Below are 60,948 nucleotides of genomic sequence, written 5' to 3'. Positions count from 1 at the left end.
GGAGAGAGGAGGGCTCCAGCACCCTCAGGAGCTCAGGCACAGGTCTAAGAGTTTTAGTTACACAACTGCTTTCCACCCTCTTGGCAACTCTGAAGCTGACATTCCCACTTTGCTAAGAAAGCTGAGGCCCAGAGAGGAGACGTGACATGCCCAAGGTCACACAGCTCTGGAGCCGGCCGGGAAGTCCGGGTCTAACCCAGGGCCCTCAGCCCCCAAGCCTGCGCTCTTCCCAGTCACTCCCTGCCTTTCCCTCCCTCCTCCACTGCCCTACCCCTTCTCCCCTCCTCTCTGCTCCCGCGGCCGCCCCGCCCCTCCCCCCCCCCCCCCCCGCTGGTGGCGGCGGCGGCGGCGGCAGCGAAGCCACGTGGTGGGGCCGGAAAGCCGCGGCCGCGGAGCGCCCGGGCGGCTGCCCCAGCTGGGCAGTGCTGCTCTGCGCCGCGCGGCGCTCGGTGCCCGCGTCCCCCGCTCCGCGCTCCCCGCCAGCCGCCCCGGGGCAGGAGGCGCGTCTGGCAGCCGGCCGGCCAGACAAAGGAGGCGCGGCGCGGCAGAGCCAGCGCGGGCCGACGGACCATGGACTCGGAGCGCGAGCGGCCGGCCCCCGCCCTGAGGACCCGGCGTCCCCGGGCCCGGCCCTAGGCGCCCGGCCCCGCCGCCCGGGGCGCGCAGCCGGGAGGACGTGGAGCCCGCGCGGCGCGGAGGAGGCGGCGGCCGCCGAACTAGAGGGGCGCCGCGGCGGACGGCCCGCGCGGCCCCCGGAGCCATGGGCAAGTGCAGCGGGCGCTGCACGCTCGTCGCCTTCTGCTGCCTGCAGCTGGTGAGCGCCGGGCGGCCGGGGCCGGGTGGGGCTTGGCGAGGCGGGGTCCCGGGCGTGCGGGTGGGCCGTGGGTCTCCGTGCGTGTCTGCCGCCAGTCCCAGCTTGGGGTGTGGGGGGTGGGGGTGAGCTGGAGTCACAGAGCGGACGGGCGGAGCCTGCTCCTGCTGGCCGGGCTGGCTCTTTGTGTGCGCTCCCCGCCTGGCGCTCCCCAGTCCCCGAGTGCGTCCTGCGCGCGGGTCCCCCCCACGCCCACCGGCACCGTGCGAGTGGCCTGCTGCGGGACTGTGGCTCGCTGGGGCCGGGGGGTGTGTCCCGGGCTGCTCCGCGGAGACGCTGAGGTCCCTGCCGGGTGTTTTCCGCTAGATTCCTCGGTTGCTAGCGGCTCTCCCTTCCTCGGGGTCTGTGCCTGTGTTGAGTGTTTCTCGCAAAGTCTTTGCTCCTCTGTGTGTGTCTCCGTCTTTCTCCTTGGGGTGTGTCTAGCTCTCTAACCATTTCTTGTCCACGTTCGTCCGTGTGTGTGTGTTGGGATCTTAGACTCCAAGAACCATACCCTCCTCCTCCTTTGTGCTGTTTCTGCCTGCCTTCACCCTCCTGACTGGGCAGGCCTGGGAATGGAGAGCCACCTCTCTTGGAGAGGGTTGCAAGGAACTGCCAGGTCCTGGGCCAGTCTGTCAAACTGGGTGCTGACCCCCCTCCCCGCTTTGATTGTGGCCACTGCACCCAGGGGCTCTCCATCGGTTCCTCCCCAGCGTCATGGGTGGGGACCAGCACCTCGCCTGGGCAGGCAGGGGTGAGGGGTGGGGATCCTGGGGTGCCCTGGCAGGGAGGGGAGCATCTGGGGGAAACTCTGCCTCATCCCAGCTTAGGGAACTCAGGTTCTTGCCTCAGGGAGGTCAGTGGAGTGAATCTGGGGGCTGAAGGGGACCAATGCTCTTCAATTCAAGCTCTGGCAGGTGAATTTGGGGAGTGGGCTCAGGAGAAGCCAGGGTCTCCTGCCCATCCTAGAGCTCGGGCCTGACAACTAGGGGGTTTTGAAGCTGTGCTGAGCCTCTAGGCAGGGAGGTGCACAGGGACCTCCTTGGGCAGAGCTCCCAGCACTAAGCCTCCCTGATGCCCAACTCCACCCTCTGGTCCCCACTGTTGCCTGCCCCCACGCTTCCCCAGCACAGGTGCATACAGTAATGCAGAGGGAAACTCTGAGCCTGGATGTGCAGACCTCGTTCATCTTGTTTCTCCCCTCTCAGGCACGCCAGCCCCAAACTTGCCATCCGCAGCCTTGCCCTCCTGGGCGGTGGTGAAGACTGTAGCCCTGTTCCCAGGCCATGAAGACTGTAGCCCTGTTCCCAGCTGCGGGACGCAGGGCTAGGAACGTCCCTTCCCTGGGCTGCCTTAGTCTGCCTGCCTGCGAAATGCTCATCCTTGAGGGTTGCAGAGGGGGTTAATTAAAATCAGGTAGAATGGAAACTCTAGAAGGGCAGAGATTATCTGTTTTGTTGCCTGCTAAATCCCCAGCAGCTGGAACAGGGCCTGGCAGTCCATTAATATTTGTAAAATAAATTAATGAATCAGTTATTTGGCAACTCTTGGCTCACAGTCGAAACACCCTCCTTTATATACTTTGAGGAATACAAAATGCCAAGAAATGATGAAACTTTTCCAAGGGTTTTTTTTTTTCCCCTGCTCGTTCATTTTTAAAATTTAAAGGAGGACTTGCTTTATTCTTAAAAAAGTAACGGACATTTATTGTGAAAAATGAATCAATAAATAATCCAACAGTGCAGAACATAAAGGTACGGTTCCTTCTGAGCCCAGTCCCACACCCCAAAGGTAAGCCCATTTGGCATTCGGCCCCATTCTCTGCTGCTGCAGCAAACAATGGTTAGCTTTAGGCAGCATTTACTAGGTGTTAGGTGCCCTTGGAAGCCCTTTTCCATGTATTAACTTATTCAGTCCTCGTAATGATCCTATCAAGCAACTTGCCCAAAGTTCCATGGTTAGGAGCCAGGCTTCGAAGCCAGGCAGCTGGCCAGCTTACTCTGTTGCCTTCTTCATTATAAAATATAAGTAGTTCTGGCACAGAGCCATCAGGGTCCCTTAGGAGGTCTTTACTCCTCCCTGCCTCCCACTCACCTGCCTCCAGACCTCCCTCCAGCTAAAGCTCCCTCGGCCCTTCCACTAAAGGGTTCACCAGCCTATAGGGGCTCCGGAAGTAGGCAAGACCTGGGTGGGATTCTGATTCTCCTACAACTTGGCTGGGTGGCTTTGGGCCACTTTTGGGAGTTAGATGAGATAATTTGCAGGGAGGGGGTGCTCCGAGGAGGGACTTGGAAATTGCTCTCTCGCCTCTGTTCTGCCTCGGTGAATGGGTCCCTTCGGCTGACGCTAACCCCCAGGGGCCTCTGCTGCCTGACGGCTTCTCGTGCTCCAGAAGGCTGGGCTCCAACAGCCTGACATGATGTGAGAGAGAAGCGAGGCTATTTTCCCATCCAGTGGAAAGAGGCCGAGAAGGAAAAGGCTGTTAAGTGTTTCTCAGCTGCAAACTTTAGAAGGGGAACTGTCATTTTTCCTCTTTTGAACAGGGTTTGATCATTACAGTAAAATAGGCTAGTTCTAGACACTCTTCTATAATCGGAATGGACTTGCTGTGGGTGAGGGATTAGGGTGAGTGTGTCCTGGGGGGGTGGGAGGAGCAAGTGGGGGCTTTACATTCAGGCGGACAAGAGTAGGGACAGGGCTCTGGACTTTGATAGACCAGACCTGCGTTTGAGCACTGGCTTTGTCACTTCCTAGCTGTGTGATCTTTGGCAAGTGGCTTACCCTCTCTGAGCCACAGTTTTGTCATCTGTTAGCGATAATATAAACAGTTGCCAATTCTTAGGGTTGTTTTGAGGAGTAAATACATGTGATGAACTTAGCATCGTGCCAAGCACTGAGCGAACGTTCAGTAAACTATAGTTAACATAACATAACTATTAACTATTGTTATGTTAATAATATATACACCATGGGATACTTTCCTGGAATTGTGGCCCAGGCATATTTAGGTACCCCTCTGTACTCTTCCTTTGTGGGAAGCAGCAGGTAGTTGGGCACTGAGCTGAGAGGCAGGAGGCTTGGATTCAAGTCCAGCTCTGCCACAGGGATGCTGTGAACTCCGACAAGCCTTTTCCCCACTGCAAGCCTTGATTTTTCCATCTATAAAATGGGGGCGGCCTACTGCTCTGTATCTTCTGGGGTCCGGCCAGTCCTGCCCATCTGGGACTGTGGGATGATGTCTGGGCTGGCCTGGAGGTTTCAGGGTGCCTCGGTCTGGTTCCCTTCTGTAGAACACCCTGAGTCCCTTCCTTTCCCGAGTTCTACTTGGTGTATCATCTTGACCTTTTTAATGCTATTCACTCCCTAAGTTTTAGGTGCTCCTCTTTTCCCTCCCTTGCCCAAACCCTCCCCTTCTTTCCGGGTTCACCTCCTTCCTGCAACCTTACAGGCCACCCTGTTTTTCCTGTAAGAAGATGGACCAAGGAGATTTGCCCAAGGGAATCCTCGTCAATTTCATCATCATCATCATTATCGTTCCCATTCCTGGAGTCCTGTGCTGAGCACTCAATATGCATTACCTCATTTAACCAAATGAGCTTACATATGTAAAGCATTTGGCAGAGTGCCTGGTACGTGTTCAGCGATCGATAAACGTTAGCTTTCACTGGTTTTATCCTCGTTGTTCTTCTGCACAACGGGATGGATATTCTCGCTCTCCCCTATGTCAGATGCGGAGACTGAGGCTCAGAGAGGTGACGACGTTTGCCTGAGGTCTCTAAGCTAGCCAGTGACAGATCCAGGACATGTGTGCTTTACTGCCTGAGCAGAGAGCCCCCTGTCCTCCAGCAGCAGTCCGCGGCTGGTGTTTGTGCGTGCATGACCTCAGACAGGTCTCTTCCCTGCTTCTGGCCTCAGCTTCCTCATCTGAAATTGAAAATATTTCTTTTCTTTTCTTTTTTTTTTTAAAGATTTTATTTATTCATTTGACAGAGAGAAATCACAAGTAGAGTGGCAGACAGAGAGAGAGGAGGAAGCAGGCTCCCTGCCAAGCAGAGAGCCCGATGTGGGGCTCGATCCCAAGACCCTAGGATCATGACCTGAGCCGAAGGCAGAGGCTTTAACTCACTGAGCCACCCAGACACTCCTGAAATTGATAATATTTCAGTAGGATCATTGCACTCGGCTGGGCCCGCGAGCCAGTGAGCGCTCAGTCATACCTCACTGCCATGGCCGTTCTCGTCCCCACTCTGGGTGACCTTGGGCACATGCATTCACTCCTCTGGGCCCCAGTCTCTTCCTCCAGCAAAGAGAAAGAGCCATCCCTACCTAGTGGAGTTGTAAAAAGGGGTTAGCCAGTGCCGTGCACATAGTAGGCATTCAGAAAAATGCTGGTTTCATTCTCTTCCCTTCTGGAAAGCTCTCTGCTTTCTTGAAGGTGGTGGGTGAGGGGAGAAAAGACGTAGCTTCCTGCTGAGCTGCGAGTAATGGTGTGAAACATGGTCAACCTGATTGATGTCGTTATTAGCAGTAGTGATGGTGGAGACTGGAGGGAGCTGGGTTCCTGCGGGGGCCTGGGCTCTGAAGCAGCTGTGCCTACAAGCTGGTGGCCTCCTGGGGTGGGTGTGGGGGCTCCGCTCTGCTCTAGGTGCTTCAGGCCCTTGGGCCAGGCTTGGGAGTCAATGGCACAGAGCACAGCGTTGTCTGGGCCACTGACCCTTTTTGTTCCTCATACCTTTTGGACGGCTGGGGTGGTCAGCTCCCATTTTGCAGATGGACAGACTGAGGCCAAACAGCCCTGGAGACCCTTATGAGGTGGGCAGAGCAAGGTGGATGGAGAAGAGGGCCCCCAGGGGAGCCCATGGAGGGGGATGGCTCTGGTTTGCCTCTGTTGCAGGGGTAGGCGGGTGCGGGGTTTGGGGATAAGCACCCCGTAAACAGCAGCTGCTCTGAGATGTGAGGCTGGGTTAGGAGCAATTCCTCGGGGCTCAGACAGACCTTGCCGCCTTGTTTTGTGACTTCCAGCACGTCCCTTCCCCTCTCTGAGCCTCGGCCTCCCCACTGCCATCGGCCCCGGCCCCTGCCCCGTGGCAGTTTGGAGGACTCAGGGGTCAGGGTCATTTCCATAAACTCTTCAAGTCTTAGTTTCTTTATGCAGGAAGTGTATGGTTCAGAGGGAACTAATAACAGCAGCTCCGACTTCCGTTTGTTTGGGGTCGCCGATGAGCCAGGCGCGTTATCTGCCTACTCCCTGGTTACTGTCTCAGTCATCTGTGGCCATGTGGAGGGCGGGGATAGAATGGGGATGCAAGCCCACACCTAGGTCTCCACGGCTTCCACCGCCCATGCCCCACTGCTCCCCCGAGGAGGGAGCTCCCCGACACAGCTGGAGAAACCAACCCTTTCCTCAGCCACTAGGGCTTGTCCTGCTGAGCTGCTTGTCCCCCATTTCTCCTCACCCACTCACCATGCCAAGGTTGCAGTTGCTATGAGGCAGGTTGAGGGAAAGGTACCCAGGGAAGAAACTGGAGACCTGTGAGCTCTCCTAACAACTCTGTGAGGTAGGTGTGGTTTTTGTACCCATTTACTGATGGGCATACAGAGGCCTGAAGCACAGAGTGATTTGTCACCGAGGAAACAGAAGATACAGCCCAGGTCTTGGATGAATCATCGAGGGAAAAAGAGTTGAGAGGGCTTGTAAAATCTGGGCCAAGCAGAGATGGTCAGTTTTCATCACTGACATCTCTTCTCTTCTCGGGCTTCAGAGGGACATGGGCGATGGAAGAGTAAGTTGATACCAGGGATGGTTTTTGTTTTTTTTTTTAATGTCCTTTTTAAAGTAATCGCTGTGCCCAGTGTAGGGCTCGAACTCGTGACCCTGAGCCCAAGAGTTGCATGCTCTACCGACCGAGCCAGCCAGGTGCCCTAGAAATGTGTTTATTTAAAGCTAGCTCCAGGCTACAGGCGATGGAGCCGGTTGTGGTCCAAGAGAGCCCAGTTGCAGAGACCTTGGCCTCTGGCCTTGACCTAGAGAGGGAGAGGGCTGATGAATCCGAGACTCTTCCGCCTGTGAGCCCCGTGCACCAAGGTTTTAGCAGAACTGTTACTATGGCTGCAGGCTTGAACGCGTTACCCGGCCTCCGGGCCTCTGCCTCTCCGAGCAGCTGGCTAACCAGAGGCAGAGCGGTCAACAGGGAAGAACTTGGGCTTTGGGGTCAGGCTGGGGTCTGAGTTCCATCTTTACCTCTTTGTCGCTGGGTGACCTTGGGGCAAGACACTTGACCTCTCTGGGCTTCCACCTGCACTTCTCTCAATCAGGAGACTGATCTGCCTCGGGGAGTTGTCAGGAGGCTCCTTTGAGATAAGATACACTGAGTAAACCTCACAAAACGTTCCTGCTCCTAAATGCTCCAGAAATGAAACAACAAGTTCTATGAATCTAAAAACTGTGGTGTAGGAAAGGGGACATGTCCCTTTTTCAATCCGTAGAAGACATAAGTGAAGCGGAAGTTCTACCAGATCTAGGCAGCCTTGGCCTTATTGTTGTTTAGTCTTCTCTTCTGTAAAATGGGAATAATCATAACACCCCCCTCATGGGACTGTAGCGAGGGTGGCCTGAATTAATGCAGGGAGCTCTGGACTCAGAGCCTTCCAGAGGGGAGCAGAGGGGAATTGTGGCCCCCTGTGTCCCCTCTATAAAGGGAGGAGGTTGGACTTATCATCTAAGAGGACCGCTCCAGCTCTAAGCCAGCAATGAGTCCCGTCCTTTCCCAAGGGAGACCAGACCGGCCGCCATGCCAGCCCCTCCTGCTGCGGGCAGCAGTGATTTGAGGCTTGGGCTCTGAGCCAAGGAGGACCCCCCTGTCTCCAGTGGCCTCCCCAAGGCTTTACACCCAGGTGCCAGGGCGTCTGGGACTCCCATGCCCTCTTCTTTCCTCTGTCTTCTGTTTGAATGAACGTCCGTACCGTCCCCATCCCAAATGCCCAGTTGGCATATTTGGTTGTAAACTCAAGTCTCGGACCGCAGAGTTTCAGAGCAGCAGTGTCTGACCCATGACTCACCCCAGGCCACTGTAGCTCAGTGTCCTGAACTCCCGAAAGACTCAATTCTGTTGGGTCAGAGAGTCAGAATTGCCTCCAGCTAACCCTACCCAGAGTTGTGTTTAGCAAATATTTATGAGACACCCACAAAGTGCCAGGCACAATTGTAGATGCTGTGCAACTGTGAGCTGGCCCTGCCCTTCTTTGGGCCTCATTTTCTCCAAACTGGGAAACGGGAGAGGAGATTGTTGAATTCCATCAGTGGCTTTCAGGTTATCTACAGAGGCTCTGCAGGGGCAGACTTGACAGTCACAGGGTGAGTTCCCTGTCACTGGTGGTGGTTGAGAATTTATATGTAAGTTGGATGACCGCTTGGATGTATAATGGATCTGATGATGATCCAGGTCCCTTGAAACCACCAGATGCTGGTTCTAGGTCCTGAGAGGACAATGGTAAGAGTATAAAATGGTATCTATTAGGAATAATGGAAATTGTGGGCTCCTACCATGTCCCTTTGCCTTAAGCATGCACCTCCCTGCCCCATCCCAAATCACAGATCCTGGCTGAGCTCCTGGCACGGGGAGCGGGGGACATGGGAGTCTGTAGGCTCTTTAACCCCAAGTCTACTCTGGTTGCACCTTGCCCTAGAAGGGGAGGCAGCCCTGGGATTTTCAGGATAGTGATGGCTCCTAAGCCTTTTTTGGGGGGTGGGGGGGGAGGTTCTGCAGCCCCAGCCTGAATCAGAGATGTGGGTTTTCAATTACACAATTAAATGCACAATTAGGCATAATTACCAGTGCTCAGAGCCCGAGACTGCTCATAATAGGCGTGTAATCTACTGCAGCCTCTGTTTATACTACTCAGCGCGCGCCCTAATGATGCCAGGATGCCTTCACACTGCACTGTTGCCATGGAGACAAGCCCGCCACCACCATGCCGGGCTGACAAATGGTGTTCCAGTCCTGGGCCCCTGGATTGTTTCTGAGGCCTCTGCAGCCAGCCCCAGAGTGAAGGGGCTGGCAGGGCTGGGCAGGAAGGCGGGTCGCCCTCCCTGCCCTCTGACGCACCCCGCTGGCTGGAGCCAGCCTTGGAGCCAGCGGGGAAGACGGGAGAAGGTTGCTTCAGTGCCCACCCCCCCACCGAATCCCTAAGCCCGAGCAGGCTGGCACAGTTCCTGGGAAGCGTCTTGAAGGGTTATCCGTGCAAACTGAGGTGTGGACAGGGGACCCTGCATACAGCCAGCTCCCGTGTGGGCCTGGCTCTGCTGTGAACTAGTTCTGTGACCTTGGACCAGTCCTTGCCCTTCTCTGGGGCTCTTTCTCCATATGTGAAATGGACTGCAGGGAGTCTGCATGTGTGCCTTCTTATAGATTTACTGAGCACTTCCGCCAGGCTGCCTACTGCTGTAACTGCTTCCCCCGTAGGAGCCCATTCCCCCTCGCTCTGCCCCGGTGGGGTAGACCTATCATCCCCGTTTCACAGAAGCAGCAACTGAGGCCGTGAGCACTGACATCAGGCAGTGGCAGGGTCGTGATGCAAATCCAGGCAGTCAGACCCCAAGTCCCCCAACTCTTGGCTTCGAGTATAGGACCTCACACGAGCCCTCTCCTGGCAGTCTCGCCGCAGCCCTAGAGGGGGACCCTGGTCATCTCCATTACCCAGATGAGGGCTCTGGGGTTCACGGCGCTGAAGTCACTTGCCCAAGGTCACACAGCAAGGCAGTGGCAGAGTGGGTTCTGCCTGATGCCAAAAGCCAGAATTCCTAGCTTTGGCTTCTTTTTTTTTTTAAATATTTTATTTATTTATTTGACAGAGAGAGATCACAAGCAGGCAGAGAGAGAGGAGGAAGCAGGCTCCCTGCTGAGCAGAGAGCCCAATGCGGGGCTCGATCCCAGGACCCTGAGATCATGACCTGAGCCGAAGGCAGCGGCTTAACCCACTGAGCCACCCAGGCGCCCCCTAGCTTTGGCTTCTTAGTGGGAGTCACGAAGGAGTAAGAGGATCTCCTTCCATGAGCATATACAAAGGTTCCCCATTGTCCCCATCTGGCCCCAGCTGCTGGAGAGGCACCGAGTCCTGGGGCCCCTCAGACCCAGCACTTTGCTTTGACCTTGAAAGAAATCTTGGCCTCATTCTACCTACATCTGCTCACTCCCGCCTGGTCACTGGCAACAGAACCTGGTTTTTTTTTTTTTTGTTTTGTTTTTTTTAAAGATTTTATTTATTCATTTGACAGAGAGAGAGAGAGAGATTACAAGTAGGCAGAGAGGCAGGCAGAGAGAGGAGGAAGCAGGCTCACTGCTGAGCAGAGAGCCCGATGCGGGCCTCGATCCCAGGACCCTGAGATCATGACCTGAGCTGAAGGCAGAGGCTTAAACCACTGAGCCACCCAGGCGCCCCCAGAACCTGTTTTTGATGCTCATTTCCCCCTACATTTCTCTGTTATTTGGTACATTATTATGGTCACCTGTCAGGTGCCAGCTCTTGGGAACCAGATGACTCAAATGTAGTGGAGAACCAAGACTGGAGCACAGAGGCTTGGGGGTCCCACGGTCTGGGGTTCAAATTCTGTCACTTAATGCATGATGTGGGGCACGTTGCTTGACCTCTCCGTGCCATAGTTCATCTGTCATGAAGGCAGCCATCTGTACTGTGTAGTCGTCTGTACTGTGCAGAGTTGGTAACATCACACCACTCACCAAACGCTTACTCTGTGCCAAGGCTTTTGCCTAAGGCCGGTCTATGCTCTCGGGGAACCTTGGTAACACGCAGCCTATCATTGCCATTTAACAGAGGAAGCACCCAAGGCCCCAGGCCTCAGAGCTGGTGGGCAACTGGGCAGGCTTCGGAGTCCAGAGCCCCGCCCTTCCCCACCAGGCCCCCCACCAGCATGGAGAGACAAGCGTTCCTCCTGCCACTTTCTGGAAACGACCGGTTGCTTGGCCAGATCTTTGGAAATGAGGCATCTAGAGAAAAGGGCAACCTGAGGGGAACAGTGTACCTGGCCCAGTCCAGGGTCCCGTCTCGCTGGGTGCCGCCCCCACGGACCCCCTAAAGTCTGCATTTTCCGAGAGTAGGCTGTCAGACATCACCTTCACTGCTGCACCATCCAGGTGGGAAGACTAGGGTCTGCCCAAGACCACAGTGTGAGTTAGCGACAGAGTTGGTACTGCGACTTCAGACCAATCTAGGAGACTTCTTGTTACCTTCCTTCAACCTGCTATGGGTCCTTGGGAGAGAGAGGTTTGGGGCTGGAGTGTGCGTGCATGCGTGTGTGTGTGTGTGTGTGTGTCTGTATGCAAACCTGTACACGGCTGCATGCCCAAGCATTTGTGGGGCAGACACTGGCACGTAGAGATTTGTGGATCAATAAACATCCCTTCCCGCTTCCTCCCTCTTCATTTATTCATGAACTCTGAACTCCTTGGCTCCAGAGAAACTGCCTGGAAGAAAGCAATTAGAGCATAATTAGAACCACTCCTATTAGCAACTCTCAGTGGGAGGGGAAGGGGGCTGCTCGGCCATGGGGGTGGCCCCGGAGTTCCCTGCAGCCCCCATTCCTGCAGGCTGCCCATTCAGCTCCCGCTGCCCCCCCCCCCCCCCACGGAGCTCAGCCTCTGGAGTCCTGGGCACCAGCCCACTTTCAGCAGGAAATAAGGACCTCATCCCCGGAGGCATCCAAGCTCCGTAAGATTAAGGCGAAGCTCGTTCTGCTCACGTGCTAAGTTAGAGCAGGTGATCTCCGAGTCCCTCCTGTGCTGAGCTTCTCGGGTGCTCCCTGCCAGGGCCTGGGCCAGGCTTTGCACGAAAACTGAGCAGCACAACATGGCTCCTGCTTTCTAGAAAACATCCCGGCATCAGATGATAGCGAATGAAGACTACGCTTGACAATAGGAAATGTAAATTACCTGGAGGAGGCGGGCCTCCGTTCACCGCCCCATGATCATAGTAATAACTATACCAGAAGTCAGTGTCTGGAGTGTTTCTGACCCCAGAGCCACTGCTCTTCCCCACCAGGCGTCCCACCAGCAGAGGGAGGTCACCCAGGAGCCAGGGCTAGGGGCTCCTCCTTCCTCCCCGAGGACTGGGAGCACAGGCTGCAGCGAGATCCCAGGCGCTGTGATACTAGATTCCGATGCTTCTCCTCATTGAGTCTCTTGCAGGCGCCCTCGGAGGTAGATGCTAACATTGTCCCCGACATACAGGTGAGGAGACTGAGGCTCGGGGAGGCACAGCGCCTGCCCAGGGTAGTGCGGTATTGGCCTGTCGCACTCTAGACTCCTCGTGCTTTGTGCTCTTCTGGGTTTGAGGGTGAGATCTGCTCTCCCCTGAGCTTCACAAGCTCTTTAATGTGCCTTCCGCAGCCAGCTCCCCGTTGAAGGTAACACACTGAATCATCTTGTTCCTCTTTCCACACCCAGTGTCAGCTAGAGAGACCGGGGGAGCCCCCGCTGCTGACTTGGGTCCCCGCCCCCAGGACCAGCCTTGGCAGAGGAAGGTGAAGGCCTGGCAGATGCGGGTCTCGGGCCTCTGGAGAGAAGATCACCATGGATACCCCAGGAACCAGGGCTGTAACCAAGGAGACAGCCCCCCAGCCCTGAGGCTGTGACAAGGAGGGTGTGGGTTCAGTCTAGGGAGGGGGGGAATGGCCACCTGGGGCCCAAATGGACAGAGGAGGGGATGATGAGCTAGATGCGGGAAGAGGGGGACAGTGGGGTCAGTGATGCTCCCTCCTGGGAAGGGGGGTGGGGTAGTTGGGGACAACCAGGCCTCCTTCCATTGCCCTGTCCCACCTGCGGCGAGGTTGCCATGATAACCAGCTCCCCTTCATTGACCCTCCGTAGGGTGCTGTCCCCTTTCTCCTAGTGACAGGTGGTCACCCTGGCAACAGGCCCTGTGCCCAGGAAGGGTCTTGACTTTCTGGTGGCCCCGTCCCTCACATGTGCGGATAGATTATTCTTCTGACACGTGCGGCAGCTCTGTCCAGCTGGAGGTGAGGGGCCGCATGGGGCCAGCCCTCAGACGTAGGACTTTTACCCGCCCTTCACCAGACTCCCCCGGAGACCATTGTGAAGTGCAGCTCTGGTCCTCCTTCCCTCTGTTTACAGTAGTCCATGGCTCCTCATTGCCTTGGGGAAGAAGTCCTAATGTGGCGCATCTCAAACTTGAACGTGCAGCCATGTCACTGGGAGGTGACATTCTCCAAATGCACATTTCTGGACCTAACCCTGAGTTTCCAACAAGGTGCTGCTGATAACTGCTGGTCCGGGGATGCCATGGTGAGAATTACTGGGTCTAGCCAGTGGGACGCAACACTACCCAGGCTGGCCCACCAGCTTCCGGTGCCGGAGCGCAGACCATGTTGCTGTAAGCACGCCAGCTACCCCTCATGCCTCAGTGCCTTTGCATTTGCATTTGCTGTTCTAGCCTCTGGACGTCCTTTCCCCTCTATATCTCCTGAAGGCCAGCTCACTCATCATTTCCTCTTTGGAGCTTCTCTGTCCTCCTGCACTGCCCCCCAACACACACACACACACACACACACACACGTCCTCCTCCAGGCTCTGACAACACCTGTCCCCGCCACTTCCGTCAGGGTGGGGGTCACGCTGTGGGAATCTGCTCCTGTTTCCGCTTCGAATCTCTCTCCCTGAACTGGGAGCTCTGGGTTGGAGCCGCCTGGCCCTCTGTGAACGTGTGATGCTTGATTGACATCTGGGCGCAGACGGAAAACCTGGGTGAATAATCACAGAGCTGCTTCGTTCACTCAACCCGTCTGCTCTTCTTGGCGCCTTCTCTGTGCCAGGCCCTGACCTAGGTGCTGGGGGTTCGGTGGTGGTGTGGGAGGAACACGGCTTCTTAGAGGCGCCGACCAGTCTACAAGCAAGGCGTGAGCTGGCCTTGGTCTGGATTTCTTGGTGCTAACTTCTAAGCTGGTTCTTCATTCCCCTGGGCTCCTCCTGGGGCCCAGGCACCTGTGTGGCCCAAGACTGCTTTGGGAACATGTCTCCAGTGAGGATTTGCCAGTTTGCTCGCTACAGATCCCAGTCCTCATCCACTCGGCCCCAAGCCCACTTTACAGACCTGCCAGGGCTTTTTCAGAGGACAGCCTGTGTGGCTGGTGTGTGCACTCCAGGCCTCAGGGACAAAGGCCAACTGTGAGGGTGGATGTTACCCACACTTACATCCAAAGGTGTCCTGACCTGTGTATTAGGCCCAGAAGAGAGCCCGGGGTGGGAATGCGGGCCAGGGCTGCCTGGACACTACTGTGCTCCAGGCCAGCCCTCCAGAGGGTCAGAGGAATTTACATTCACAGCCTGGCTTCCAGACCGTTATGTCTAGGTGGAAAGATAGGACATATTTTATTTAAGGGTCTGTTAGCTGGGTTCATAACTTAAATATTTAGATGCATGGTGCTGTGTTGGTTCTCTCACTTTGGTCCTAAGGACCTCCAGATCTTAGAAAAGGTTCTGGACTTGAGGCCGGGTGCAGGCAGAGGCTCCCAGGTGCCTGATCTGCCTTGGGCAATGCCAGCTGCTGCAGCCTGAACCCGCCTGTCTGCTGTCAGCAGCCCCATGAGCCATCTGAGCAGGCTGCTGTCCCCCAGCTGCCACTAGCTGTCATCCCCAAGACAGGCCCCTAAGGACACAGGGACCGCCCCCCCCCCAAAGTGAGAGACTGTCGGGGGCCCAACCTGGGACTTGCACAGTGGCTATCGGCTGGGGTAGGCTGGATGGGATGGGATGGAAGGTGGGGGGCTCAGTTTATCAGACCTGCAATGGCCAAATGTTTGACATATGTGGGCGGCTCTCGCCCTCCCAGATGGACCAGGCTATGGTGAGCCACCCTACCTTTGCTCTTCTTCAGGAGTCTGAACACGGGCACATTGCTCAGTCTGACTTGTTTCTTCATCTGTAAATAGAGATAATCGTACTGGCCTCCTAGGGCCACTGAGCAAACTCAGTGTGAGACTCCCTGGAGAGCACTCAGCACAGCACCTGGCACTTAGTACTTAGCACACAACCAACAGAAATCATGACCCATCTTTTGGAGGGTGGCACGCCTATAAGGCCCAGAGCCATGACTGTTGGCTTCATGGGAAACTCCCAGGCAGAGAATCCTGGGATGTGAGGGCCAGGAGGGTCCCCTGGAACAATCCTCGAACCCCTTGTATAGATGGGTACACAGAGGTCCAGGAAGGCAGTGGAGCCCTTTGCGAACTGTTCTAGGAAGCAGACTGACACCACTTCTGGAAAGGATCGTGGTTGGGTGTGTGATTCTAGACAAAAATACCCAGAACAAAAATAAACTCCCCAGATAGGTGGAAGCACTTGGCTTCTCAGCTCAATCTGGCAGCCGTAGGCAAGTCTACGGCTAGAACCCTTCCCCGTGCTCTCGATGTTTCCAGACAGGAACTAATGGGGAGCAGCGGCAGAAGTGCCATCCGTCCAGGAGGTGCCACAAGAGAAGTCAGACATTCCCAGGAAACGGGACTTGACCCCCCCCCACTCTGAAACCCAGTGACCTCAAGAAAGGGACTCGATCTCCTTCTTTAGAACATACGGCTGCCACTGCCCTAGCAGGATAATAAGTCTGTTCCTCATGGACTCTGGGGCCCAGGGACTTCGTTTAGATCTGTCTCCACCGTGTGACCTTGTCATTTCTCTTCTTTACGCTTCGCTTTCCCTGCGTGTGGAGCGTGGGTGATCTCAGTCTCTACCTGCCATGTCTCTGTGAGGGTCAAATGAATCAGATGCTAAGCATTCAAGAGACACTTGGCATATAATAAGTGTTAGATATTATCTCTTAGTGTCACTCTGCGATAATTCGAAATACCACCTGTAAGGTGCTGGGCTCAGCATAGGCACTTATTAGGTACTCTCTTCTCTTTCCTTACCCCTGTGAACCCCAGGCCTGGAGAGAGGCAGGACCCAGTTCCCAGGAGGGGCTCTCCCCCCACCCTACTTCCCTTCCCTTTCCTTCCCTTACCCCAGCAGACAGCAAGCCCCTCTTCTTCCAACAGGTTCTGCCTGCAGCTTTCTGGCCCAGGGCCAGGAAATGATTGCAGGCGTTGGCTCAGCTCCCTCCCCTCTGCTCCTCTGCACCCCCACTTTAATCTTCCCAGCCTGCCTGAGGGTGGGGGATAGGGAGGGAGAAAGTCTCCTGGGGGCTGCAGGTATCTGTCAAAAGCTCAGGCTCTGGGGTCGGACCACTTGGGTTTGCTCCAGCCCTAAGATCTCAGGCGGCGCCCTCACACCCCCCACCATAGACCCCGGGGCCATGGCCCATCCCTCACTCTGCTTGTGAGGCTGAGGGACGTGGTTCCTGCAGAGTGCTGGGCACAGGGCCTGGCCCAGAGTTAGCGGGGTTGAAATATTAGCCATCGTGAACACTAGTGTTCAAGTTCAGAGCCAGCCATTGTGAAGGGAGACAATTCAGCCCAGCCCCTTGGGGGCACCCTTCTTAGGGCTCAGGCAGCCCCAGATGACCCCCACCCCAGCCCTCTTTGGCTAGACCAGAACAGGGCACCCCACCCTAGGATGAGGATAGGTTCCCAGGCGCGGAGGCAGGAGACAGGCTGGGGTGGGAGGGTAACAGTTCTTCTACTCATTGATTCCTTTGTGCCATGGACGAATCAGGGCAGGTTACCTGCGCAGGTAAATGGACCTTCGCCAGGTGGGAGTAAGGGCGGGACAGCTCAGCTCTCTGAGCCTCAGTGTCTTCATCTGTCCAGTGGGACTAATAACCCCACATTGCGGTGGGGGGTGGTGGCATAAATCATAGGCTGAGCTGTGAAGAGCTGTCCAGATGTTGGCAGCTGCCGCGATTCTCTGCTGGGAGAAGTGGGGAAGCTGGGAGCTGAGCCAGGACTGTAATGGAAAGGGAAGGGGGATCCTGCAGCCCTGGGGGAGGGGCTCCTGCCGCCCACCACCACCACCGAGGCTCTGCGGGCTTCCCCGCCACCGCCCCCCAAGCCTTTAGTCTGGAGGGTAAGTCAGAAGTGGTTGCTGTTGCCATAGCAGTGAGGCTGGTTTTCATCATTATTTTCTTCCTGGGAGCATCAGTGCAGGAGACTGCTAAATAAGTCAGGGAATTGGATTTTTTCCTCCCTCCATCAGGTCACGTGAAGAGTGGCTCAGTCAGGAGAAATGACCTGCCAGCTCCTTCCCACACTTGACCCTCTGCACTAGGTGCCTAACTCCTCCAATATGATACTTGACCCAAGGGAGCGCTTGAAGGGCTTGGTACCTCCTCTCCAGCTCCAAGCTGCTCTCCTGCTCAGGCCTCTGACTCCGCCATGTTGGCAGCAGGCCACAGCACGTAGTAGCCCTTCCAGCCCTTCCCTCTGGCCTTCTGCCCCCTCTGGTTCCCCATGCTTCAACCACAGGGGGCTTATCTGCACCTTTCTTTTTGCCAAGTTTCCTCCCACCACAGGACCTTTGCACATGCTTTCCCTTCTACCTGTTCTTCCCTCTCCTCCCTACTTTGCTAACCCTTCTTCCTTCAGTTCACTTCCTCCAGGAAGTCTTCCTGAGCACTACCATCATAGCTCTCATTCTTGATTCTTGTTACCCCTCTTTCAGACACTTAGCACAACAGTAATTTGGCTGTGTGTGTGTGTGTGTGTTTTCCCGTTCTCCCTCCACCCTACTCTGAATGTCAACTCCGTGAGGCCAAGAGCTAGTGTGGGTTTTTTCCTCCTTTTTTTTTTTTTTTTTAAAGTATGATTCTCATAACCTAAAACTCAGCATCCTAGGGGGCACCTGGCTGACTCAGTCAGTAGAGCATAACTCTTGATCTCAGGGTTGTGAGTTCAAGCCCCATGTTGGGTGTAGAGATTACTTAAATAAAATCTTATGGAGCACCTGGGTGGCTCAGTCAGTTAAGCATCTGCCTTCAGCTCAGGTCATGATCCTGGGGTCCTGGAATGGCCTGCTTAGTGGGGAGTCCCCTTCTCCCTCTCCCTCTGCCTCTTCCTCCACTTGTGCTCTCTCTCTAAGAAAAAGATCTTTTAAAAAAATTTCATCTTAAAAGTATATAGTTCAGTATTTTTAGTGTGTTCACACTGTTTTGTAGCCATCACCACACTCTGATTCCAGAACGTTTTCATCATTGCAGAAAGGAACCTCAAACCACTCCCCATTTTCCCCTCCCACCAGCCTTTGGCTATCATGAATCTGCTTTTTGTCTCTCTGGATTAGCCAATTCTGGACATTTCCTAGAAGGAGAGTTTTAGAATATACAGTCCTTCGTGACTGGCTTCTCTCACTTAGCATAATATTTTTATCATTCATTCGTTCATTCATTTAAAGTAGGCTCCCCACCCCATGTGGGGCTTGAACTCGTGACCCTGAGGTAAGAGGCTGTGCTCAACCAACCGAGCCAGCCAGGCGCCCCCTAGCCTAACGTTTTCAAAGCTGATGCTTGTACCCTGTATCTGTGCTTCATCCCTTTTTATGGCTTCATAGCCCATGTGTGGCTCTATCACATTTTGTCTACCTGTTAATCAGTTGATGACTATTTGCGTGGTTTCCATTGGGACTGCTGTGAATGACCTACTATGAACTTTTCTGTGTAAGTGGTATGTGAACTTTGTTTTCAGTTCCAGTGTATCTACTTAGGAATACATTTTTTTTTGAAAGATTTATCTAGTTTAGAGAGGGGGAGGGGCAGAAGGAGAGAGAGAGAGAGCAAGAGCCTTAAATAGACTCCATGCCGAGCTGGAGCCCAACATGGGGCTCGATCCCACTTCAAAGTCGCAACCTGAACCAAAACCAAGAGTCGGACACTTAACCAACTGTACCACCCAGGCACCCCTCTACCTGGGAATAATTTGCTGAGCCATAGGAGAACTATGTTTAATTTTTTGAGGAACTAGCTTTGTTTTCCACAAGAGCTGCACCACTTTACATTCCCACCAGCAATGCCTCCAAGATTCTATTTCTTCACATCCTCATCCAAACTTGTTGATATCTTTTTTTAAAAAGTTTATTTATTTATTTAAGTAATTTCTATACCCAACATGGGTCTCAAACTCAGGACCCTGATATCAAGAGCCACACCCTCTTCCCATTGAGCCAGCCAGGCAACCCCGTCTTTTTTATTTAAGCTATCCTTAGGGATATAAAGTAGTATCTCATTGTAGTTTCAATTTACATTTCCCTGATGATGTTGAGCATTTTTCCATGGGCTTATTGGCCATTTTTAAAATCTTCTTTGGAGAAATTTCCATTCATATCCTTTGCTTATTTTTTAATTGGTTTATTTATCATTTTGTTGAATGGTTGGAATTCTTTATATATTCTGGACTCTAGACTCTTATCGCTTCTTTGATTTGCAGATATTTTCTCCCATCCTGTGTGTTGGCTTCCTCTTTCTTTCTTTCTTTCTTTCTTTCTTTCTTTCTTTCTTTCTTCCTTTTTTAAGATTTTATTGATTTATTTGACAGACAGAGATCACAAGAAAGCAGAGAGGCAGTTGGGGGGGCGGGGGAAAGCAGGCTCCCGGCTGAGCAGAGAGCCCAATGCTGGGCTAGATCCCAGGACTCTGGGATCATGACCTGAGCTGAAGGCAGAGGCTTTAACCCACTGAGCCACTCAGGTGCCCCTGGCTTCCACTTTCTTGATTGTGTCCTTTGATGTTCAAATGGTTTAGATTTAGAATTTTTTTTTTTTTTAAGATTTTATTTATTTGAGAGAGAGTGACCACAAGCATGGGGAGCGGCAGGTCAAGGGAGAGAGAGAAGCAGATTCCCTGCTGAGCAGGGAGCTTGATGTGGGATTTGATCCCACGACCCTGGGATCATGACCTGATCTCAAGGCTTAACCAACAGCCACCCAGACACCCACATGGTTTTGATTTTGATGACATCCACTTTATCTGATTTTTCTTTGGCTGCTTGTGCTTTTGCTTTGGTATCTAACAGGTGCCTAGTCCAGGGTCCCTTGGATTTACCCCTATGGTTCCTTCTAAGAGATTTATAGTTTCAGCTCTTATATTTAGGTCTTTGATCCACTTTGAGTAAGTTTTTGCATATGGTGTGAGGTAGGGGACCAACTTCATTCTTTTGCATGTGGATTTCCAGGTGCCCCAGCACCCTTTGTCGAAAAGACTATGCTTTCTCTCCATAGAATGGCCTTGGCACTCTTGTTGGAGATCAGTCAAACGTATGGGCTTATTTTTGGACTCTCAATTTTATTCCACCGATGTGTCTCCCTAACGTTATGTCAATACCACTCTTTTTTTTTTTTTTTTAAGATTTTTTTTATCTATTTGAAAGAAGTTACAAGGAGGCAGAAAGGGAGGGGGGGGGGGGGGGGCGGGAGCAGGCTCCCCACTGAGCAGAGAGCCCGATGCGGGGCTCGATCCCAGGGCCCTGGGATCATGACCTGAGCCAAAGGCAGAGGCTTTAACCCACTGAGCCACCCAGGCACCCCAATACCACTCTATCTTGATTATCGTCATTACTGTGAATTTTTAAATCAAGAAGGCTAAGGCCTCCCAACTTTGTTCTTTTTTCAAGATTATTTTGACTCTTCTAGGTCCCTTAAACGTTGCTATGAATTTTAGGACCAGCTTATCTGTTTGTGCAAAAAAAGTAGTCAGAATTTCAAAAGAGATTGCATTGAATCTGTAGCTCACTTTGGGAATATTGTCACCCTCACACAGCTGGGTACGAATCCTGCCTCCACCACTTCCACACCCTCCCTGGGCCTCTGTTTCTACATTTGGAAAATGTAGAAAATGACAAGAGTTGAGAGGAGAATGTGAAATGGGCAGACATAAGGCAGCATGTCCAGGATGGGGTCCGGAGGGAAGTCCCTGCTCTCTTCTCTGGACTCGTGCAAAACTGACACTTGAAGTCAGTAGTGGTCTGTTCAGCCAGCGCAGGCCTAGTGTGGGGTCAGAGTTCGTGAATGTTTGGTGGGTGAATAAGAAGAGCCAGGGTAGAGAAGGGGGCCAGGCTGGGTCAGGCAACTGCTGGCCCGGATGGGATGGGTCCGGGAGAGTGCTTCCTAGCCTCAAAGGGATCTGCACACCAGGACAGTGGTGGTCTCTTCTTCAGGATTTGAGTCCTCTGAGCCTGTAGGGGACCCAGACCCAGAGTCTTCACTATGAGGAATTCATTGAAACTAAAGTGTCTTTACCCGTGACTATGGGCCAGGCAGCGTTCTGAGCATTTTACACATATTCCCTCACTTAAGGCTTATTGACAATCCCATGAAATACGTACTATCATCATCCCCATCTTAGAGAAGTTAAAGCACAGAGAGGTTAAGTGAGCTGCTGAAGGTCACACAGCTAATAAATATAAAGGTAGGATTCAAACCCAGAAAGTCTGGCTCCTAGGCCACACTTTTAAGCACCGCACTGTACAGCTTCTCAGAGAACAAGCAGCAGGAATCTGACCTTGGTAGGAAACCAAGGACTTAATTATCCCAATAATGATGATACAGGCACAGTACTTTACAGTTTGAAAAGCACATTATAGTATATAAATTGCTTTCAAGGCTATGGTCTTAATGGATCCTCCAATTTCTCTGTGAATAAGACGTTATTATCCCCTATTTGCCAATGAGAAATGAAGATCAAGAGAGGGAAAGTGGGGATTCAACAAGGTCTGTGCTCCTGTTACATCCCTGAATCCTCACACAGGCCTAGGAGGTGGGTATTCGCAGTAGTTGTGTTTCCATTTTACAGACGAGGAAACTGAGGTTCCAGGAAATGACTTTCCCAGGTCCTACAGCTTGTGAGTGAGAGCTGGGACTCCCTCCCTGGTCCGCCCGACTCTGGAGCTTGATCTGATCGCTGCTGGGCTCTGACCCCATTGAATGCTGGGCAGATTTAACTCCTGAGTGTTTGTGTCAGCCTTCTGGTCTTTTCCATCCCAGCTCCAGCCTTACAGACATGCCTGCAATTCTCAAGGCCTCCTGAATTCTCTGCTCAAGTGCCCACTCCATTAAGGTGCTCTCTACCATGAGTTTTTTGGCTTAATTATATGGTGTCGTTTGTTGTACTTAATGGGGAATCTGATTAATCACCTTTTTATTTATCCAAAGTCCTTCGATCTGCAGCCAGCGTCTTCTGGGAGAGCCTGTTTGTTGCTGGATTTTCTCTACCTGGATTGCCTTCCCATCCATCCCTGTCTGAAGTGGGGCTCCCTCATCCCAGGCCTTTGCTGCCCACTCCAGAGCCTGCTGGGGGGTCTCGGCATCGGGGGCATGGGACTGGGGATACCCCAACAGGCTGGGCATGGGCACGTAGGTGGAGGTAGTGTGGGCATCAGCAAGAAAAGGAGAGTCCTGGAAAAGTAGGACTCTGGGCACGTAGAGGAATTCTGGGCCCTGTCCTTAGTCTTCCCAGGAAGGCCTGGAGGTCAGGCCCCACATGACCACCCACCTCCAGCCCATCCTCACTTCGCCAGAGAGTGCCACACCCAAAGCACCCTGCTGCCTCGTCCCTCTGCTGGAACCTTCCCTGGCTCCTAGGTGCTCGTAGGATGAAGCCCTAGGTCTCCTCACCCCTCAGCTCCTAAGCCCCCAGGTGGTCCTTACCCCTGACATCTGGGATGTCCTGCTTGTCCCAGTTTGCCCAGAACTTTTGGGTTATATCCCTTAAAGGGCTGCACCCCAAGAAAGCCCCCAGTCCCAGGCAAACCGAGATGGTTCGTCACCCTGTCCGCACCTCAGGGGTTTTGCCCACGCTCATTTGTGGGCTCATTTGTCCCCTCTTAATTTCTTCTTTATTTTGTTTTTTCTTATAAAAGTATTACTGCTCAATGTGAAACCCTTAACTGAAATAGCTCTGGTTGAATCTCGGAGACCCTTCCCCCCGCCCCGCAAGAATCCTACTGTCCAGAGTCCGATGACCCTTTATTTTCCTTCTACAAAAAAATAGGATCCTACATCAAGGGGCCCCCGCAGCCTGCCTTTTCCCACCAAACCGCTCGGCACTCTTTCGCCCCCCCCCCCCCCACAACGTTGGAGCAGCTGCGTCGTGTCCTGAGACGTGGAGGCACCATCGTTTGCTGCGGACCCTCCTGAGGGACATCCAGAGCGAGTCGTGTGTCCTTATTTTTTTTTTTTTTTAGATATTTTTTTTTAATTTATTTATTTGACAGAAATCACAAGTAGGCAGAGAGGCAGGTAGAGAGAGAGGAGGAAGCAGGCTCCCCACTGAGCAGAGAGTCCGACGCGGGGCTCGATCCCAGGACCCTGGGATCATGACCTGAGCCGAAGGCAGTGGCTTTAACCCACTGAGCCACCCAGGTGCCCCCGTGTGTCCTTATTGTAGCCAGTTCAAGGCCAAAAGCTAAATATCACCTCCGCAAACCCTTCATGGACCCTCGAGGTGGCCTCGGCTTATTTTCTCCTCACTGTCCTCATTGAAGTAATACTAGTTACCCTCTGTGGAGCACTTAGCATGTCAGGCACTTGACAAGTGTCGTCTCCTTGAATTTTCACAGTATTTCCAGGAAGTGTGGGGACTGTTATCTGCATTTTACAGATGGGGAGACTGAGGCTCATAGATTGGAGATAAACCCAAGAGCGCCGTCTACTCACTGCATGAAACTGCCTCTGGTGGTTTTCCCAAAAATGCACTGGAGCGGGTGGTATTTGGGGCGGGGGGTGGTCAGAGCCCGTGTCAGCCATCCCCTGCTCCCCGGCTGTGAACCAGCATGGGACCAAATCCACTGGCATTGGTGAAAAGCCAGAGCTGGTAGCCACCAGCTTCTAATCCACTTCCTGCCAGATCCAGAAATTCGGGCAGGACATCCTGTTGGGAGGCAGGTGGCCCAGTAGCCCCAGATCCAAGGGGCGACTCTCCTGGGCTCCTGTGGACTTCTCTTGCCCTATTAGGGGGGCCTGGGCCACAGGCAGAAAGCAGGGAGCTCCAGGAGTGGAGATGAAAGGTCGGAGGGGGTGGACAGGGCCAGGGCTTGAAATGAATCTGGAAGATCCTTCAGTGGTCTCAACACTGCTGTGAAGTAGGCATCCTTGTCCCCGTTCCATGGAGGAGCGGACTGAGTCAGACTCCCAGTGCTGAAGGCCCCTGTCTGCCCCGCCCACATGGCCTCCCGCCGTGGTACCTGTGGGTTTGGACCAGACTGGATGAAGAGATGGGCCTGATGGCTTGGAGGGACCCTTTGATTTCAGACTGACCTTGGTATCACCCTGGGCTTCTAGGCAGGGTTTATGCAAATTAATGTAGATGTATGCTAATCAGACCACTGCCGGGCCTGTTCTAATGGTGTTGCCGGCTCAGAAGTGTAGTGGGATGGATCAGCACAGAAGGGGTCTGAGGAGTCCCCCAGCTGGGAAGGGTCAGCAGTCGCTGGGAGGAAGGGAGGGGTTGCCATGGAGACAGAGGCCCAGCCCCAAAGGCTACCTCCTGTGGGGACCAGGGCTGGCCTGGACCAGCCCTCTGAGACAGTCCTGGGCCCCCCTTAAGCCCCAGGCTTGTCTCCCAGGGCTAATTACGCACAAGTGAGTGGCCAGCTGCTCCCTGGCTCCCCCTGGCCCAGCTGAGGTACAGGGCTGGGCCACAGCAGGAGGGCATAAGGACAGACAGATGGCAGGCTGGGGGCTGGGGGGCTGGGGAAGCTGTCATGAGGAGGGAACAGGCTTGAGCAGAGCTACAAGGGCTGAGATTCCCAACTGCGCGGGCAAGCAAGCTGGCTTGGTAGCCAGGTCTCAGAGAGCCATGTGGTAGGGAGGAGTGAGGACTTGGCCGCAGTCTCAGCTCTCCTGTGTGTCCTTGGGCAAGCCCCTTTACTTCCTCGGCGCCTCAGTTTCCTTATCCAGTGATGAGGGTAGGACTAAGAAACCTGAGTTTGAGAGGTGATATACAGTAGATGCTCAATAATGATTCTACTAATCTGAAGCCCGTCGAGAGGTTATTTTGTTTTGTTTTCTAATGGGAAGGAACATCCCCCTCATCTTGCTCCTCTTCTACTTCCCTCTTCTCTGGGCTGCGGCAGATGTTCTGGTATCTTCCCTGAGGAGGGAACAGGCAGGACTGGCATCCCGTGATGACAGGAGCTGGGTCCTCTACTCTCACCACTGACTTCTCTCTCTCTCTTAGCGCACAAAAGGCTCTGGAGAGCTGTTTGTAGAATGAACAGATGTGAAGGACTGAGTGTAGTGTCTGGCACTAATAGGAGATTAATAAATGTTACCTGGTATGTCAGCACTGCCCATGGGAGCCGGGAAGGGGTGACTCATGAGAGCCCGCTCTATCTCTTCCGGAGCCCCTGACTGTCTCTGGAGAGAGGCGTGGTGGGTGGGAAGGAAGGTGAGTGTAGAGACAAGGACTTAAACCTGAGCTCAACCACTTCCTGTTTGAGTGACCTTGGGAGCCTGGCGGGGGGGGGGGGGGTCACTGTGAGCCGCCTCTGCAAAAGGGGAACCTGCCTGCAGGTTCCAGGCAGCCACACTAGGGCTGTAGGGAGCCCTCACCCCTTGTCCGGCTGGACCCGAGGAGAGGTGGTGACAGATAGGCGTGTAGTCAGGCAGGGGGAAGCAGGGCTGTGATGATCCAGGCAGAACCTAGGGGGAGACCTCACTAGGGGCTGGCAGAATCAACTTCTGGGGCAAAGGGGCCATTAGACCCTCAGCGGGGGTCACAGGACCCCAGTGGCTTGTCCCCTTCCGATAGGCAGGCTGCAGCACCGCCAGACCCAGACAGTGATTTGGAGCTACTGAGGCCCCCATTGTACAGATGGGAACATTGAGGCCTAGGGGGAGAGGCCTGACAGGACTCCGCAGCACATTCGAATCAGAGGAGACCTCAGATCCCCTGAGAACCTTTACTGCTTTTTCACATGAATCAACATTGAAAAACCTTTCTTAACGTTTTTGAAAGATCTTTGTTGTAAAAAAATTCCGATATACGGAAGTATGTCTAAGTGAAAGTATGAGTTTTCTCATGTCCCCATTCCCACTCCCCAGAGGGGACTTCTTGGAAGCTCCGTGGTATGTTTCCCAGGCTCTTGACTCTGCGTTTATACACGCACACTTAGTGTCTTTTTCATTTTTATTGTTGGGCTTTTTGTGTGTTTTTTTTGTTTTTGTTTTTACATAAATGGAATCCTGTTGTTTTGCTGCTTGTTTTTTGTTTTGGGGGGGTTTTTTTTTTTGCTTTTTGTTTTCACTTAACAGTGATAGCCTTGTCCATTTTCCAGCAGGATTCAGGTGGGGGCAGAGAGAGGCAGAAGGCTTGCAGAAACCCTGAAAGAGACAAAGAGAGCGTGTGTGTGTGTGTGTGTGTGTGTGTGAGTGTGTGTGTGTGTGTGTGTGTGTGTGTGTGTGCATGTGTTTGTGTGTGTGTGCGTGCTGAGGGTAGGAAGGGGTCCTCACAGGTCACCACACATGGTGGATGGGGAACCTATCAGAGAAGCCCCCCTCCTCAGCTCCCGGAGGGCTGTGGTGTTTGTCTCCAGACTTGCGCTCCCTGAGGAGGGAGCCACACCAGCCTGTTCGTCAACAGACACTCTGCTCAGGGCCTGACACATAATAGATGCTCAGGAAATTCTTGTTCAGTGAACTGCTGGTCCAGTTTTCCCTGCCCCTGCCAAAGACTGCCTGGTCTCTGGGACTGTTTCAGCTCCTGCTCAAAGGCTGTTGCCCTAGATGGACCCCAGAGATGGTCGCGAAGCGTCCGGGGAGGGGACGACTACTCATAGACCACTCGCCGCTATCTGGCAGTTTGCTCCGCTCCCTAATGAAGGGGTTGGACTGGTAGCTCTCCAGGGGTCCTTCTCTTTGGCTTCAGTCCCACTCTCTCATTTCATGGATGAGGGGCTGAGTCGAGTTTAATTTTGTCAGCTGCCTCAGAAATCCACTGGGAGAAGGGGGGCTTGAGCTGGGGGATGCAGCAGAGGCCGTTGCCATATACAGAGCCCCCCGGGGCGGGCCAGGCGCTGGGCTGAGAGCTTTCCACGCACTGTCTGACTTGCCGTGCGCTTCAGGACATTTTCCCAGGTTCAGGTTCAGAGAGGGGGAGTAGTTTGCCCAAGGTCTCACAGTGAATCAGAGACTGACCGGGGATGGAACTGAAGTTGGCTGGACCCCAAGTGGAGGGCTGGACCCCAAATAGGGAGCTGAACCCCAAATGGGGAGCTCTTCCCACCTCAATAACAGTACCAGGCTGGACCAAACCATTCTTTGAAAATGGTTTTCAGGGACCCCTCCCTCGTCATTCCCCCAGATGGCCTGACTTCTGTACCTAAGTCCCATGATGACATGGCTGGAATTTTGGCCAGGAAAGTCGTTGCAGAATTGCAGAATTGGCCGGCAAGGGCTTGGGCACCAGAGGCTTCTGATGGGTTCTGTGGCCCACAGCCCAACCCCCTCTCCCCCAGCCAGCTTCCTGGGGCTAGGGTGGGCCCATCTGCATCACTCACCCCTTGCCCCCCACCTGGTGTTAGGCTCCTGGGGTTGGCGTCTAGACAGGCTAGAGTATCCTACTGAGAACAGAGGCAGCCCTGACTCAGGGCTGAAGGTTCCCATGGCAACCGCATCCCCCTTGGCTGGCAGCTACCTGATAAATAAATAATCAGGAGGGGGTGGGGAGCTCAGGGCAGGGGAGGGGCCACTGGGTGGCTTCACTGGGGAAAGGAGAGGGGTGGGTTAGGCTTGAGGTAGGCTTGGTGGGGCCGGGCTGGGCAGGGAGGTTGGCTGGTAGTGTTGTAATGGCCCCGTGAGAGGACAGCAGTGGGAGAAAGTGGCCAGAGGTGAGAGGGATTCAGATGAGCAGGAGGGAGAACAGCATCTGAAGTTAAGGTTTCTGGCTTTTGCAGTTGGACACCTCATGGGTCCCAGACACTGGAAACGGGCCAGGTGTGAGCGCATCAAGTTCACAACCAGCCTTCTGATGGGTAGCCAGTTATAAAGGGGCTAGAGGCTGAAGGGAGAACAGGTAGCGCCCGAAGTTTGAGTGGGCACCTGTTTGCTTGGACGACGGAGCATAAAGAGGGCCTGGGAAATGGCCTGGGGGTGTTTTGACACTTAGGGTCCTGGCTGAGTGGGAGGGTGGAGACCGAGTTCCGTGTTGGCACCTGCGGCTGGGCTCTCACCGCCGGGAGTGCAGCGGTGAGCACCTCCGGCAGAAATCCCCACCAGGGAGTGTGCCTTCCAATGCAGGAGTCAGACCGTGAAAGGGTAAGGGAGTGGGTAGTACGGTAATCTGTGATAAGCGCCATGGAAACAATAAAGCAAGGGGAGACGGGGAGTTCTGCAGCAGGACATAATTTTAAATATTATCTGGAAAAAAAAAAAAACTACAACAACAAAAAACGGGGCACCTGACTGGCTCAGTTGGTAGAACATGCAACTCTTGATCTTGGGGTCGTGAGTTCTAGCCCCACATTGGGCATAGAGCTTACTTTATTTTTTTTTTTAATTTATTTATTTGACAGACAGAAATCACAAGTAGGCAGAGAGAGAGAAGGAAGCAGGCTCCCCACCGAGCAGAGAGCCCGATGCAGGGCTTGATCCCAGGACCCTGAGGTCATGACCTGAGCCCAAGGCAGAGGCTTTAACCCACTGAGACACCCAGGTGGCCCTAGAGCGTACTTTAAACATATATATAAATTAACAAATGATATGGAATCTCTCCACCACCATATGAGGGAGGTATCGTGAATGATACCCATTCTGCGGGTGAGGAAACTGAGGTGCAGGGGCGTGAAGTGACCGGCCCCGTGGCACGAGGATTCTTTTTTTTTTTTTCTTTTTTTAAAGATTTTATTTATTTGTCAGAGAGAGAGAGAGGAAGAGAGAGCAAGCACAGGCAGACAGAATGGCAGGCAGAGGCAGAGGGAGAAGCAGGCTCCCTGCTGAGCAAGGAGCCCGATGTGGGACTCAATCCCAGGACACTGGGATCATGACCTGAGCCGAAGGCAGCTGCTTAACCAACTGAGCCACCCAGGCGTCCCGTGGCATGAGGATTCTAACCGTGGTTCTGCTTCTAGCCCCTGAACCAGATCCTCACGTGCCCGTGGGCAGAGGAGCAGGTGGGAGGGAGGGCGTGGAGGCTATGAGAGCGTTGAGATAGATGAGGCATTCGCTGGAGGAGGAGCGGGGACCTTTTCTCTTTTGCTTTTTTAATGGAAGTGGCTTGAGTGTGCTTAGGAGCCAGTGGGAAGCATCCTGGGCAGAGGGAGAGGTTGAGTTACAGGCAAGAAGTTTCCAAGGATGGGGTGAGCACATGAGGAGACAGGAGATAGGGTCCAGAGTGGAGGCGGAGGCCCCTGTCGGAGGAGGGGGTGGGCAGGGGGCTAGGCAGAAGCCAGGTCCCCTGAGAGGGAGGCTGGAGGGGTCCCAGGAGGGCGGAGGACAGTGAGATCGGAAGTGGTCCATGGGCAAAGTGAGTTCTCCAGAGAAGTCTAGTTGGGTTGTGGGGTGGCGAGGAGGGCCTCTCGAAGTTGTGGTGATGGACCTGGCATTGTGGTGCTCCGTGTCCGCCCGGGGAGTGACTCCCTCCAGCAGCACTCAGCTGCTTTGCAAGCAGGGGACACTGTTAATTGGGTTTGTGCAGGTGCGGGCTTTTCCTGACAGGTGTGAGGGGAAGGCTTTGGGGTCTGTGAGTCAGGCTTACAGGTGAGGCTCATGAGGAGGTGAGGGGGCATCAGCAGTCCCAGCGAGCGCAGCGGGGATGTCAGGCTCCGGGGAATGCGAGGGGTGGGGGGTGAGAGGCAGAGGACTCAGTGGGCTGGACCCGGCGGGTCCCCATCACCATTAGGGCCGTTGGGAAGCCAGCTGGGGGGCGTCCAGCGGGGGCTGTCAACTTGGTGACTTCGGAGGCAGGGCAGTCCGCATGGTGGCCGTGGAGGAGCAGTGAGGGGAAAGGTCCCGGGGATGGTGTTTGAGAGTTGAGACGTTGAGGGGCTGGAGGGCGAGAGGGTGGCCCCTGGATGTCAAAGGATGCTGCAGGGATGAAACTCATTTCCGGGGAAGGGTAGGACCTGGAGGCTGGCGGATAACGGGCTCTCTGGGTCTGTAAGCAACTTAGGGATGTGAGAGGAGCACAGAGACAGTAGCATCCATGGGTGCAAATGGTGGGGGGGGGGCACGGGCTGGTTTGGAAGGGCTCATGGGGGGGGGGGGGCGGGGGGGGGGGGTCAGGCGAAGTAGCGCAGGGCCTTGAGGAGACGAGGGTGGGGTGCTGAGGGGCAGGCATGTGGGACTTACTCTGTGGGTCTGACAGATCCACACAGGATCTGGGTAACTTGTTCTCATCTGTCACTCGGGATGATCTGGGCACTCGTCCTTGTCCTGCTTATCTGGGGTCCTGGCAGGGGGCAGGGGGATCACTGGCAGGCCCAGGGGCCTCAGCGATTGCCCCAAGCTCTGCGGGTTGCCCTGATGAGGGAGTAACTCGACGGGTGCCTGGGTGGCTCAGTCGGCTAAGCATCTGACTCATCTCAGCTCAGGTCTTGATCTCAGGGTCCTGAGTTCAAGCCCCACATTGGGCTCCAGGCTGGTGCGGAGCCTCCTTCGAACAAACAAACAAACAACGAAAAACATGCAAAGAGAAAGCACTTGGACAGGGGTGCTGGCCAGCACCGCCCCCCACCCCCATCCCACAGGAGGCTGCATCAGTTGTCAACAGGACCTTCTGTCCTGGGCCTGGCCCACCTAGGAGAGAGACTCAAGACCTGGCTTACACGTTAAAAACAAACAAACAAACATCCCAAAGTCACTCTTTCCTTCAGTGCAGGTGCACTTGAAATTTTTTCGAAGGAGTTTCGAAGTTGCCATTATCCCCCTACTAGTCCTCCCATCAAACTGACAGGACACAACAGGCCAGTTAGGACTTAAATCACTGCGGCCCTCAGAAGATTGTTCTAAGCTGGTGCAACCAGATGGGGAAGATAGTCCCCCTATTTGTTTGTTCTTTATTTGGTAATTAGTCGCATCTCACAGCTGCACAAGCAGAAGTTCTGGAATATCTGACTTGGCTTTCTAATCAAAAATAATAACTTTAGGATTGAGATTATTTATAAGATGCAGAATCTCAATTAAAAAATATATATGGAGGGGCACCTGGCTGGCTCAGTTGGTAGAGCGTGGGGCACTTGATCTCAGGGTCGTGAGTTTGAGCCCCGCATTGGGTATAGAGTTTACTTTAAAAAAAAACTAAGTTTACACCTGGGTGGCTCAGTAGGTTAAGTGTCTGCCTTTGGCTCGGGTCATGATCCCAGGGTCCTGGGATCGAGTCCTACATCGGGCTCCCTGCTCAGTGGGGAGTCTGCTTCTCCCACTCCCTCTCCCCCTCCCCACCGCTCATTCTCTCTCTCTCTCAAATACATAAATAAAATATTTTAAAAATATATTAAAAATGTAAAAATAATTAAAAAACAAAGCTTAGGGGCACCCGGGTGGTGTAGTTGGTTGAGCGGCTGACTCTTGGTCTCAGCTCAGGTCCTGAGCATTAGCATTCAGGTCTGGGTGGCCGTGCCGACTACACTGGTGTATGGGCGTCCATTTCCCACCCATCTCCCCAACTAGACTGAGTTCCCGCGGAGCAGGCACCAGAGCTTACTCCCTTCTGCACGCAGCGCCAGCACAGGACCTGACGCAGAGCACATGTTCTGTGAACAAGTAGGTAGACAGTGACCCCCGAGGCAGATGAGGTTGGAGGGAGGGTGGAGGGAGGCCAGAGTGTCGGCTGACAGTGACCAGAATGGCCAGGGCTCCATATTCAGGGGGAAGAGTCATCCCTCTGGCCAATCAGGGAGGTCTTTCTGGAAAAGGAGGGAATTGTGCTGTACTTTGAAGACCAAGGAGGACTTGCATAGCGGAAAAGGGAAATGCAGGCAGGACTTCAGCTGTTGTTTGAGCCACTCGGGGAGCAGGAGCTGGCTGGGGAGAGAGGAGTGGGGCAGCTCCCAGCAAGCCTGCGGTGCCCATCTGAGGAGCTCCCACTTGTTGCGTCTTCTCCTAATTAGTCACCATTTATTAAGTTTAGTCGTCCGTTAGCCTGTGTGATGTCTCCATATCCTCACAACGACTTCTCAGGGGAGGGATTGCCTTCCCTATTACCGTTGAAGAAATAGTCTCAGAGAGGGAAAGTAACTTGAATGAAGTCGCAGAGTGGCCACTTGAACCTGAGCTTTAGTGACTCCAAAGCTTTTCGTGGGAACTGTCCCCCTGTTCGCTATGTTAGTGAGGTCCCTGGGAATCCAGAGTGTTTGGAGCAGGAGGCCAGGGGTGCAGCAGGGTGACCCCATGTTTTAGGAGGGCATTTCCAGGCAAGGCCTCTCCCCAGCTACACTATGAGCCTGGGCAAGTCTGTCTTGGCCACCTCCTCTGTCCTCTGATGGCAGCCTCCGTGCCAGGAACAGATGCCAGCTGAGTTGAGAACATCAAGTGGACCCCAAGCCAGCAGGGGGCTCCCCAAGGCCTGGCAGAGTCCGGGTGAAAAGGAGAAGAGCAGAAGTGGGGCAGGAGAAGTGGGAGCAGGGAACAACCTGGGGAGTTTCTCCCCCAAGGTCAGCAGACCACTGGGGTCAAAGCAGGAAGGGCTCTTAGAGTCCTGTAGTCCATGGTCTCTTCTGTACAGAAGAAGGAGCTTGAGAGAAGGTGGGGAAGGTGGCCTGCCCCAGGGCACCCAGGAGTCTGTCAGACTCTCAACCGGAATCCACACCTCAACTCCCAGGCCAGTGCCAGCAGGGAAAGGTGATGGGTTGGTGCCAAGGTGGGACAGGTGGCAGAGAAAAGCAGAATGACTGCCCAGCTCTGCCACCTCCCTGTAGTGTGACCTTGAGCAAGTCACTTCCCTTCTCTGAGCCTCATGGTCTCTTGCTTGAGAACAAGATCATGATCCCAGCTCTGCCTTTCTGACAAGGAGCATCCAGTGGGCGATGAACTTGGAAAGCTCTTTGCAGTCTGTAGGGCCCTGCGGGAGGAGTCACCAACAAGAGGCAGGCTGGCGCCAGGTGGGTGGGTGCCAGGGCTAGGCCTGCAGCTTCCTGGGTCTCTGCCCAAGCTTTGCCATCTGTGTGGTAGCGCCAGCACCCCCGCCCCCCATCTCCCTGCCAGGAAAACGGCTTCTGGGATCTTCTCAATCAGAATCTTCCCTGTCCCTTCCCAGCCATATCCCCTCCTCTCCCCTTCCGTTTAAATCAGGACTTTGGTATATGTGCTGCCGAAGCGAGCACTAAATCAGGACTTTGGGTTGCAAGTGACAGAAATCACATGTACAAGGAGGGAGAATTAATTTTCAGCGTGGCTAGACCCTCAGGCCAAAAACTACATGGCCTGGAGACTCCCCTTGAGTATTCACTCTTTCTCCCTCTCTGTCCCTTTGAGATGGCAAAGACGGCCACCAGCAGCAGCGAGTCACACTGCACCCATTCAGATACGCTGGCAGACAGCATCTCTGTGCCGGCTGCTCCGGCAGCTCTCCGGGGTAACTCTCGGGAGCTGGCCACAGGGCGAGTGCCCAGCCCTGACCAGATCCCTGTGTGTCAGTTATCTGGTCGGGATTGAGTCGTGAGCCCACTGCTGAAATTAGAGGTGGGCTCAGCCCCACCCAAGCCACAGGGACTGAAGGTCTGGGAGGTGGTTTCCAAAACAGAGAGATGGGTTCTGTCAGCACGAGCAGAGGTGTTGGACAGTCAGTAACAATGGAGGTCACTGGCACCTTCGTTCTTAATGAATCAGCTGAATCATTGAACCAGGGGCTCCTGGAAAGGGTCGATTGACTGAGTCCTGTATCGGTTAACTTTTGCTGGGTAACAGATCATTCTGGAGCAGTCATTTTGGGATTTTTGTTTTGTTTTGTTTTTAAGATTTTATTTATTGATTTGTCAGAGAGGGAGATTGAGCACAAGCGGAGGGAGTGGTGGGTAGAGGGAGAAGCAGGCTCCCTGCTGAACAAGGAGCCAACGGGGAACTCGATCCCAGGACCCTGGGATCACGACCACAGCTGAGGGCAGACGCTCCACCAACTGAGCCACCCAGGCATCCCCTGGAGCAGCCATTTAAAATAATCATTTTATTTAGCTCTTGATTCTGTAGGTCAGCTGGAAGATTCTTCCGGTCTGGCTACGTGTTTTTGGTCAGTTGGTAGGTTGGCTAGCATTGGAATGATCTAGAATGGCCTCACTCACATGGTTGGCGGGCTGTCATGGGCAGTGGGGAGAGGGCTTGGTTCTCCTCTCATCCTCCAGCGGGTCACAGGGGCTCTTCCGCATGGTGTTGTCCGTGTTACAAGTATAGCTACTGGGCAATCTCTAGGGCACACGCAAGTTTTTCAAAAGATCGTCACTTGCACTGCGCTGCCTAAAGTCCCACTGGGCAAAGCAAGTCACATGACTAAGCACAGAGTTAGTGGAGAAGGGTGCTGCCACAGAGCACGGAGATGGGGAGAGAAAGAGCTTGAGGTCAATTTTGCAACCTAGGACAGCTCCCTTGGGGAAGGGAAGTAAAAACAAATCCCTTTCTCTGCAGCGCATGGATTCCACGGGCCAGGGCAGCCTCCAGATAGCAGTGCTTGGAAAAGCGGACTCAGGTCCAGGAACTTTCCTGGGCCCTTCAGGGCGGCAGCTCCGCTCTTGGCCAGGGCTGGGGGAGGTGGTCTGGATCCTAACTCCACCTGCTCTCAGCCCCACGTGGGGCAGGGGCAGGTGCCAATGGGGAGGGCCTCTTGGCAGGGAGGAAGGTGTTCTGAACCCCAGCTCCCTCCTCCCGTCCCCGAAGTGATGACCAGGGTCTCAGTCCGTCCCCCCAGACTTGCTTCCATCTCCCCATCTCCGTGTGGTCTGGGAGAGCTGGGATGGCTCTGAGACTTGTGAGCAGTCAGGCCATGGTGGCTCGTCACCATGGTAAGTGGTGTGACCTGCTGCATGAGGTCCAGGGGAGCGTCCCTGTCCTTCCCTTCCAGGCCGTGACCGTGGCCTCAGCCTGCTCTCTCCCACAGGTCGCTGCGCTGGAGCGGCAGATCTTTGACTTCCTGGGCTATCAGTGGGCTCCTATCTTAGCCAACTTCCTGCACATCATGGCAGTCATCCTGGGCATCTTTGGCACCGTGCAGTACCGCTCCCGGTACCTCATTCTGGTATGGCTCCCTCGGCCCCTCCCACGCCCCTGCTCCTCCAGCCAGAACTGCCCCCCCACCCCCGCAGTGCCCAGACCCCTGCTCTCTCTTAGCTCCAGCCTATTCCCAATGCTTCTTTGCTCAGCAGAAAGACGAGATTGATATTTTCCCTGAAGGATTTCCTAGGGAAAAATCCAAATATTAACCATCTGTGTCATTTAGTGAGTGCCTGCCATGTGCGAAGCTAAGCGTTTCGCATGTTTCACTCATCTTTACAACAGCCCTGCAAGGGGTATCTTACTGTCTCCATTTCCCAGGTGAGGAAATGAGGCTCAGAAAGGTTGCGAGGCTTCCTAAGGTCACACAGCTAATAAGTGGCAGGATTAGAGCATCAAATCCTGAGTGAAGTCTCCATCAGTAAGTCAGTGGAGGGACGGACTTCATCTTCCTTAGTTCTCAGGTTGCTTTGAGAAGGCTGGCTTGGCTTTGGTCCTTTGCTGTTCATCGAGAATGTGGTCTGATGGCAAGTGGGGCCTTTTTTTTTTTTTTTTAAGATTTTATTTATTTATTTATTTGACAGAGACACAGCGAGAGAGGGAACACAAGCAGGGGGAGTGGGAGAGGGAGAAGCAGGCTCCTTGCTGAGCAAGGAGCCCGATGCAGGGCTTGATCCCAGGACCCTGGGATCATGACCTGAGCCAAAGGCAGACGCTTAACGACTGAGCCACCCAGGTGCCCCACAAGTGGGGCTTAGAGGTCATTGCCTCCTGTGCTCTGATCCCAGGAGTGGATTGTGTCCCTGGCTCCCTCCTCCTGCTTCCTCTGCCCAAGCCCTGGTCCTTGATGGTCTCTGTTAAACTCCTATTTTCAGCTAGGCTCACCCTCTTCCCCTGTTCTTCCTCAGTGACATGTTCACATGCCTCTTTGGAGGGAAAAGCCTTCGAGTTGCCTTATTACACACATGCTTGACGCCTGTGATGACGACGACATGCTTTGCCATTCCTGCCACAGCCCATTCTGGCTCATTCTTGGGCTTTGCCCACCTCCTACAGGCTGAGCTCCCAGAAGCCGGGTGAGCAGCACCCTTCGAAAACTCTGTCTCATCCTGGATGGGAGAATCCTTCTCTCTGGCTCTCAAGAAGGCCCCAGGCACTCCTACAAGCGGTGCTGTGTGCTGGGAGGCAGCAGCGGCATGGCAGGCCCAGGACTTGGGTGGAGACACCCCGCTCCTCTCCAGCATTCCAGAGCCGGGCTGTGTCTGTTCTTCTCCGAAGAGTGCATTGGATTAGCTGCCAGAGGACTGGAGCTTGAGGAGCAGGCCCACCTCTTCCCAGCTGTGTGATCTTGGCAAACTTAAACCTCCTCTCTAGGGCTGATATAGGTTATCCTTAGAGGGAGAGCAGTGCCTTCCATGCAGGGCTGTTGTAAGGACAGGACGAATGTAATAATGATTTGTAAACTAAAGTGCTCTCTGCATGAGACAGTGTCATCACTTCCCCTTGCAAAGGTCTCCTCAGTCCCTGAGCTCTGGCTCCATTGACACGCCCCATCCCCCCGCTCCTCCACGCCCCACCCTGATCTCACCTCTCCTCTCCCCAGTATGCAGCCTGGCTGGTGCTCTGGGTTGGCTGGAATGCATTTATCATCTGCTTCTACCTGGAGGTTGGACAGCTGTCCCAGGTAAGCCTCAGGCCTGGCAATGCCAGAGGGCAGAGCCTGACCTTGCCCATCCCCTAGCCAGGGGCTCCTAGTTTAGTCTGGGGCTTCATATCTTGAAGAGATCTCCCTCTATACACTCGAATGATCTATACTCCGCAGACCCTACCCCCACATTTTTTGTTTCTGCACTTCTCAGAAACAAATAATGGGACAGATAAGGCTGAGGGGCCGTGAAGATGGGCCAGGTCGCACTTGATCACAAGCTCAGTAGAAATCAACCACTTGCAGTGGTCCTGGAAAGTGCCCTGGGGCCTTACACATGTTCAGGGCCCTTTGTACTGCTTAGGCTACAAAGATTTGTGTCCAGTTCTGATCAGTATTTTCAGAAGGGAAAGAGATGAAGTAAACTTAGGGAAATCAAGTGGACCAGGTCCTGTGCAGAACTATGGAAGAAAGGGGACGTTTTTAGATTGTGTAAGAGCAAGTCCAGAGGACACAACTTCTGTTTTTAGTACACAAGAGGGGAAAATATATGAATGGGAGCATTGGCTTTGTAGTTCCGTTAGATCTAAATCCCAGCTCCAACATTTCCAAGCTGTGTGACCCTGGGCATGTGGCTTACCCTCTCTGAGCTTGAGTTTCCCTGTCTGGGGAGTGCAGATAACTGCTTCATGTGATTGCTTCAGGGGATGAAATGAGATTATACATCTCAGGGCTTGGCACCTGGTCAGAACTCGGTGAATATTAGTTAACAGGCTGCAGGAGAGAATGGAGAGATCATGCTGTGGTGAGAACCTCTGATCTAGGGTGGCCCTTTCTGCATTCCAGATGGGGACACCAAGAACTAGAGAGGATAGGTTTGCCCAGGGCCACACCCAGAGAGCGGTGGAGAGGCTGAACAGGCTGTGAAGGAGTCTGTTTTGAGGATTTCACCTATGGCTGGAAAACTGGACTCAGTCGCTGTTAGTGTCCTTCACATCTCTGAAACTTTGGGGCTCCTGTGGGTCAGCACTAGCCCTTTCTGCCTCTGGTGGAAGTGTGAGACCTATGTAGTCATCAAGTGCCACCTACTGGCCAAATATAGACTTGCAATAACGGACTCTGTCCGTACCCTTCAAATCAAGCCAGGAGAGGAGACTGCTTCAACAGTCCAGGTGTGAAGTAGATCTTATATAAAGTTTCCTGGGGCCTGAAGAAGATGCCCCCAACCCCTGGCCCCAGCTCAGTATCCTAGGCCCCTCTGCCCCCAGGACCGGGACTTCATCATGACCTTCAACACATCCCTGCACCGCTCCTGGTGGATGGAGAATGGGCCAGGCTGCCTGGTGACACCTGTCCTGAACTCCCGCCTCGCCCTGGAAGACCACCATGTCATCTCTGTCACTGGCTGCCTGCTTGACTACCCCTACATCGAAGCACTCAGCAGTGCCCTGCAGATCTTCCTGGCTGTGAGTCCTCCTGTCCCCCCAGCCCACACACTCCCAGAGGTGAAGTCCACCCCAACCCCTTTGTTTAGCTCTAGTTAAGAAAGGGAGAACCTGGATCTTCCAGCCTGTCTGTGCTTCTGTCTGGCTCTGCCTCCGTATCTTGTATCTCCTCCCTTCACCCCTGCCCCAGCTCCCATTCCAAGAGTGAGTGGGTTTAATGACTAGGATGAGTCATCAGACCATGAGTCAACCCAGTCTCCAGTGTATCCGCTGTGTGACCTTGGACAAGTCATTTGCCCTCTCCAAGCTTATATGCTCATTCACAGAAAGGCGTGACCACATCAACTGTGTAGAGTTGTGAGACTGAAAGAAGAGTGGCTCCAAGATGATAATATAGTTCGCAGGCTTGCCTTCAGCACTCCACACATCCAAAGCCACAAAATCCTCATTCCTCTTAACCCGTCAGTAAAGTATTGCCCAGGTCCAGCTGGGAAAACTGAGGCTCAAAGAGGTAAAATAATGACTTGTCCAAGTCCACTCACAGAACACAGAATGGAACCAGATATGTTTGACTGTAAGGCCCAAGCATTTAACTTGAAGTTGTTATGGTTTGGTGTTCATCCTCGCACACCCCACCCCTCCCGTCCTACTGGGCCCGGCCAGGCGCCAGGTGGAGGAAGAGCTTCTGTCTTCTTTCCTTCCACCCCCAGCTCTTTGGCTTCGTGTTCGCCTGCTACGTGAGCAAAGTGTTCCTGGAGGAGGAGGACAGCTGTGAGTGCCAAGCCCCTAGGGAACGGGGATGCCTGGCCACACACCACTCCATGCCTTCAGCACCCTGGACAGAGCCCTGTGCTGCCTGGGAGGCAGGGAAACCTGGGTTGGCCAACTGGCTCCTCTTAGTGGGGGAGAAGAGGTGGCAGGGGTGGTGGGGGTCTGCATAGCCAGCACATTCTGGGCTGTGACCCAGACATCCAGTGCACGGCTCCAGCACTACTCTCCACCCACTCCTCTTAGGTTCTGCCCCTCAGAGGAGCTCCCCGAGGCTCACCCCTACCAAGGAACACGGGTGCCCAGCCTCGTCCCCCCACTACCCTCCACCTCCACCTCCCAGTCTTGCTCGCTTAAGTGGCTCAAGCCCCCTCCACTCCCACCTTCCAGGTCTTGCCCCCTTAAGTGGCTCAAGCCCTGCTCCCTTGAAGGACGGCCCATCCCCGAGGCTCTCTATCTACTTGGGCTTTGGCCCATTCTGGCTGAGCTCCTGCGAGTCTCGTTCTGCTCCCCATAGGACCAGCAGCAAAGCCCCCCCCCCCCGGCACTGTACTGGGGTCTGACCCCCTCAGATTCTTCCTTTTCAGCACCCAGCCTCCCATAACTCATACCCCACAGGCCTATCCCTAACTATGCACCACTTCCCCTTCCGCAGTTGACTTCATCGGTGGCTTTGACTCCTACGGATACCAGGCGCCCCAGAAGACGTCGCATTTACAACTGCAGCCTCTGTACACGTGGGTCACGGCGCCCAGCGGGCTGGGGTGGCGGGATTGAGGTGTTCCTGTAGGGGAAAGACAGGCAGGGTGGAGCGGGGAAGGCAGCCGGATCTCTCTGCCCCATACTTTCAGCGTCCACTTCCCTAACCTGCCTTTGTTTCCTGCAGGTCGGGGTAGCTTCTGTCCCGCGCCCATCCAGTTGCCACGAGCTTGCTGGCTAGACTGAAGCAGCTGGCGCGAGCTTGGGCCAAAGTAGCAGGCGCGCCCCCTGGCGGCTCGCGGACCGACTGCAGCCTGCGTGGGCTGAGTGCGCCGCGGACTTGGACTTGGCCCTTCGCAGCCCGACTCCAGGGATGCGGGCGGGCCGGGAGGGGTAGGGGATCGCGGGGTTTGTATTTTTTTTATCTCAGCCTTGGCGTGCGCTGGGGCCTCCCTCCCTTCTCCAGCCTCTCTCTTTCGAAACCCTTCACCCCACTTCCGGTCCCCTGTCCAGAGAGAAATGGCATTCACCCCGTCCACCACACTTTCACCAGCCCTGGGGAGAGTTACTGTGAACTAGAAGCAGGAGTCCTGGGTTCCAGTCGCAGCTCCATCACCAACTGTCTGTGTGACATCTGGCAAGGCCCTTCTTTGCCCTCTCTGGGCCTCAGTTTCCCTCAATTAAAATAACCTCTTAGCAGATGGAGCTCTTTCTAGCCTTTTCATTTGACTCTTAATTCCCGGGACTAGGCTGGGATTAAAATTCCCATTTTGCAGATGTGGAAACTGAGGCCCGGAGATATGAAGCGATTTGCTTGAGGCCACACAGCTAGGCTTTTGGAGGAGGCAGGCCTTGAACACAGTGTACCTTCTGTAGTTTCAGACTCCAAAACCCAGTGCCTGGTCTCTGAATCCCATTTCCAAGCCCCCATCCAGATGGAACACTCTAAAACCCATGTGATCTACATCACACACACCACCACCACTTGCCAGCGCCTCTCTTGAAGCAATATACCTGTTCTCCTGTTGGGAACCAGATGAACAGAGCCCAGAGCCCTGAGTTCAGCCTGACCCACAGGAAAGCCCTCCTAGACTCGGCCCCTGTCCACCCTGGGCCAACGTTTGAAGGTCATGCCAGTAGGGGAAGGGAGCATATCTCAGCCACCCCATCCCCTTCCGGGTCCCTGAGGCCGGGTCTGCTGCAGCCATGATCCCCTGTCCCCTCAGCAACTCCACCACCCCCGATGGCTCCATCCACCTCACCCATTGGAGGACCTGTAGTTCCAGAATGGAAGACAGCTGGTCAGCACCTACCAATCACCAGTTTTCAAAGATCACCAGCGTTTATGACCACTCCAATGTCCAAGAGAAACCTCTAACAAGCCCAGAAGGAGTTGTGAAGAGGCAGACTGGGCATGTGGGTCATTGTGTGGGGTCGGGAGGACCAGCACCCTTGAGAGCAAACAGATGAGAGCTCATTCTCCCCATCTCCTTCCACAGACACCCCTGAGGACCTTGCTTCCTGTGTATGGGCTGTAAGTCCAAGGGCAGGAGGGGCAGGCCTCAGCTTCCCAGTCTGTACAACAGGAGTGGCCCTGGATAAGGAGGGAGGGCAGAAGGCACGGGGGAACTGGAGGGAAACGCATGGTTTGTATGCCTGAGCCCATCCACGGCGACCTCTCTCGCTCTCTACCCTCTGATCTAGCCTTCCTTACATCTAAGGCCAAAGTATCTGGAGCTAGGACCCCATCCTGCTATCCCCTCTGCAGTGCTGTGCCACGGAGCCAGCCCCAGGAGTTCCACTGGCCACCCCGGGCACTGAGGTCCCCTATGGTCTTCCCAGGTAGCTAGGAGTTCCGCTCAAGAAGGGGGCAGCTCCCTTCGGGCCTGGCTGCTATCCTGCTTCCAGGCCAACTCCTGCCTCCAACCCTCTCCTCCCACCCCCACTCCCCAGCCTCCTTTCTACTCAACGGGTTTAGCCACTGGTGCTTTGAAGCCTTTTGTTTTTATAAGATGGTTTTTGCAAGGGACCAAGTTCTTTTCCCACTGGGACCTTGCAAGGCAGGGAGCGTTCCCTGGTTTCTGTGCAGGTGGGTTCATTAAAGATGGTGTTTTCTTCTCTATCATCCTGTCCTGCCCTGTGAGTCACCAGGGTCCCTGCTTGAGGGTGAGCAGGGGCTGGGAGTCAAGGTCACTGCCATTATCATTCCTGGGGCCCTGGCCTGTGCTGGCTGGCTCTGTAGCTTTTGGAAGTCACTCTCCCTCACTTTCCTCATCCATAAAATGCAGAGGCGGGGCTCAATCAGTGGGTTCCCAAACCTGGCTCACAATCCCTTGGAGAGTCTCTATTTTTCTGATTAAGTGGAGTGTAAGTTGGTGCTTCCAAATATCCTTTGCATCTCATGTCTGCCCTTTTCCTGACAGCTCAGTTCCTGAGTTAGAATGAGTGGCAGAAAGTGCTTTAGACACAGAGCCCTGGACAGCCTGGATCTTTTCTGGCAACAGGGCCAGAATTGATATTTTGAATATTCAAAATTTTCTTTACTTTTATGATTAGATGATAGGTATATACGGTACAGAATTCAGAAAGTTCCAGGAGTTTATATCTTTTTACCTATTTTTCGTATCTTTCCAAAGACAGACAGTTCTTTGTCAACTGACATAAATATTTTTTCCCCTTTTCACACAAATGGCAACATGCTCTACTCAATCTTCAACTTCCTCCTTAACTCTGAACCTTGGAAATCTTTTCCCAAGAATACACGTGGAGTTGCCTCCCATTGTGATTTGGTAGAATTAGGACTTGCGTGAAGATTCCCAGGTAATCCCGAAATAGAGGTTCTACAAAGATGCCCCAGGTTCATCACGGAAACTTCTGTGGACCCCTCCTGGTCTTGGAGGTCGGAGGAAAATCAGTCACAGACACCGTCTTCAAGGACTTTATGGTTTAGTGGGGAGCCCACAGGATGGGACTGCAGAAGAGTGAATGCTGCTGGCAGGGGGTCAGTGCTGAGGACAGGCCGGAGTGAAAGGCTTTTGTTAATAGCTCAGGCGAGAGGTCACCTGAGTGTCCTGGACAGGGCTACCAGCATGAGCACAGATGTGGAGGTAGGGGAACACATGTCGGGGGAGGGGAAGGATAGCCTGGGACAGATTGACTGGAGATGTGATGGGGAATGTGTTAGTTTCCCATTGCTGCCATAGATTACACATTAGTATCTTTTTTTTTTTTTTTTTAAGATTTTAAAAATACGTGAGAGAGACAGCAGGAGCAGGGGGAGCGACAGGCAGAGGGAGAAGCAGGCTTCCCTCTCAGCAGGGAGCCCCATGTGGGGCTCAATCCCAGGACCTGGGATCATGACCTGAGCTGAAAGCAGACACTTAACTGTATGAGCCCCCCAGGAGTCCCCACAACATTAGTGTCTTAATACAAATTTATTGCCTTATGGTTCAGTAGAGGTTGGGCATGGGAGTCTTACTGGGGTAAAATCAAGATGTCTGGAGGGCTGCGTTTCTCTCCAGATGGTCTAGGGGAGAATCCATGTCCTTGCCTTTTCTAGCTTCTAGAGCCTACCCCTGTTTCTTGTCTTGTGGCCCCTTCCTCCATCTTCAAAGCCAGCAATGTCCTATCTCTCTGACCCTCCTTCCATCGTCACATCTCTATCCACAGCCATGAAAGTTTCTCCACTTTTAAGGGCTCATGTCATTAGGCTGGGCCCAACCAGATAAACCAGGATAATCTCCCCATCTCAAAGTCCCTTTTGCCTTGTAACCCATTCACACATTCCAGAGGCTAGAATGTAGACACCCTTGGGAGCCATTGTTCTGCCTTCCAGGATAGGAGTTTTATCCAGGTTATAGCAGCCTTGATGTCAAATCAGAGCACATTGGCCTGAGTGATGTAGATGGGAGCTACTGAAGGATTTTGAGCAGAAGCTGCTCCGTTAGAGCTGTCTTTATGGGAGAAGATATTTGCAAATGACATACCTAATAAAGGGTTAGTATCCAAAATACATAAAGAACTTACAAAACTCAACACCCCAAAAAATAGTTAATTCAGTTTAAAAATGGGCAGAAGACATGAGTAGACTTTTTTCCAAAAAAAAAGACATACAGATACATGAAAAGATGCTCAACATCATTAATCATCAGGGAACTACAGACCCAAACTGCAATGAGATACGACTTCACGCCAGTCGGAATGGCTAAAATTAACAACAGGAAGCAGCAGGTGTTGGAGAGAATGTGGAGAAGGGGAATCCTTTTACATTGTTGGTGGGAATGCAAGCTGGTGCAACCACTCTGGAAAACAGTATGGAAGTTCCTCAGAAAGTTCAGAAAAGAACTACCCTATGACCCAGCAGTTGCACCACTAGGTATTCATCCAAAGGATACAAAAATATGAATTTGAAGTTTTTAGCAGCAATGTCCACAACAGCCAAATTACGGAATGAGCCCAAATATCCAACAACTGGTGAATGATGAAGAAGATGCAGTGTCTACATACAATGAGATACTACTCAGCCGTAAAAAAGAGTGGAATCTTGTCATTTGCAACAACACACATGGAGCTAGAGAGTATAATGCTGAGTGAAATAAGTCAGAGAAAGACAAATACCGTATGATTCCATTCATGTGTGGAATTTAAAAAACGTTAGAGCTGTCCTTTAGCAAGAACTGGCAGGGCTGGAAGCGTGGGGTGGAGGAGAAAGGCAGAGAGCAGTGTTTTATCTGGAAGAGACCTCAGATTTCTCCCAAGCCTCTGTAGATGTGTGTTCTGGGGATCTGGCTGTGACCATGAGCTCTGTGTAAATTTGGGAGCATAATGATCAGCATGGACTGCAGGAGGCAGGCATACATAGGTCCAAATTCATGACTCTGGAGCCAGGTGAGCTGGTCTTCCTACAAAGCTCAGTGACGATCCCCCAGCCCCTGCCACCCTGGGGCCACCTCCCAGCAATCTCCACACACTAGAATAATCCAGATAGGACGGGCCATCTTCCAGTAACTGCTGAATCACAAAGGGACTCCAAGTGTTCTTTAAAACGAGAATATGAATTCCCTAAGGTACATTTGACAAGCGCACATGTCTACTGGGACTTAGAGACACACTAGTGTTTTCTTTAATGCACTGGAATTGGATCTTGCAGTTTCTTAAACAGATTAGGAATGTAGTGGGGGCTGACAGCAAAACCCCATTGCTTTACAGGATTCACTACTCCACAGGCTGCTGGCCCAGGGCTGTGTTTCTCGTTTCCAGAGCATAAGAATCCCTTAACATCCAAATTCCTGATCCTGCGCCAAAATGTACTGAACCCAAACATCTCCCAGGCAGTGACAGGAAAACTGTATTTTTTTGCAACCCCCCACCCCACCCCACCCCACCCCGTAATCCAGGTTTGGGAAATCCTAGCCCTGGGTAAAGAGGCATTCAGACATTTTTAGAACTCCCCCTCCTCCAATGTCATGGAGGGTCCCTTGAATTATACCTGCCAGCTATATCATACCAGAGCTAGACTTGAAGGCTCTCTCCCCTAAGCTCGAGTTTTACTGACAATCTTGCAGTGCGTGCGTGTGTGAGTGTAGTACGTTAGTCATTTTAAAGGCTGTGGTCTACTCTTGAACTTAAACATCTGCCTAACTTTCCCCCTAGGTTAGTTTGGGCAGAGACAGGTCCAAGCCCTCCCTTACCCTCCCTCAGCCTCAGTCACCTGGAGGAGGAGGTGAGGGCAGCGCCACATGGTCCCACTGCCACCTGAGCTGGGGACCACACCCTGCCCTGAGCCTCTGTTCCAGTGACTCAGCAGTTCCACTCTGAGTCTGCCCTGGAACTGGACGGGGCAGGCCCAGGCAGGCTGGAGCAGCAGAGAGAGCCCTGTGCCGGGCATCCAGGACTTACATCCTAGTTCTTCCTCTGCCCTGCACCCACCCAGGGCCCTGGGGCAGCTCCTCCACCTTTGGCCTTGGTGACTTCATGGGTGAAATGAGAGGGCTGGACTTCGAATGATATTCCTGGGTTTCTTCAACCTGCGAACACTCTGGAAAAGGGCTTCTCAACCCAAACTGTACTCAGGATGCCCTTTTTTAAAATACAGATTTCTGGACTCCACTTGCATACCAGGTTCTAATTTACTGGAATCCAAGCATCTGAATTCATCCTTGAATATTTACGAAGCACCTACTACGTGCCAGGAATTGGGGATATAGCAGTGAACAAAGCAAGAAGTAATCCCCCCTCTGGGGAGGGTATCTATTGGGAAAAGACACACCTAAATAAACCAGTAAAAATATGGTCGATCGGAGGTGTCCCAGAGCAAAATGGTAGGGAAGAGAAATAAAAGACCTGAAGAAGGTTAGGGTAGAAAGCAAAGAGAACAGCAAGTACAAAGGCACTGAGGTGAGAGCATGCCTGAATAAGGAAGCCAGTGTGGTTCAAAGCATGGGAAGGGGAGAGTGGCAGAAGATAAGTTACGGAAGCGGGTGGGAGGTGGCATGTCTGATACTGTTGATCTTGAAGGATATCATAAGGGCCTCCGCATTTAATATGAGTGAGATGGGAAACCACTGGAGTAACAGAGCACAGAGCTGGGAGGATCCGTTTGGATACTGTGTGATGAATAGACTAGGAAGTCAGGAGCTGGAATGGAGGCCAGGTCAGAGGCCATCGAGGCAGTCCAGGTGAGAGATGCTGGTGGTTCAGTCAAGATGGCGGCAGTAGAGAGGGTGAGAAGTGACTGGATTTCAGTATATTTTGAGGGTAAGACCAAGAGATTTGCTGGAAGACTGGATGAGGGGGAGTTAAGTGAAAAAGAGGGGTCAAACAGGATCCCCAAGGTTTGTGGCCTGAGCAAGTAGAGCTGCTCTTGAGACCGGATGACTGCAACAGGCAAAGGTTTGGGGGTGGACGTCAGCATTTTGGTGTTGGACAGGAAAATCTAAGATGCCCACTAGACATTCAAGTGGAGATGTCAAGGAGGAGAGCTCTGGGCTGATACAGAAAGTTTGGAATCACTGGTTTCAAGATAATGTTTCAAGTCGGGAAAACAGATGAAGTCACCGAGGAATGAATGCAGACGGAGAAGAGGGCTGAAACCTGAGTCCTGGGGCACTACCCCACTTGGAGTTGGAGAACATTCCGTGGAGCCAGCAGAGAGGGCTGAAGTCGGGAAGCCAAGGAGCTGATCCAGACTAACACTGTTGAGTTGTCTCAGTTGACTGATTCCATTCTCTGTCAAGAAATATTAACTGGGCACCCACTATGTTCCAAGCACCATTCTAGACACTGAGACTACACAAATGAGCAAGACCGGCAAGGCCTTAGCTCTCTCACAGCTTCCCCTCTAGGCAGAATTGACATGTTTTCATACATGTTCAGTCTTTGTAACAATCCCAAGAAGGCAAGTTCTGTTATAATCATTTATAGATGGAGACCCTCAAGCTGGGAGAGGTTAAGTTACACACCCAAAGTTACACAGCTAGTAAGTGGTGAGACAGATGTTTAAATGCAGCCACTCTGACCCCAGGCTCATTCTCTAACCGTGGACATGTATTGCCTTGTAGGGAATTTCAGTTCCCAGCCAGGGTTGAGAACCACTGCTCTAGGACTGGAGTGGAGGTGGGGAGACTCTGAGTTTTCAAGTGCTGCCTAGCAAGTTATCCCAAAATTAGCAGCTTAAATCAACAAACATTATCTCACACAGCTTTGGTGTGTCAGAAATTTGGGAGCAACTGCCAAGGACACTGACTTCAAAAATCTCCCACCCTCTTGGGGAACACACCCTGTATGCATCTCTGGCTACCTCCCTTGCTCTTGCTCTCCTTCCCTCAGTGTGACTAGGGATTGGTGGGGGGGTGGGTGGGGGGGGGGGGGGGGGGTGGGTGGGGGGGGGGGGGGGGGGGTGGGGGGGCGGGGAGTCCCCCCTCGGAGTGGGGGAGCAGAACACAATCAACATTAAACACTCACCAAGTCCTTATAATGTGCCAGACTTAAGTAACTCTCTTCAATCCCCACAGAAACCCTGTGAAGCCAGCGGCTGCATTCCCATTTTAGAGTTGAGGAGACTGAGGCACAGAGAAATGGAATAAGATTTCACAGGTGGTAAAGTGGGAAGACAATGCCCGTTTGTTGAGCCTCGTGGGCACTTTTCATAAGCGATATCGTGCATCTTCCCCACCACCTCCACCAGAGGTGCAGCCCGTTTTCACAGCCTTAACCTTGCCCTCCAGTAGCCCACTCTCCCCCTTCCATCAGAACGCGGGGGAGCACGGCTGTCACAGCGACGCCTGCTGGTTGGCGCTGTGAGTGCGCTGCCTCCCAACCTGGAGACGAGGAGACCCCCACCCTCCGCTAGTCAGACCGCTCCTCGCCCAAGCACCCCGGAGTCCAGGTCCCCCACCCCACTTCCTGGGCCTCCTGCTGCCCGGCCAGCGCCCTCCCTCCGCGTCTCCTTTCTTGGTCTTAGCCTAGGAAAGGTCACGAATTCTGAAGTTCGGGTCCTAGCTCTGCCACTTGCTAACTGGGCAAACTTGGCCAAGCCTGATAATCTCACACTGGAAGCCTCACTGGGCAAGGTTCCGTGAGGACTGCAGACGGGCGGGGGCGAGTGTAAACTGCGAAGCGTGAGTTCCCTTCCCGGAGCTTCTGATCATTGGTGTTTGAGGAGGTAGAGGGATCGGGTAGAGGGTGGAGTGTTGGGGCCCCGGAATGTGTCCTTTCCGTCTGCCCAGAGCCAGAGTGACCCAGTAGCATCCCACTCATCTGCGAACCCCCACACCTTGCTTTTCCTGGCACTCGGCCGGTCCTGAAAGATGCCATGGATGGGGATGGGAAGTTCCAGGACCCCGAGAAGAGGATAGATGGAGAACTGGAGTAGGTTCTAAGTCAGTGGGGAGCTAGAGGGAGAGAGCAGGGTGGTGAGTTCTTGTCTGTTCAATGGGTCCCTTCAGGCAGGTTACCCTGCTGCTCCAAGCCTCAATATTTCTCTCTGTAAAATGACCCTAATAATGTGTGTCTTCAGGCCCTAGTGGGTGAGGGTAAGGGCTCCACAGGGCAAGAACGCACTATATTTGGGGTGGGCTGAGGCCTCCTTGCCAGAGCACACCCCGGGGCAGTCTGGAGGGACACAATTCTCAGCTCTGCCTCCCCAGGGAGCTTTCAGAGGCCTCTCTGGCCTGGGGCGGCTCTCAGTGCCAGCCTTCCCCCCTCCGCCTCTGCAGCCCCTGCCTGCTCTCTGGCGAGGGCAGTGGGCAAAGGGCCCTGTCTCGCTGTCACAGAACTTGGCCCTGAGAACCAGCTACAGTCTCCTTCTGCCTTCTCTCCAGCCCAGGATCTGCCCACCTCCCTGCAGTCTTGCCCAGGAGCCCTGTGGCCCTGTGAAGCCACTCCAAGCCTCTACTGTGATGAGCACTCCCATTGCTTAGAGGTGAAAACAGAACGCCTGGAAGGGAACAAACCGTTCCAAACCCTGGGACGATCATCTCCCCATCCCTGTGGCCCACGAGGACTGGCCGAGCTGGAGTCACACTTAGCTTTGGTCCTAGGCCTGGTCCTGTCAGCTCCCAGTAGGTGTTTGTTGAGTAAGTGAGGGAAGGAGTTGGAAGGGAGGGAGGGAGGGAGGAAGAGCAGGGTAGGTGCTGTGGTCATTTCCTTTTTATAAAGGGGGAAACTGAGGCACAGAGGGGCAAAGTGCCATCTCCCTGACCAGGTCATTCCCCGACTTGAAGGTCCTTCTTCTCCCCCCTGCAGAGACTCTGCTTCTCTGCCTGCCTCCCTCAGCATTACACGATCTCCACCGGCTGGGTAAGAACACTTGGCCTGATTCCCTGGGTTTTAAGGGCCCTGGGTGCCCCACGTGGCCCCTCTTCCTCTCTCTGGGCCAGGTATCCCGGCAGGGGGCGCCGCAGCCCCTCCTCCAGGGTTTGCGCACGCGTGCTGGCGGCCACCGCCCAGTCCCCCTGTGAGCTGCAGTCACCACCACCACCACTATAACATCTTCCAAGCCCTCTAACTCTTTTGACATGGCTAGGCCACAGTTCTAGAACTAGAGCCCAGGCTTGATCCCAACTCTGTCTCCTCCTCCAAGCCTCAGTTTTACATATTTGAAAGGCAGATCCAGCATTTGTGTGTCTCTCTCCCCCTGTCTTTCTTTCTCTCCCTTTCTGTCTCTCGCTCCCTCTCTGGATTGTGCTGGGTTTGTAAGAAACTACTCATCACTGTGCCTGGCACACAGTGGGTACTCAATATGTATGTGTCCCTTCGGTCTCATGCCGCCAGTGAAACACCTCCATTGTGAGGCCAGTGCCATGGTCCTCTAAGGATTGTTTCAGCTTGGTCCAGCCAGGGAGAGATGGGGTGGCCAGTGTCTGTCTGTCCAGCCACAGCCCTGCCAGAGTGCAGATGAAGCTCTTGTTGCTTTCTTTTTCTCACCAGAACATCACTCTCCTGCCCTCTGTGTCCTGGTGGCTGCCCAGCCAGCATCCTCAGTCTGCACCGCCCCCTCCAGGGTCTTGTTCTCTCCGTTCCAGTTAGCTGTTGCTGTTCCAGCCCCAAGCATGGTGGCTGGAAACATCCAATACATCTGGCAGTTTTGTGAGGCAGGAACTTAGGCAGGGCTCAGCTGGGTCATTCTGCTCCACATGGGACCAACTGGGGCCACTTGGCAATATTTTGTGGGTGGCTGGTTGGATCTGAGGGTCCAAGACACCCATGAGGCTTCACTCACATGCCTGGTGCCTTGGTGGCATCAGTGATAAAATGGAACCCAGCTGGACACGCTCTGCGTAGCCTGCATCTTCCCACATGGTCTCTTCAGGAGGATTGCTGGCGTTTTACATGGAAACCAGCACCCTGAGATCCTGACCTGAGCTGAAACCAAGAGTCAGATGCCCAACCAACTGAGTCACCTAGGTGCCCCTAGGCCTACCTTTTGGTCAGAAGGTTGGCAAAGAGTTTGTGACCACTTTCATTGGCCACACCACCTGAAATCTTCCTTCTCCAGGCAAGCATTCCATTCCTTGAGTTTAATACAACACAGGCAGGCTTAGCTCCTCCTGTGCCAAGCCCTGTAGAGGGCAATGGTGATAAAAGTGTAACGGTGGTGGGGGGGGGGCGGGTAGGGGTGGGCGGCTCAGTGGGTTAAAGCCTCTGCCTTCAGCTCAGCTCATGATCTCAGGGTCCTAGGATCGAGCCCCGCACTGGGCTCTCTGCTCAGCGGGGATCCTGCTTCCCCCTCTTTCCCTGCCTGCGTCTTTGCCTACTTGTGATCTCTGTCTGTCAAATAAATAAATAAATAAATAAATCTTAAAAAAAAATGTAATGGCGGAGGAAAGGGGACATTTAAACCCATTGCTGTGCCCTAAGGGGTGGAGATTCCTTCCCATCAGAGGCCTCTGGTTTCTTCTGAATTCCTGTTAGATTCACAGATGGGTCTGGAAGTAGGGGCTGGAGAGAACAGAAGATGTTCTGCATGACTGGGTGAGAATTTTGGAGGCCTTATGGGACAAACTGGTTCCAAAAAAAAAAAAAAAGAAAATGAAAGGGGACAGGGAGAAGGCCTAAGAAACTTCAAAGGGCTTTCCCAGTGGAGGATGAAGATTCAAGACAGATGTCTGATTTCACAGGCATTCATTCGTTCAACAGTAGGCAAGTTCAGTCCATGCTTTATAACTAGGGGAGAAAGCACACTAACCAAGAAAAAGTTAAAAGACATAGAAATAAAATAATTACAACTTGTGACAAGTCCTGTGAAGCAAATTCAAAAGTTGCTGAGAAAAAGAACAAGGATCAACTTTATGTGTTAAAACCCTCCCCCTACGTCTACCAAATCTTCTGTCAAGTCCTTACCTACACTAAGGCCTGTGTGAGGGGGATTTGTGGAAATCAGAGCAAGAGGATGAATTCTAGATTTGGTTTTACAAAATGTGTCCCAGAGACAGGAGACTAGGATGGAGATGCTTTCCTGACCTGAACTCACTAAGAATGAATGGCAGCTCAAATTGTCAGCTGACCTCAAGAACCCAAATTCCATCACTCCCTTATGTCTCAGGGTTTTGCAGACAAAGTTCAGGCACTAGGGGCCTCCACAAAGTGTCAGTGGAGGAATCAAATGATCTATTACAACCTGGGTTCACAGTGCCTTGCGGGGTCACAATCCAGTGGGGGTGGTACCCTGTCCTTCACCAGAACATGCTGGAATCTGGTGGGGCCTGTAACAGAAGCCCATAGGAGTGACTTAGGAATACAACCTTGAAACACAGGTGAAAAAATAAAATTCACGGGTGCCTGGCCACTTCAGTGAGAAGACCTGACGACTCGATCTTGGGGTCATGAGTTGGGGCCCTGTTTTGGGTATAAAGATGACTTAAATAAGTAAGCTTTAAAAAATTCAAACAAGTTCATCTTAACTTTATTTATTAAGTGACTTATTTAAGTGATTTATTAAGTGATTTTATTAAGTGATTCATGAATCAGGCAGCATCCCATCTCACAAGTGGAGAGCAGCTCCAAGGGATACGAAATGGAAAGTTTTTATAGGAAGGAGGGAGGCACAAGAAAGTTATGATCAAAAGAAAAGAAACAATTGTTTCAGGCAAGGTGATTTTCCCTTAGGGGGAAGGGCAAGGGGTCTTATCATGAGATGACTTCATCTTCCTCTGGGGAATGAAGAGGACCCACGTGACAGATGATCTCTCTGGTGCTTATCAGAGAATTCCTGATTGACCAGTTAAGACTTAGTTTCTGGGGGAGGTTGAAATGGCAGTTAGATCGGCCTGGACTTGCACAGACCCAAGTGACATTGTTTTGGCCTGTGGTTTTCTTTTTAACACACACAGCAAGGAGCTGATCGTTCTTCTGGGTGAATTCAGAGAGACCTTCGTGGTGAGGAGACATTTGAGCTGAGCCTCAAAGGTGGAAAAGGAGCTCTCTGGGCCTCAGGGAGAGTGAATTAATTGGTGCAAGGCCAGACTGCCCTTACAGAGAGATCCAACTGAGCAGGGGCTGAAAGGACAGGGAAGTGTGTGTCTTTTTTTTTTTTTTTTACGATTTTATTTATTTATTTGACAGACAGAGATCACAAGCAGAGGGGAAAGTAGGCTCCCTGAGAGCCTGATGCGGGGCTCAATCCCAGGACCCTGAGATCATGACCCCCAGCATATGTCTTTCTCACAAAGCAGACCCCCTATGAATGGTCCCTGTGGGTGAGCGGCTCTGCTCCTCCCAGCGATGCAGGGACCTGGGCCATTCTTGGTAAAAGTGTCATAGAGGTGCCCTGCAGTGGGGCACCTGGGTGGCTCAGTGGGTTAAAACCTCTGCCTTTGGCTCAGGTCATGATCTCAGGGTCCTGGGATCGAGCCCCGCATCCGGCTCTCTGCTCAGCAGGGAGCCTGCTTCCTCCTCTCTCTCTCTCTCTCTCTCTCTCTGCCTGCCTCTCTGCCTACTTGTGATCTGTCAAATAAATAAATAAAATCTTAAAAAAAAAAAAAAAAGAAGAAGTGTCCTGCTGTTGTAGGGGCCCCCACACCTTGGCTGCCTGCTCCTCTCCTGCTGGTTGGTCTCCACTGCCTGCCCTTGTCTCCCCTTCCACATGTTTGTGTCTGTCTTGTCGGTCCAAATAGACAGCATGGGGCTAAGTCATCTCCTCACTGAAAAGACAGGATAGGGGTTCCTGGGTGGCTCAGTTGGCTAAGCATCTGCTTTCCGCTCAGGTCATGATCTCAGGGTCCTGGGACCAGATCCCTGCTCAGTGGACAGTCTGCTTCTCCCTCTGCTTTCCCCCTCCCCCCCGACCTGCTTGTCCTCATGTGAGTGTGCTTTCTCTCTCTCAGATAAATAAAATATTTTTTTAAAGATTTTATTTATTTATTTGACAGAGAAAGAAACAGCGAGAGAGGGAACACAGGCAGGGGGAGTGGGAGAGGGAGAAGCAGGCTTCCTGCCGAGTGGGGAGCCCAATGCAGGGCACGATCCCAGGGTCCTGTGATCATGACCTGAGCTGAAGGCAGATGCCTAATGACTGAGCCACCCAGGCGCTCCTCAAATAAATAAAATCTTAAAAACAAAAAAAAAACAAAGACCCACATCCAGGCCTTCCCAGACTGGTTTCACCAACGTTCCAACCTCAGGAACCAAGTGGCAGAAAGCCCAATGCCCACCAGGGGAAGCACAAAGTCATTGGCCTCAGAGCAGAACAGCCCAGTAACAGGCCTGACTGCAGGTTCTCAAGTGATGTTACCAGGGATCGGTTTCTATCATCATCCTGGAGTGGCAAGGCCTCTGGACTGGCTCAGCATTCAGGTTCTATTGTGAATGGATTCTATAGCCCCCATCCTCACTGGGATGTCCTAAGATTCATTCATTCATTCATTCATTCATTCATTCATAAGTAACCTCAACACCCAAGGTGGGACTCAAACTCACAACCTGGAGATCAAGAGTGGGAGACCAGGCATGAGGAGGATGGCCCCACTTCTGAAACCCATTCTGATTGGACTGGTGTATGTCATGTGACCATGCATGTGCCTATCATCACAGCCAAAAGAAAGTGATCTAAAGATTGGCCAAGGGGCGCCTGGGTGGCTCAGTGGGTTAAGCCTCTGCCTTCGGCTCAGGTCATGATCTCAGGGTCCCGGGATCGAGTCCCACATCGGGCTCTCTGCTCAGCAGGGATCCTGCTTCCCTCTCTCTCTCTCTCCCTCCCTCTCTGTCTACTTGTGATCTCTCTCTGTCAAATAAAAAAAAAAAAATCTTAAAAAAAAAAAAAAAAAAAGATTGGCCAATCCAGGGGGCGCCTGGGTGGCTCAGCTGGGTAAGGGTGGGACTCTAAGTTTCAGCTCAGGGCGAGATTTCAGGATTGTGCGATGGGACCCTGCATCAGTTGGGCTCGGCACTCAGTGGGGAGTTGGCTTGAGATTTGCTCTTTCCTCTCTCTGCCCCTCCCCCGGCTCAAGTGTGTGCACACGCTCTCTCTCTGTCTCTGTCTCTCTCTCAAATAAATAAATAAACAGTTAAAAAAAATGATTGGCCAAGCTAGATCATGTGCTCACTTCATCCCTGATGCTGAGGATACAGACCCATCCTCCTGACACTAGGTGGGCAGGGGACAGTGGCTCTCCAAATAAACATCAGGCTGGGGGCAGATACTAGGGAGGCAGCCAACCATGACCATCATGGTGCAAAGCCCCCTCCACTTGCCACCAGCCTGGAAGTGTCTTCCCCTTTCCCCAAATCAGTTAAGTCTGTTCCTACCTCCTGCATTTGACCTGGGCCCTCCCTTGGCCAGAAGTGCTCTTTTTATTCCTCCCTTTCTGAGACACAGATTGAATACCACCCTTTCCAGCTTGGTTCACAAATATTTGCAGAGCTCCCTCCCTCTATACTGGACCTGTAGACACAGAGAAGAAACAGGTACAGTCCTGATCTCCAGGAAATTATACTTCAGGGAGCAATATTAGAAGTTACCATTTGAGGGTCTGCTGTGTGCTAAGCACTCTTATGCCCTTTCATACATACATCACCTCATTTAATTTACATACCCAAAATTGTAGCACTCTCCTTATTAGCCTCTGGGTACACCCTCTTTTCTCAGGCTGAGCTTTGGGAAAATCCACCAGACTGTGACTACCCCTTCAGCCTCATCTTATGCCAGTCCTTCATTCTTGCTTGCATGCACCCATCTTTTTCCAAGCCCTTAAGTATTCCATGCTCCTTCTACCCCAGGACCTTTGCACATGCAGGTCCCTTCATCCAAAATGCTCTTTCTCCTATTGCCTGATTAAACTATTCATCCTTCAGGGGTGCCTGGATGGCTCAATTAGAAGAGAAGGCAACTTTTGATCTCAGGGTTGTGGAGGCCAGGAGTTTGAGCCCCACATTGGGTGTCAGAGATTACTTAAAAATAATAATAAACTTTTTTAAAAATGTTAGTTTCGGGTGCCTGGGTGGCTCAGTTGGTTAAGCGACTGTCTTCGGCTCAGGTCATGATCCTGGAGTCTCAGGATGGAGTCCTGAATTGGGCTCCCCGCTCAGTGGGGAGTCTGCTTCTCCCTCTGACCCTCCCCCATCTCATGCTCTCTTTCTCTCTTTCTCTCCGTCTCAAACAAATAAATAAAATCTTAAATAATAAATAAATAAAAATGCCAGTTTAAAAAAATAATTTAAATAAATAAACTATTCATCCTTCAGATCTCACATCAAACATTGCTCTGAAGAAGTCTTCCCTTACCTTCCAGACTAGGCCAGGGCCCCTGTTTGGAAGCTTTTAGAACACGCTACTGTTCCTCATAGCAACTACTCGCAAGTATAATTATATGCTCCTTTGTGTTTAGTGTCTGTTAGCAGTCTCTCCACCAGACGGTAAGTTCCCATGAGGGCAAGACTGGGGTCTGTTCTGCTTACCAGATGGTTTTATCTAGCACATTAAAAGCTCAGCAAATATTTTTTGAATGCATAAGTTGGATATCCACATACCTCTCCCCCAATCCCAAGAGGAGCCTTGTCAATGCGGTGCTTGTTGCTATAACCCAGAATGTGACAAAACAATGCTTCATTTGGAGCGAAATGGTACATACATTAAGTTCAATGGTTGTTACAAAAGAAAAGTAGTTAATTTTGTATCCTTAGATAGGAGAGAGTGAGGTGTTCAGACAGACCCAGTTTTGGGTTTCAGCGTTTGCAAGGGTTAAGGACAACTTCAGGGAGTTTAGGGGAAACCGTCCCAAGACTGCTTTTCTTATGCTGAAGCCACTGGAAAGTATGCTTTCTCTTTCAGGACTGAGAGCTGTCGAGTCAATGAAACCTAGAGCTGTTTTGTAGCCATCTTGCTTGACTGCATGGAAAGAATTGAGGGATGCTGAGAGGGAGTGAGCCCTGAAAACTTCTCTTGAACCTTTAGGATCCAGCCATAAGTACAAACTCCTGTACTTCCAGAGACTGTCAGTAATTCTTTTCCCCCTCACCCTCTTCTTTGTTTTAGTTTGTGGTAGGTTTCTGTCATTTGCAACTGCTGGAAATCTGGTTAACACAATGTTGAAATAAATCTGATTGAGATCTGAAATGGGCAGGAAACCCAAGTCAAGTCATAAAGGCTTTAGGATAGAACCTGGCACATGATAGGAACTCATCGTTCAGGAAACACCTTCTTGTAGTTCCCTATACTTTTCCACTAAAGCACATATTTCAATTTTAATTGAGTAATTGTCATTAATTGTTCATTGTCTTCCAATTACACTGTAACCTTCATTTGTGTAGGGACTATAATCTGTTCCTTGCATTCCTTACACGCCACAGATGACCCAGCACAGAGGGGATCAGTAAATAGCTATGAATGAATGAATGAATGAATGCTACTTAAGAACATGGGCTTTAGGATGAGAAAGACTCCAAAATGCCAAATGAGACCCAAGGTTTAAGTCCTGCTTCTTGCCACATGCTTGTCTTCATGTGGGCATGCCACACAAGCTCTTCTGAGCTTCAGTTTTCTCAGCTGTAAAACGGGGATGATAATATTACCTATTTCATGGATTGTTTCGTACAATAAATGGAAATGTGTGAGTGAAGTGTTAGTAAAGCTATGAAGACAGTTCTTCCTAGCAAGTACAAAATAGACGTCTGAGAAGGAGCTGTCTGTTAAGAAGACTCCTCCTCACTTCCGTTCTCTCAACCCACTCGGCAAAACAAGACCCGTCCTGTCAGTTCATAGGAGAGGAAACAGGACCACGCGAGAGAAGGACTCGGTCCAGGACCCAGGCCCCAGAGCCAGAGCCCCGGGACTGAGCGCACTCGAGGCCGGCGGGAGCCCACCGTTCGGCCCTCTCCAGCGGCCCGGTTCCTGGGCGGCGCGACCCCACCGCTCCCCGCCGGCCCGAGTCCAGACCCGCCCCCTCTGACCCCACACTCTTCGGCGCAGGCTCCGCCCCATTCTGCACGGGCCACGCCCCTCTCGTGGGTTGGGCCCAGGCCCCTGGCACAGGCCCCGCCCCTTCGCCCCCGCTCTCTCGACGCAGGCCCCGCCCCACTCCTCCTGACTCCAGCCGCTCCTCGCCCCTCTTCCGGAGGCTGGGCCCCGCCCCCCCGCCCCCACCGCCGCTCTCTCCGGCGCAGGCCCCGTCCCACTCCTCCCGAGTCCCGACGCTCCTCGCTCCTTCCGGGGGTTGGGCCCCGCCCACCCCCTGGTTCAGGCCCCGCCCCTCAGCCCCCCCCTCCGGCGCAGGCCCTGCTCCACCCCGCGAGGGCCCGCCGCTCCCCGCCCACTCTCCGGGCTCGGGCCCCGCCCCCACTCCCCCGGCACCGCTGGCCGCCTAGCCCCTCCCCCGAGCCCCACGCGGACTCTCTTTGTTCCAGAGTCGCTCGCCCGGGTCCCCCGAGCCGCTGACTCAGCGCAATGAAGCCCGCCCTTGGCGCGCCCGCCCGCACCCCACTCTCCCTGAAGATCTAGAGGCTGGCGCCCTGGGAGGCGGGAGGTGCGAGGGCGCCGGCCCGGCCCTTCTTTTGTTCTCTGGGACATTCCTTTGCTCCAACCCTCCCAACCTGGAGTCTGCGGTTACTGTTTCAGGTTATGTTTCGGGAAACTGACACCCAGTAAGTTCCCCTGCAGCCTGGCTCCTGCCAGGTCCTAGTTGTTGGTCTTCCGTAAGTCGTTCGACCTCCCTGAACCTCTGTTACCTTCCTTGTAAAGTGGGAGCCAGAATGCTGATCTGGAAGGATGCCTGTGAGATTAAATGTGAAAACACTATTATAAAACTGCGGGCACAAAGTGAACGTTAGACGCTTGGTTTTGGAAGGTCTCCACTGATAAAAAGCTAACATTGATGCGTTGAGTTGGCCGTCCCCTCATCCTGCTTCGCGGGCACAATTTGTCATCCCCCCCCCCCAAGGGCTTTTGAAATCTCGCTTTCATACCGCGGCCCTCCCTGATCTCTGGGGTACACCCACGCCCGCATGGAGTTATCCTCGCCCACATTTCCCCAGTATACGGTAACTTCCCCTATTCAAATACTTTTTTATTTTTTTACTGAGTTATAGTTTACGTTTGGTGAAACGCACAGACAGAACTTATTCATGCAGTTCCAGGAGTTTTGAGAAACGAAAACACCCCTGTAACCCACATCCCTCTCAAGGCAGAAGAACATCTCCAGCCCCACGGAAAGTTCTCTGGAGTTCCTTCCCAAATGAATCCCACACTCTACCCCAGGCAACCACCTTACCACTTCTCTCTCCCTAGGTATAAGTTTTGTCTATTCTAGAATAATGTAAATTAAAGCATACAATATGTTGTGTTTTTTTCTTCCTTTTTTTTTTTTAAGATTTTATTTATTTGTCAGAGACACAGCGAGAGAGGAAACACAAGCACAGGGAGTGGGAGAAGGAGAAGCAGGATCCACGCTGAGCAGGGAGCCGGGTGTGGGGCTCCATCCCAGGACCCTGGGATCATGACCTGAGCCAAAGGCAAACGCTTACCTACTGAACCGCCCAGGCGCCCCTTTTCTTCCTTTTTTAGAAGTAGACTCCCTGCCAAGGGTGGAGCCCTAAATGCAGGGCTTGGACTCAGGACCCTGAGATCAAGATCCGAGCTGAGTTCAAGGGTCAGAGTTTAACTAACTGAACCATTCAGGCGTCCCTAGAGTATGTTTTTTTGAGTCTGGCTTCTTTTTTTCAGCATAATCATCTTGAGATTCATCTATATCGTTTCACCCCTCCTCCTCCTCCTAATTTGAGAGTCATCCATATTGGTGGGTGTGTCAGTAATTTTTAAAAGTTGATAGAGGGGCACCTGGGTGGCTCAGTGGGTTAAAACCTCTGCCTTCAGCTCAGGTCATGATCCCAGGGTCCTGGGATCGAGCCCCGCATCGGGCTCTCTGCTCCTCGAGGAGCCTGCTTCCTCCTCTCTCTCTGCCTGCCTCTCTGACTACTAATGAATCCAGCCTGGAATAAACAACATGGTAATAAAATGTGTATGACTACTTGTGATTCTGTCTAATAAATAAATAAAATCTTAAAAATAATAATAAAATTCTTAAAAAAAAAAGTTGATTGAAACTGATGAGTACTTTTTCATTATATAAATACACCACAACTTGCTTATCCATTTTTTTTTCTATTGACGGATAGTTGCATTTTTTCAGTTTGGGGTTATTAACCCCAGATTTGTATAATATTCTTATACAATTTTTTGTGTGTAGACCTGAGTTGTTATTTTTCTTGCGTAAAGGAGTGGAATTGCTGGATCATAGATTTAATCTTGCAGATTTAATCTTGTAAGAATCTGGGAAATAGTCCTCTGAAATGGTTGTAGCATTTTACATCTCACCATCAGTGCATGAGAAGTTGTTCTATATCCTCCTGAGCATTTGGCATTGCCAGTCTTTTTACCTCAGTCATTTAATGGATATAGTGTATCTTTTTATGGCATTACTTTTAAAATAATAGGTCAATGTTTAAAAAAAAAAAAAAGGTTAATACAAGTATACAATTCCAAAGGTACGAAAGGTACAAAAGGCAAGGTATCAGCCTTATGAGTTGCTTGTCTCCATTCAAATTGTTCTTTTTTTTTTTCTTTTAAGATTTTATTAATTTATTTGACAGAGAGAGAGATCACAAGAAGGCAGAGAGGCAGGTGGAGAGAGAGGGGGGAGCAGGCTCCCTGCTGAGCAGAGAGCCCAATGTGGGGCTGGAACCCAGGACCCTGAGATCATGACCTGAGCCGAAGGCAGAGACTTAACCCACTGAGCCACCCAGCTGTGACACCCCCTTTAAAGGATTTTATTTATTTGACATAAAGAGACAGTGAGAGAGGGAACACAAGCAGGGGGAGTGGGAGCAGGAGAAGCAGGCTTCCCGCTGAGCAGGGAGCCTGATGCGGGGCTCCATCCCAGGACCCTGGGATCATGACCTGAGCTGAAGGCAGATGTTTAATGACTGAGCCCCGCAGGCACCTCCAAATTGTTCTTTTTGACTATCTTTCCGCTATATAAGCCCCAGGAGGAGAGGGATCACCTGTGGTATTCACAGTTGTGATCTCAGCTCCTCTCCAATGCTACTAAAAGCCCAATAAATATTGTTGATTGAATGCCAGGCACTGTTCTAGACACGACATATAACGTATTACATTATCACATTTTGATTCAAGAGAGTAGCAGGGTCCCTTTGGAGGAAGCCTGGAATTAAGTGGTATCAGTAAAATTTTGTTAACGGAATGAATGTTGATGAAGGAGACCCCTGGGGGTTCTTGCAGGCAACTCGAGATGATCTTTTCTTTTTTCCCATCACTTCTTATGTGTCAGGCACTGTGCAAACTAAAATATACATATGTTATTTTTGCTGTCCAACATTACTTCACCCTGGCCGGAACAGGACCTCAGTTTTTCTTAGGGGAATTGTCTTCCTCTACTCAGCCCTCACTTCCATTGGCTCCAGGGTGGGCAGGTGACTTGAGCCTAACCAATCAGAGCGTGTCAGCCCCTTCGCAGC

At 52.6% G+C, this 60,948-nt stretch overlaps 1 protein-coding gene across 5 annotated transcripts; it reads left to right on the top strand.

Moving 5' to 3' along the window:
• The first annotated feature begins 446 nt into the window (after positions 1-446).
• LOC111143070 (sodium/potassium transporting ATPase interacting 1) lies at positions 447-41,608 on the top strand. Of its 5 annotated transcripts, XM_022496521.1 has the most exons (7): positions 447-814; positions 34,817-34,954; positions 36,533-36,613; positions 37,843-38,040; positions 38,730-38,790; positions 39,443-39,524; positions 39,674-41,608. In XM_022496521.1, exons 1-7 carry the CDS (start codon positions 761-763, stop codon positions 39,681-39,683), a joined length of 624 nt encoding a protein of 207 aa, XP_022352229.1. In that variant the 5' UTR covers positions 447-760; the 3' UTR covers positions 39,684-41,608. The 5 variants fall into 5 exon arrangements, with proteins under 5 accessions (XP_022352229.1, XP_022352230.1, XP_022352231.1 ...); XM_022496522.1 differs by lacking the exon at positions 38,730-38,790; XM_022496523.1 differs by lacking the exon at positions 34,817-34,954 and having other exon boundaries at positions 39,674-39,740.
• The last annotated feature ends 19,340 nt before the right edge of the window (positions 41,609-60,948 follow it).

The sequence above is a fragment of the Enhydra lutris genome, unplaced genomic scaffold, assembly GCF_002288905.1.
Source record: "Enhydra lutris kenyoni isolate GAN:26980312 unplaced genomic scaffold, ASM228890v2 scaffoldscaffold9, whole genome shotgun sequence".
NCBI lineage: Eukaryota > Metazoa > Chordata > Mammalia > Carnivora > Mustelidae > Enhydra > Enhydra lutris.
The sequence above is the reverse complement of the archived record's forward strand: the minus strand, read 5'-3'. Positions and strand labels throughout refer to the sequence as shown.

Excerpts from the sequence above, each read along its gene's own strand:
- LOC111143070 (XM_022496521.1), top strand. The coding sequence starts at position 761 with ATGGGCAAGTGCAGCGGGCGCTGCACGCTCGTCGCCTTCTGCTGCCTG. Across the intron at positions 34,955-36,532 it reads GCTCCCGGTACCTCATTCTG|TATGCAGCCTGGCTGGTGCT; the intron begins GTATGGCTCCCT and ends TCCTCTCCCCAG. Across the intron at positions 38,041-38,729 it reads CCCTGCAGATCTTCCTGGCT|CTCTTTGGCTTCGTGTTCGC; the intron begins GTGAGTCCTCCT and ends TTCCACCCCCAG.